Below are 72,089 nucleotides of genomic sequence, written 5' to 3'. Positions count from 1 at the left end.
TCTGCTTACTTCCACTCACATTCCACTGAGGTGTTTCTGCCTGGGAAAACATGGGGTCAGCTACTGAATCTCTATGTTAAAGTAGAATCAACTCAAGAATGATTTTCAACTATCCTGATGCAGTGACCCATTCCATACTGTTCTTCGTGTTGTGGTGAACCCTAATCATAAAATTATTTATGTTTCTATTCTATTACTGCAGTTTTGCTACTGTTATGAATCATAATGTAAATATTTGTGTTTCCATTGGTTTTAGGTGACCCAGTTGAAAGGGTCAATGGACCCCTGAAGAGGTTAGGACCCACTTGAGAATTGCTGTTTAATAGCATGAATTAATGCTGTCTTCAATTCCTGGCTTGGTAAGAAATATGCCTTCATTTCACTAGAGATTCACTGATGTTGAAAACCTACTGGTAAAAATCACATTCATGCGATTTTCAGTCTTCAGAGAAAATTAAGTAGAAATTTGTGGCTGTGTTACTTCCTCAGCTGAGACAAAACGAACTCCATAAAAGCCACTATCACTGACCTTAATATAAAACAGGACACGCTGGGTGACTATGGAATCAGGAGAGGGTTTTTCACGCCATTAGTTTTTCTTCTTTCTAGCCTCCTCAGAAAATGTGCCCTGCATAGCTGGAAGCTTCATCCATGTAAAGATACAAAATTCCAGCTTCTTGCAGCCTGCTCCTTCACGGTCATTTTGGCAGACTGGTAAAGAAAACAAGAGGTTAAAGCTACAGGTCCAGCTACAGGTACATGTCTGGGGAGCTTGAAAAACCAGTGACCAGTTAAATAGGAAATGTGCCTTTAAAGAGTTTTGTTAATCAAGTTAGATCCTGGGGAACTGATTGGGCAGATTCTGAATTCTCGACTGTAGTATAATTGCTCAGAGAAATACTTCCCCATCAGAATGACTTCAATTTTTACCCTGGACACTGAGGCTGAAGTATAAAATTGAGAAATGGAGAATCTAAACATCTGCCTCAAAACTGAGGAGCGGGCATGAGTAAGACAGGTGATAAGAACAACCTAACCAAGTGCTGGAGATCCTTCCGTGAAACCATTGCATTATTTACTGAACCTGGTCTTTACTCATTGAGGTACAGTAACATGAGAAGATTTTAACACAATGTTGGGGAGCTATAAAAATCGTGAAAAGCATTTTTCTCATGTTTATAATTTATGAATTCTTTAAAAAAATGTTGTTGTATCTGTAAAATGTGGTGGAGAGAACCCAGGAAATAAAACAGCAGAATGCTTATTTTGAGGACAAGAAAAAAGCCCCTTCACAACTACTTCATACTCAACACTTGCTGAACATCTGGCCTATGAAGTATACAGGGCAGGTCCATATGTGTAGATTCAGACAAGCTGTTGGGAACACTGTGAAGGAAAGAACCAAATACCATCATTATGCTAAATTTATAGTGACCAATAGCAGTCCAGAAAGTTTAATTAACATTACCTGTAGCTATCTATGAACGTTTATTTATTTGGTTGTTTATGTAGTCATACAATACATCCCAACTGCAATTTCCTTTCCTTCACTCCTCCCAGTCTCCCACCATCCCCCTTCTTCCCCAAATCTACTCCTCTTCATTTTCCCTTTAGAATAGTGCGGGCTGTCCAGGGATATCAACTGAACATGGCATAACAAGTTATAATAAGACTAAGCACAGACCCTCGTATCTATGCTGGATTATATAACCCCATAGTTGGAAAGGCGTTCCAAGAGCAGGCAAAAGCATTAGAAATAATCCCTTCCCACTCCCATTGTTAAGAGTCCCATAAGAACACCAAGCTCCAAAACTATGATATACATGCAGAGGATCAAATGCAGACTTATATAGGCTCTGTAAATTGCTACTTTGGTCTCTTTGTGCCCTGATGAGGAGCCCTGCTTAGCTGATTCTATGGGCTGTGTTCCTGAGATCTTCAAATCCTCTAGCTCCTATAATCCCCACCACCCTGTCTCTTCTGCTGGTTTCCCTGAGCCCTGTCTAATGTTCCGCTGTGGGTCTCTTCATCTGTTTCTGTCAGTTCCTAGATGAAGCCTCTTTGATAACGATTACACTAGGCTCCTGTCTATGAGTATAGCAGAACGTCATTTGATAACGATTACACTAGGCTCCTGTCTATGAGTATAGCAGAACGTCATTTGATAACGATTACACTAGGCTCCTGTCTATGAGTATAGCAGAACGTCATTTGATAACGATTACACTAGGCTCCTGTCTATGAGTATAGCAGAACATCATTTGTCATCATTTCACAGACTCCCCCTGCCCAGCTATGTTTGGTTTCATCCTAGATCTCTGTGCCATCCAGCCTCTGGTTCTTGACCATTCAGGCAGTAGTAGGACCCCTCTCACGGCATGGTCCTCAAGTTAGACCAGTCATTGGATGGCCACTCCCTCAATTCTGTGCCACCATTATCTCAGCACATCGTGCAGGTGGGAAAAAATTGTAGGTTCAAGATTTTGTGACTGGGTTGGTGTCCCAGTCCCACCATTGGAAGCCCTGCATGGCCACTGAAGATGGCTGGTTCAGACTCTGTATCCTCATTATGAGGAGTCCTTGTTAGGGAATATCTAATACTCATCACCAAACAATTAGGTAACTTCACACTCATTTGTTCACATCATTGACACTGGTGTAGAGATATTCATAAAAGATTAATTTGAAAAAAGAAAGCATTCTATAATAACCAAATACAATGCATTGAGATACTATACTGGCTGTGATAATATGAATGGCTCCTCTAAAGGTCAATTGTTTTCTTATAAAGTTGGCAGCAAGAATATTAGCTTACTAATCTTAATGTAAAATGGGCTTTCCCTATTTCTGCCTATGAATCATCACATCTTAAACAAATTGACAAAAGGGTATTATATAAATGAGTTGACTTTTTCTGGTGCTGGAGTTCAAGCTTAGGTGCTAGGCATACTTCATAACTGTGCCATAGCCCCATTCCAACTTGATTATTTTATTTACTTGTATATTTAATTTTGAGATGAAGTCTCTTTACACAGCTCTGGCTTTCCTGGAACTACCTGTCTCAGCCTACTGAGTGGGGAATCTTGTGCCATCACATCCAGCTCAGACCAACTTATGAGTACTTTTGATTAACATAGGACAAGAGGAGCAGCATTGATAATTCAAGGTGGTTTTTTTTTTCTTTGCTAATTTGATAATTTGTTAAGGAAGGCAAAAGTTACTATGTCTACCAATTGTATTTCATCAACTTTTATTCGAAAGAGAAAACAAAAGTCACCTGTTCCTTAGTCTTACTTCTGCAGTAAAACTGACTGTGTGCCTGCAAAAGCAATGGCTTTGAAGCATGATATTTTATCCTTTAAATCAGCGTAGGCAAAAAAATGGATTTCGTTGCTGTGTTTTATGGTTTAGGAGTTTAACTGAACTAAGTAGTCTAAGATTATAGGAAAATTATTGCCGTATCGGGCTGTTGACAATGTTTGCTTCTGCCTTCAATAATGCTGTTTTTCATTTTATACATGACAGCATTTCCTATTACTAAGATTTATCACTAAATTCTTTTGTAGCACTGCAAAGACTGGAACAATCAATACTCTACTTCTGTTCATTAAGTAGAATTCATTTTATCATGTTTTATTATTATTACTATTTTATTTATTAATTTATTTTGGAAAGAAGGTTCCATCGCATAGCAGAGACTGGTTTATGATTTACTACATTGTCCATGCTGAGCTCAAATTTTTAATCTTACTGTCTTGTTTGGCCAACAGCTAAGAGTGTACGAGTGCAACACCACACAGCACTAATCTTTTGATTTGTTTCTGTGTATGTGTCTGTGTTTCTGTGTGTTTACTCCTAACTGTGAGATGAAAAACCACCATTTTTATTAATTTCAAAAATATAAATTAAGGGTAAAATTTTATGGGATCTTAAAAAATATTTTTTCAGCTAATATTATTTGCCTAAAGGAGAGGAAGATCCCACTTCTGCTTTCCATTTGAAGTCCTGACTAACTTCCAGTATGATTTTCTGAATGCGGTGAATTGAGTGGTCTGGACAATTCAGTGGCGGCTTATTGCTAATACTCCATAAATATATTGTTTCTTTGCAAGGTCCACGTGTCTACGGCTCATAATGTCATCAATTCCAATTCATAATTTGATACCTGTTAATTTGATGGCTGTTTCAGAATGTGGAATGACAATTTCATCTCTCTATGTTGACAAAGTTAATGTGATTACTTTACATACATGGATTAGGTTATATTAATGCACCAGGAAGAATTTATTCATAGGTTATCAGTCTTTATATCAAGTCTTTTGTCTGGTTCCAAACTCTAAGTACATCACTGAATTATATTGTTTCACTTATTTGTAAGGAAGAAACCCATGCTCAAATCATTCTTTTTCCAGTGCTTATTTGCACGATTTTTACTAAGTTTAGCTCTCTGGCTCAGGGCAATCTTTCTAGAACTTCATGATAGATGTAGTGTACTGCTCATCGGGTTCTTACTTCCTCTCTCCACCATCTCTCTCAGGTGAGTTCTGCGAGCTAATGTGTTGAGAATTTCTTAACTAAAAATGCATTTTCAGAGGCCCCAGCTAGGTGACTAGCCGTGGCTACTTGGTGGGCAAACAAGTATCAAAATGTGCAGGTTACATGTGGTTTAGAAGGGGAAACAGTACACATAATGATTATTCCAGGGAAATTATTTGTGTGCAGAAAAAGATAATTTTATAATGAAAATAAAATGATAGACTTTCTCTTTTTACCAGTTCTCAGGGTCTCTACTAGCACTGCAACAGAATATTATCTGTATCTTCCCTTCCACTATGGCCATTCCTCCTGCGGATCCCACAGAGCATCCCCACCTGGCCTTCCCTCCCTGCCTTGCCATTTCATTCCAGTCCCCAAATGGTGCAAACACCCTCTGCTCAACCACAGGCCATGCCTGCCAAAAAACTAGGTAGACTGCCCAAAGACCTTCTACATGCTCCCTGTTCTCCCAGACCCAATCCTCAGGTCTTCTCTGGTGCTATAACAGACGACCATCATCCCTGATATCAAGCTGTACTTCAGAGCTATAGAACTAAAAACTTCATGGTACTTTGAATTGAATGCCCAGACATAAATTCATACCTATGGATTCCTAAATTTTTATTTTTACAAAAGCCAGAATTACACACTGGAAAAAGAAAGCATCTTCAACAAATAGTGCGAGTCTAACTTGATATTGGTATGTGGAAGATTGCAAATAGATTTATTCATATTTATCACCCTGAACAAAACTCAAGTCAAGTAGAGCAAAGACCTCAGCATAAAGCCAGAGACACTGAACTTGATAGATGATAATGTGCAGAAAATGTTGAATGCATTGGCATAGCAGGTGACCTTCTAATAGAACACCAATAGCACAGGCACTACAACAACTGAAAATAAGAATATCATGAGATTGAAAAATGTTTGTAAGGAAAAGGATATCATCAATAGGTCAAAGAGGCAACCTACAGAATAGGAAAGCATTCTTACCAACTTCACATATGATAAAGGTCTAATATCCAATATATATAAAAACTCAAGAAAACAAACAGACAAACAAGCAAGCAACAACAAACAAACAAAACCCAAACCCAAAGAAACAAAAACCAAAAATAAACAAAACAAAACAGAAACAAGTAATCCAATTAAAAATGGGTTTCAAATCTAGACAGAGAATTCTTAGTAGAGGAATTTCAAATTATGAGAAACACCTGAAGAAATATTCAACATCCTTAGCCATCAGAAAAATGCAAATCAAATCTACTTTGAGATTCCATATTACACCTGTCAGTACAGGTTAAGTACAATAAAACAAATGACAGGTCATACTGGTAAGAATGTGGAGGAAGGGGACACTTTTCCATTGCTGGTGGCAGTAAAAATTTGTACAGTCACTATAGAAATCAGTTTGGTGTTTTATCTGAAAATTGGGAATCAATCCCTCTACTAATGATTTTTATCAGGTGCCATTGTTAAAATAACAAGAAAATTAAAGAATATTCATTTTTCTTCATTTGCTTTTTTGGTCATGAAATATAAATTGTCCTGTGCTCTTTTGCTTGTAAGTGAATCTGAGATACAAGTCTCCTGACTTCAGACTTGACAATGTTTATTTCAACTATTTTTCTAAAGTCCCTATATTGAATAATGTTCCTCTCTTCCTCTATAATGCATAGAAAAAAGGGCAGCAAACAGCTGAAGATATCAAGAGCATTGCACGCTTTAAAAAGGTTGGAAATAAAACATTTCAAACAGATGTCAATGCTGTTTGATTCAATGATAAAGATGACTTACTACAGCTGTCCTGATGGCACATGCCTTTAATCCCAACATTCAGGAGGCACAGACATGAGTTCAAGCCTAGTTTATAGACAGAGCTAGTTTCAGCCAAGACTATGTGAAAAAAACCCTGTTTTGAAAAACGCAAACAAAAAACAAAAACAAACAAACAAATAAACAAAAAGCCATATCCAGGTAAACTCTGCAGAAGTAGGGGTGGGGTGGGAGTTGCAGATGCCGGAGGCATCAAAGACACCACAAATACCATCCACAGAATCAACTAAGCATAGCTCATAGGGGCTCACAGAGACTGAAGCAACAATAAGGGAGCCTGTATGGGTCTGACCTAGGTCCTCTGCTTACATGCTATGACTGCATAGTTGGTGTTTGTTTGGGATTCCAAACAGTGGGGGAGATCTCTGATTTTTGCCTGCTTTTGGGACCCTTTTCCTCCTGTTGAGTTGCCTAGTTCAGCTCTGGTTTTATTGCACCTTGTTATGCTATGTTTAGTTGATTCACCTGAGAGACTTGCTCTTTTCAGAAGGGAAGTGGAGGAGAAGTGGATCTGGGGAAGAGAGAGGAGGTTCTGGGGAGGGGCTGGGAGGAGAGGAAGGAGGGAAAATTTTGGTCAGGATGTGATGTATAAGAGAAGAATAAAAAGGAAAAAAAGATGCCTTAGTATGATTGAGAAGGAGAGAAGCTCAAAGCTTGTGTGTGGATAGAACAGTTTTTGCCTAGAGCTCTCAGTAGGAGATTGCTTGTTTGACTTTTAAGCAGGTAGTTTTCCAGTGATGGCATGTCTGTTGGGGGTTGTAAGTGCCACATTTTGTGATGTTACTGCTATTGCTTTTCCTCCCATTTGAGCCATGTCAGTCATTTTTGTCGATGGTGTAATCATTCCATTTGATATGGTTGTTCTGCTGCTACTCACAGTTTGTTCTCTATTTTGCTTGCTACACGTTTAAGAAACTGATCCATTCAAAATCAAAAGCATAGCTCTTGTAGAATGTTTTCCATAGAGAACAGTTTGTAAGGCAAATATTTAGTAAGAATTTTCAGTGAAAATTCCCATGTGGACTAAGTTCAGGTGTTGTGAATCCTGGCTATTTGATGAGAATAGCAGAGACACAGACCTGGTCCAAATCTCTTACATGATCTCCTGCCAAAATCCAGACATTTGTTCCAGGATCTTGTAGATATTCATAGCCCTTATATAAAATACATAGTATTTACCTATCATCTATGTTCATCTTCCCATTTATTTAAATTTATCTATATTAATTATATAACTATAATTATATCTATATTAATTATATATATACGAGGCTGCTCGTTCATTTCCTGGCTGCCCAGAACCGAAATAATCACACAGAAACTATATTAATTGCATTACTGCTTGGCCTATTAGCTCAGGGTTCTTATCGGCTAGCTCTTACATCTTCAGTTAACCCATTTTTATTAATCTGTGTATCATCACGTGGTTGTGGCCTACTGGGAAGGTTCTGTCTGGCGTCTGACGTCTGTCTCCTGTGGTGGCTATATGGCTTCTTCCGGGCTCTGCCTACTCTCTCTACATCTCTGTTCAGATTTTCTGCTTGGCTTTACTCTGTTAAACCATTGGCCAAAAGCAACTTCTTTATTAACCAATGGCAATAAAACATATTTTATTTTATCCAGTATCAGTGGTACAAAAGAATGAATAAAAAAGATAGGACCAAACTTGCAACTGATGATCAGGCAAAGGTTTTTTCTTTTTAAAACTAATTTATATTGTAAGTAGGTTTTTTTTTTTTTTAAACAATCTTATTTTACATACCAATCCCAGTTCCCTCTCTCTCCTGTCCTCCTGCTCCCCCCATGGAGGCCTGAAAATGTGAGCCTATTTCCACGTTGATCAAAGGTCAGAGAGTTGGAACTTTCCTCAAGTTCCTTCAAAGTTATTGTGCTGTGCTTCTACATCAAACAAAGGTCCCACCTAGGTGTTGAGCAGAGAGTACTTCTCTCTCAAGGTTATTGTCTACAGGTGTGGCTAATAGCCAGACTTTGTACCACAGGAATAGAAATGTAGATTGTTCCTGCCTCAAACAAGAGTCCAAAGATCCGACTAAGTTCCAGTTCCCTTAAGGAGATAAATTTGAATTCCACCCAGCGAGTGTTTGCCTACAGAATGTTTGGTTTAGGGTGAGGGTGATTTGGTTTGTTCTACAACAGAATGTTTAACTATGAATGTAGCTGTGGCTTTCAATTGCTATGTTCATTTCCTTGTATCATGGTAATGCAGTCTTTTGTCTTACTCCTACCTTTTGTTGTCAGGGTATTTTAAGCAGTTGGAAATTAAATGCGAGCAAATTTTCAGTACTCACTGGAACTCCCTCCTGATACTATCCTATGTTTCTTTATTTAATTACCTTCATTCACACCTTCATATTCTTTACTATATTTCTAAATCCACAAGCCTCTACCATGGTGAGTGGTGTTTTTGTCGAGGCTAGTCCCTGACAATCCCTTCCCATCTTCTCCCCATCCCATCTCTATCCACTTTTCAAAGAGGATAGCAATGGCTCCATGGGGAGTCAACAAGTCTGCCACATCACTTGAGGCAGGACCAAGGGCCCCTTTGCTGTATTTAGGCTGAGCAAGGCATCCCTCCATAGGGAATGGGCTCCAAAGAACCAATTCATGTACTAGGGATAAATATTGGTTCCACTGCTAGTGGCCCCATGAACTGCCCATGCCACACAACTGTCACCCCCATTCAGAGGGCCTAGTTTGGTCTTATGCTGGTTCCCCAGCTTTCAGTCTGGGCCAGTGAGTTCCCACTAGCTGGAGTAAGCTGTTTCTATGAGTTTGCCCATCATGGTCTTTGACCCTTTGCTTATAATATTGCTCCTCCCTCTCTACATAAACAGTTTTATTAGTTTCAACTAATGATGGCAAACGTAGTACTAACATAGGCTTAAATGTATTATTTTTTGAATTTTGTTAACTTAGAGAATGTAGGCAGAATATATGAATATATCTGTGCATTTATAGCTATTATAAATTAAAATGATATAAGTATTTGGAGTGTGACTTACAAACAATAACTTTACAATATTCTTTGCTATAATTCTAAATAAACAGTTATTCCTTCAGATTTTTTTTATTGATTTTAGCTGAACTCTTATATATGTAGCTAAACTGTCTATAAAAGATAAAGGAATAATGAAGTCTAAAAAGAAATATTTGCTGATATTTTTAATTACATACATAGGGTGAAAATGAAACAATTTGACTTATGTTGCTTCTTGACTGTTCTTCAATGTAGGCAACTTTTTCCTGAGTCATATAATTGCTTTAGAAAGTTGGTAGATAGAGTATGTCCTCTACTTTTTTTGTGCTCTTAGTAACAAATAGCTTCTTACATTTAGACTATATTTCAATAAAATATTTAGATTTCAATAGAATTCATGAAATACAAGTCAATAAAAATTTAGATTCTATTTCAGAAAGTTAAAGAGTAGTCTTGGAGCAGTCTTTGGTTTATAATTCAAGAAGTTTGCCTTATCATCCAGCCTGTTGCAGTCACTAAGAACATTATAAAAGTGAGGAAATAGAACTGTTAGGAAAACTTCCTCAAATATTTCAGATTTTTCTTTCCTGGATTTTAAAAGGCTATTTTTGTGTGTCTTTAAATAAAATCTTATAAATGGAGTCCTACCCAATCCCACAGCCATTCAGTCCCAAAGAAACACACAGAGGGTTATAACAATTTTTAAACTGTTTGGCCTATTAGCTCAGGTTTATTATTAACTAGCTCTTCCAACTTAAATTAATCCTTAATTCTTGCCTATGATTAACCAGGTTACTTGGTACCTTTTATCAGTGTGGTATTTTCATCTTTCTTCCTCTATATCTGATTGGTGACCGACTCTGCCTTTCCTCTTCCCAGAATTTTCTTAGTCTGGTTGACCCGCCTATACTTCCTGCCTGACCACTACCAGTGTTTTATTAAACCAATACATTAACAAACCTTTTACAGTATACAAGAGAATTTCCCACAGCAAAATCCTATGTTCACTTACTTTCATTCAAGATTATATTTTATTTCATGTCCTAAATATTTTTATTTTTATACAACAGTTCTTGTGTTCCAATTTTAAAAATTAAGACACATAAATACTCATAGTCTTTAGAGAATATTAGCAGCTCTGATAAAAGTGAAGTAGAGCCCTATGCATGGGTGAATGCTAGATTAAGCTGTTTCTTAGATGCTACTAGGCTTTTTATGGTACAAAGTTGTAAACAGAAGTAATGTACGAAGAATGGATGAGAAGGTAGGATGAGAGAGGAGGAGTGAGACTGTCTATACTGAGTTTCATTTTATGTAAAGGAATAGCTTATTGAAGAAAATTACATATTGTAATATGTAGAGGCACAGTCTCCAAACTCTTAGCCACCTCTTAAATGGAATCATTCCACAAACTAGATCATGCCTTTGCCTCCTGTGTTTAACTGATATTCTATTCATCCAGCAATGAAGCACTCTACATCTAAGAATCTGTTCTCTGCTACTGCTTTGCTCTATTTTAGCCTCTCTCCCCCTCGATATTTCCTTATCTCCCTACGCTACTCTCTCTGTCTCTCTGATTCCATGTTTCAGAAGCATAGTGTGCTTATTTAAGTTGTTTATATTAAAGGGCACAAATGAACGCTTGTTAGTAGATTGAATGATAGTACATAATAGTAGAGGGGGCATCAAAGGCTGTGCAGATATGTAGGATCTGTAAAAAAGACTAGGCTTATCCACAACTTGACCAAACTCCTTTCTAAAATTAGACTTTGGACAAAGAATGTCAGCATGGGACAACACTCTGTTAAATAGCATCTCCATCTGTAGGGAGGACAAAGAGAAGTCATTGCTTTTTTAATATATATGAAACAATCCTAGAGGTAGTAAGTATTTTGGTAATAGTCACAGAATACATGGAGGATAAAGATTCAAATTAAAAACCCTGATATTAATGCACACACCTATGAACACCTGATATTTGACAAAGAAGCTAAAATTATACAATGGAAAAAAGAAAGCTTCTTCAACAAATGGTCCTGTCATAACTGGATATTGACATGTAGAAGAATTCAAGGAGATCCATATCTATCCCCATGTACAAAACTCAAGTCCAAATGGATCAAAGACCTAAAAATAAACACAGCTACACTGAACTTCACTAAGGAGAAAGTGGGAAGTACCTGTCAATGCATGGTCACAGAAGACCACTTCTTAAATATAACACCAGTAGCACAGACACTGAAAGCAACAGATGATAAATGGGACCTCCTAAAACTGAGAGGTTTCTATAAGGCGAAGGATACAGTCAATAAGACAAAAATGACATCCTACAAAATGGGAAAATGTCTTCACTAACACTGCAATGAACAGAGGCTAATCTCCAAAATACATAAAGAACTCAAGAAACTTAAGAACAAAATACTAAATAAACCAATCAAAAATGGGGTACAGATATAAATAGAGAATTCTTAACAGGAGAAACTCAAAAGGGCAAAAGACATTTAAGGAATTAGTCAACATTTTTAGTCATCAGGGAAATGCAAATTAAAATGACTCTGAGATACCATCTTATACCTTTCATAATGACTAAGATCAAAACCACCAATAACAGCGTATGCTGGAGAGGATGTGGAGTAAAGTACCACCTTACTGGTGGTAGTGCAATCTTGTACAGACACTTTGGAAATCAGTATGGTAATTTCTCATAAAACTGGGAATCAATCCTTCTCAAAACTCAGCAATACCATTCTTGGGCATATACCCATAAGATGCACACTCATATGACAAGAAATTTGCTCAACTGTGTTAATAGCCACATTATTTGTAATAGCCAGAACCTGGAAACAACCTTGGTACTCCTCAACTGAAGAATGGATAAAGAAAATGTGGTACAATTACACAGGGAGTACTACTCAGCTATAAAAAAACAAGGACACCTTGAAGTTTGTGTGTGAATGGATAAACTAGAAAAAGTCAATCTGAGTGAGGTAACCCAGGCCCAGAATGACAAACGTGGTATGTGCTCACTCATAAGTGGATATTAGATGTAAAGCAAAAGATAACCAGCCTGTAGTCCATGGCCCCAGAGGAGCTAGGTAACAAGGAGAATCCTAAGAGAGGCTGGGAAGCAGAATTAGACAAGACCTCCTGAGAAAATTGAGAGTGTGTGGGAGGGAGGGAGAGGGGCAAAAGAATGAGAGGGAAGAGGGGAACATGAGGGAAGGGGTTGGTTGAGATGAGGGAAGGTCAGAGAGGAAGAGCAAGGAAAGCTTACCTTGACTGAGAGAGCCCGTTATTGGGCTAGCGAGAAACCTGGCACTGGGGAAATTCTCAGGAATTCACAAGAATGACCTCAGCTAAAACACTAAGCAGTAATTGAGAGGGTGCTTGAACTGGCCTTCCCTTGTAATCAGATTGATGAAAACCTCGTGTCATCATTAAACCTTCCATCAGCAATTGATGGGAACAGATGCAGAGATCCACAGCTAAGAAGTGGGTGGAGCTTTCAGAGACCAGTCCAAGAGAAGAGCAGTAATGTAAGCAAAGGGGTCACGACCACAATGGGGATACCCATGGAAACAGCTAACCTGAGGTAGTGAGAGCTCACTGACTCTGGACTGATACTGGGGAAACTTGCATAGGACTAAACTAGGCTCACTGAGTGTGGGTGAAAGTTGTATGGCCTGGGCACTCTGTGGGGCCCAAGGATAAGGATTTATCCCTAGTGTTGGAACTGGCATTTTGGATCCCATTATTTTGGAGGGATACCTTGCTCAGCCTAGATATAGGGCGGAAGGCCTCAGTCCAGCCTCAAAGCCATGTGTCAGACTTTGTTGACTCTCCTTGGGAAGCCTTACCCTCTTTGAGAAGTGGATGGAGGGCTGGGGTGAGGGGAGACTGAGAGGAGGAGAGGGAGTGAGAACTGGGATAGGTATATAAAATGAGGAAAGATTGTTTAAAAATAAATTTAATAAAAATACTTCATATGTTTTCATTCAGATATTAAAAGCTAAATTTTATTCTATCACTTCTCCTTCCCTGTTATCCCTCCAACCCTTTATTCTCTCTAATGAATGGCCTCTTTTTATTGTTGCTATATGTATATATGAACAAATAAATACATATAACTAACAGTTTCTTTTTAATGGGGCTTGGATATTTTAAATTAGCCAAAGATTTCTTCTGAAATATGAAAGTATTTTATTGAAATATTTAAACCATTGTTTTTCATATATACAGAGGAATTTGTTGATCACACATAGATCCTATTTACTCAAGTTATATAACAGAGGAACAAGTAAGTTTTAGCTGCATAGATCAAATAGTTAAGTAAATAAAAATCATTAAACTTGTTGTGATTTGTTAGCCCTTAAATGTGGGACTCTGAACTAAAGTTAAATAAAATGACAAAATTGAATGTTTTTGAAAAATTCAATTATTTTCCTTTATGGCCTTTGCCAGTGATATTTCTAGCTTTAGTGCTACTTTTGCTGACAATTAGCACATTTAAATGAGTACATCAGCAAAATTTTAAGTAGCAATAATGCGTGGATGACTAGAGCCCTTTGGAATGGCTGGAGTTAGAGATATTGAATTCAAGAATGTCAAGGTTCTTAGATAATATTCATTATACTGCTACCAATGTAAAAAGCATCCTGTTCGTATGATATAGGAAAATACAAGTAAACTCTTTTTCCTATTAGTTAATCAAAATGTGAAAATAGGATGTGGGATGCCCTTCTATATATGTTTTGCTTTTATTGGTTAATGAATAAAGTTGCTTTGGTCTATGGCATGACAGAATACCACCATATTGGAAGGGATATATAGAGAGAGTAGGTAGAGTCATGGAGACACCATGTAGTTGCCAAAGGAGAAGGATACCCAAAACCTTTACCAGTAAGTCACTACGGTGTAAAGCAATACACAGATTAATAGAAATGAGCTAATTTAAGATGTAAGAGCTAACTAGAAACTCACCTAAATTATTGACCAAACAGCATTATAATTAATAAAGTTTTTGTGTGATTATTCAGGTACAGGCAGTTGGGAAATGAACAAGCCATCTCTGTTTACAGAAATAAATAGGGCTCTTTTGTTATAACTACTGAGCAACCATTTTTGACCAAATAAAATTTTTTTAATCATAAATCACTTGTAAATATGTTTTATTTTGAGCAGATTCAGTCATAACTGATTCTCAGGAATTACACCAGAATAGAATAAAGAAAATATTTTTATATGCACACAAACTAGATGTATCTTGATTCATTTTCATGTGTTTCTGTGTCATTGACCCCTTTTTATGAACAAATGTTTAAACTAGAATTACAACTATTTGTATACCTTATAGCTTATTTCAGTACTAAATAAACATTCATACTTCTCAGTCTTTTAAGCACATTTCAACATGTACATGTAATTATGACATTTTACTTTTGTTAACATAAATATGGTTTTAAAAAATCTACCTTTAAAATCTCCTGAACTCATAGACCTGAAGCACTGACAGAGTTCTGTGAGCCTTGCTCGGAGTCCGGCACCCAAATACAAGTATCTCAAGTCAGGGCTAGAATCATTTCTCTGAGCATCAAATGCCAGTGTTTCATAAATAAAGCAAGCCTGCGAGAGTGGATGCAGCACTGGGCACTAAGGAAAACCTCAAAAGTGAGGGCTTCCTTAATCTAACGTTCCCTGCCCCTGATGGGCACCTGTGTCCTTGCTGCATTTTATTTCCTATTTCCCAGTGGGGAGCCTTCATCACTGAGACTCATTTCCGCAGCTGTTTCATAAAATGCGTTACTGAATTGCATGTTTGCTTCTTCCTGGGAATTTTATTGCAGACAATCTCTGGTTTCAATTAGATGTTGTTTCCACTCTTATTTATAATTTTCCTTTCAAAGGAAGGAATTGTAATTATTGTGTCTATGTGAGAGGACTTCTTCCTCAACCGCAACATTTAGATGGTGAAAAATTGATGTTTCCCGAGAAAGAAATGTTTCTTGTGTTATACTTTACTCATTCTTATAGGAGGAAAATATAATTAAACCGATATTGCTATCTTCAAAATAATGTAGCGTATAATTTTCTGTTCCCCTTTCATCTCACAGGAGACCAGGACACACTGAGTAACATAGATTTAAATTTCATATACATAGAATGAAAAGGTATTCCTAAACAAGAACATTGGTTAGGACCTAAGTTAGAGAAAATAGATCTTAGCATCCTCCCTGTACTTGGCTGCTAAGGTTTTTGGAGGGTGTATTAGTTAATTACATGAGAGGAAGCAACTTAGGGAGGAATGCAATCATTTTACTGCACAGTGTTTGGGTGGTAAGGCCTCACTCAGACTTTGCTGCAGCGGTTCATAGCTGATCTCTGGAGAGCGGTAGAGAGCAATCAGAAACTGGATAGAAAGAATTGGACTGTAAACTCAAGGTGAACACCCACCAGCAACTGACTTCCTTCATCCGGGCTCCAGCTTCCCTGCTGAGGAGTAATTGTTCAAATACAGGAGTCTGCTGGGAACGTTTTACATACAAATCATGGGCATAGGTTTCAAGTTACTGACATTTTTGTGTGTACTCAATCCAATTGAAATGCTTTTGCTAAATTGTCAGGGAAATAAGGCAAATCAATAAGCATAAGTATCTGAATATTAAAACAAAACATTTTAAATATAACTATCTCTAGAGATTTTTTTATTCTTGTGATTTTTTTAAGATATAATATTACTAACACCATTTGTGATTAGAAAGGACTCGATACATAAGATTGTACTTAAGTTTCACCAGTTAGACTTTGTGGTGCATTCTCATATATTTTGATTTATTCTATACAACATCTTCCATGTTTTTTAGAGCAACTTTTTTCTTTACTGTTTTTATTCTCTCGCTTGATTTACTTTTCCTCACTGAGTTGTCCTTGAAAGCACAGTTTTATATCATTTGCTATATCTTTGCCAAAAAATTTTTCTACCTGCCTTTTCAAACTTTAATACCTGCCATTCAGTTCCATTGTTCAAATTTTCAGTATAGCACATTGAGTAGCAAAAGGCAGATATGTCTCTTATCAATATATGCAACATGAGGACATGCCAAGGAAATCCAAATGCTGGGCTAATGTGGAGATGTCATGGAACTGAGACATGAAAGCTAAATCTAATAATTTTTGTTAACATGTAAAACCCCAGCCAGATTATTCCATGCTGAGAAGCATTACTGAGAATCTTCTAACTCAATTGCATGATCTTCCATGGAATATCATTCATCTAGACCAGTGTGGTTCTCAATCTTCCTAATGGTGAGACCTTTTAATATAGTTCCTAATGTTGTAGTGACACCCAACCATGAAATTATTTTTATCGCTACTTCATAACTGTAAATTTGCTACTGCTATAAATCATAATGTAAATATTTTTAGAGATAAAGGTTTGCCAAAGGAGCTGCCACCCACAGGTTGAGAACTGCTGGTCTACTCATTGTTATTGTTAATTACTGCTATGACTGCCTTCGAAAAATCCAGTCTCTATTATGAAAGCAAAAGGGGTGTATGTAAACTCTTGCTGCCCCAGCTGAAAATTAAATCACCCAAGTTGTCTTCAAGTTAAGTAGGATCAAGTGTTCATATGATATATGAGATGTAATGAAATTTCGTTGGGCAAATTTTGGAAGAGCTACTTAAAAAGATGTTTAAGTTGCATTGTCCCTATTTTATGAAATCGGAAAATAAGGGCACTGACTGAATAAGAATGGCTAGCTAATACCACGAATGGGGAACTGTTAAAATTAATGTAACAAAGCAAAAAAAAAAGTTGTGTTTCTAGTCATTAGGGGAATTACTAAATCAGGACAAGACTGATCTTGTAACAGAAGAAATAAGTCAAGCGCTTTATTGGGAAGTTATTGCTTACGTTTAGTTTCTGTGACTTATAGTTAACCTTAAAAGATGCCATTTTTTTGCAGCAGAAAAAATGGGACTTTAATGTTATATTTCTTTAAGATGTGCTGCAAAGATGGTTCTTGAACTTTTGGGTTGTTTTTCTGCATTTATGTTGGGATATGGGTCAATACAGCGGGAAATCTGTATGCTACCTAGTGTTGAGAGACGTTCTTTAGTTTTTATAAACAGAAGGCTAAAGTCAGCTTTTTTTCTTTATTTCTCAGGCTATTCTCCTACTCCTTACCCAACTGTGTTCTTTTTCTCTCTTCCTTGCCTGTCTCCAGAAGCATTAAAGTAATCCTTGATGCTTCTTGGTTCTTTCAGGACACCCTTCCATCAATTAGCATATGTTATCCACGTAACCTTCCTAGTATCTGGAATTACTCCCCACGCTCCACACTGTTTTTATATGACTCTATCTCCAGCCTTTGCATACCCCGCAGCAGCACTGGTTCTAACAAGGTACTGTGATCTGTCTCAATTCTGTGTGTTCAGCACTCTTCTTTCTTTTCCAGAAATAGCACATACAAAGTAGAAACAACAACTTACTGTTTCGCATTCAGTTTTCACCAGGCTTAGCAGGTGTGACACTGTTTTCCCATGAGCCATGTGGTCTAGAGTAGCCTCCATGTCCCTCGATATAGATGCTGAAACATGAGACTCAACTCTGACCACCCTGTCATCCTCTACCACGTCAGAACGGGAGCAGCTCACTGAAACTAGTTCTCCTGTTTTTAATTTATTTTTTTTTTTAAATTTCATTTTACATTCCAACCACAGTTCTCCCTCCTGCCACCCCACTCCCCAAGCCCACACCCCATCCACTCCTCCCAATAGGTAAGGCCTCTCATGGGGGAGTCAACAAAGTCTGATGCATTAAGTTGGGGCAGGTTCAAGCCCCTCCCTCCTACATTAAGGCTGAGCATGGCATCCCACCATAGGGAACAGGCTCTAGTAAACTAGCTCATACACCTGGGATAGATCCTGGTCCTACTGCCAGGTGCTTCACAGATAGTCCAAGCTTCACCACTGTCTTCCACATATGGAGGGCCTAAAAACTAGTTCTTAAAACAAGCATGGCCTTGTGTCTTCTTGCTCTCTTTTCCTCTGCTTTAGTTTAACTCCCTTTCGTCTAGCTCATTGTGTTTTTCTAAGACAAAAACCACAATCTGCTACAATCCTAAAGCCACTTTTAAAATTTGATTGTAATATTTGGAATTTTAAAAAAACTCAATGTATGGGGTTGGAGAGATGACTCAGTGATTAAGAGTACTTGCTGTTCTTGTAGATAACTCAGGGTTCAGTACTCACATTGAAGCTCATGCTTTTCCAGGTCCTCCAACTCCAGTTCCTGGGGGTCTGACGCCCTCTTCTGACCTCCCCTAGAACCAGGCATGCATATAATGCATATATATCCTTGGAAACAATAAAATAAAATAATATCTCCTAAAAATTTCAATGTGGAATTTCTGTTCTTCCTTTTATCCTAGAAATCTTTCAGTTTCTGTTATTGTATTGACCTTTACAAATTTCACATTTGATTTTTATTACTTTCTATTCTGCGTGTTTTTTCTTTTGTTTTGTTTTTAAGCTTATTTAGAAGATGCAGCTGCAGCCATTATTTTTGGAGTATAATGTTTAGTCAATTTAATTTTTTTAGATTAATGAACTGATGATCCTTACCTCCCTCTTTTCTTTCCTTCCTTTTTCTTTTTCCTATCTTTATTCCTTTTCTTCTCTATTCCTTTGACCTTTTTATCTTTTAAATAATCACAGCATCCAGTTTACAGTTTTTCCTCAGTGCTTGCTATAAAACAGAGGCTTTCTAATTCATGTTCACTTTTAATTTCATTATGTAGAGTTAGAGATTTTAAAAATATTAATCTTTTTTCTAGAGTTTATATAGCAGAAATGTAAACTTCTAAATATTGACATTGTAATAATATTTTTATAACAATATTGGTTCTTGCACAAAAATAGAACTTATAAAAAAGCTACTCTTTTAATTCTTTTCTCTGAGGTTTTTTTCTAGTCTAATAAACTTTAAAGTTTTTTCTCTCTTTTTTTTTTTTAGATCCAGGAAACATTACATTTTTATACAGTAAAGTAATAAATTCAGGTTTATTTTGTAACTTGCTCTTTCTCCATTCTGATATTTTACATTTTTAAGGAAACACACACGTGTAATTGATGGAGGAGTGTCTATGTGTTACTTTCATTACTAATAAAGAAAACTGCCTTGGCCCTTTAAGAGAACAGAAAATTAGGTAGGTGGAGTAGACAGAACAGAATTGTGGGAACAAGGAAGTAGAGTTGGGGAGACGCTTCAGGCAGTCTCCATAGGGAGTCTCCATGCTGCTCCTCTCCGAGATGGACGCAGGTTAAGATCTCTCCTGGTAAGGCACCCCTCGTGGTGCTATATAAATTACTAAATATGGGTTAAAGCAAGATATGAGTATTAGCCAATAAGAGGCTGAAACTATGGGCCAGGCAGTGTTTTAAAAGAATACAGTTTCCGTGTAATTATTTCGGGTGTAAAGCTAGCCGGCGGCCGGGTGGCGGGACACAGCCCCGCCGCTTCACACTACAGATTGGCGCTCCAACGTGGTGACTAAATCCACTTAAAAACCTTGCCCGCTTGGGATCGGAAAGAAAGTTCTCTGAGACCATGCCAATGGCTCACTGCTCCCTTCCTGCACCTGGGCAGATGGCGGAATCAGGCTTAGGCGAGCGGGACAGCATTTGCGGATTCCTGCCGCCATAGAGAGAGAGGTGTTTTCAGACTGCTCTGCGCGTCAGATTCGGCTGTGACTTGGATTAAGAGAGTTTCTGTGCTGCACGCTCAGTACCAAAATTAAACTGCTGAGTGCGGCTCCAATGTCGACTGCTGTGTGCCTGGAACTGTGTGCGGCTCAGGGGCACCAAATGACTGAGACAAGAGCGGATCTGGCTCTGCTCCGCCATGCTGAACTGTGCTGACCTCAGGCAGGAACTATCGGAATTACCATAATAACAGCACAGTTAAGGTTTAGACTTGGCTGTAAACAGGCAGTACCATATTACCCCTGGCGCAACTTAAGATTTTAAAAAGTGGTTAACCTTTTAAGAATGCTCCTGGATAGTAAAAAATTACAGATTCACAATAGAAAAGATTCAGACATAGAAGGCCTTTAAATGGCTCACGTAGGCTTAAAAGAGAGAAAAAGAAAATATAGAGAATAAAGTTAATGCCTTAAAAAAAAAAGGTTAAAGTCTTTAAAGAGACAGAGTACAGATAGTTATAGATTAAAAGAAGTAAAGTGATAGAGTAAAAATAAGCCACGTAAAAATGGAAAATTCACAGAGAGTCTGGATTATGTATTTTGTTGTGTTTTCTTTGATTCTTTTGACTGTAAAGGAGCTAAATACAGAGAGACATTTCATTATATGGGCTGCCAGGCTAGACCAGAATGGACATCTTAACGGTATGACTTCAGGATTTGGATCTAAGAACATGATGCTTTGGAAAAGAGTTTCTTCTTTTGTTTTCACAGAGGACGAGACTCTGTGGATTGCTTCTATCCCAATATGGTATGATAGACCACGCCCTCCTGAAAGGTTGCTGTGAACATCTTCAAAAAATTACTTCACTCAACTGCCAACTGAGAGGAACCTAGCACACAGGTTACACCATGAAAGACCTAAATAACAGCGCCCCCATTCAGCAGGAAGCAGTTTGGAGAGAAAAACTGCGCCCATTTTCCCAAATATTGTTTATAAATGTTCTTTTACATTTAAAGGGGGAGATGATATAGATATGAATTTGCATTGGTATAGATTTTAAGGTCAGTTTTGTTATATGTATATGTATTTCTGATCTTGATTAAGCTATTGTGATTGTAGTTCATTTTAAAAATTGTAATGTATAATTAGGAAATATAGGTTGTTAATGGATAATCATTGATAATAGTTAAGCTTATAGTCATGTTATTAGATTTTCTAGATATGTAGAGACATATTTCAGTTAGATAGACATTCTTCATATCTTTCAAAGACTGCAGAATATGGCATTTAATGTTTTAATAACTTAGGGTTTTTCATGACAATGAGACACGTCTGCTCCTGGCAGCACCAATCTACTTCAAGAGGAAGATGGGCATCGAAGAGGCTACTTATGGAGTTTGTTAGCCATTTGGGCAAGAAACTGCTCTTGGCTGGACTGTTCCATAAACTGGACACAAGGAACCCACAGAAAGAGGACTGCTGAACTTGCCTAAAGGTGAGATGGTCTTTCGGGGTTCCTGATTCATGAAAGAGTCTGCGAGACGTTCTGCAGGACACAGCAGAAAGTGACTGAACTGTCTTTGGAATTTCCTGCTTCATGAAAAAGTCTGCTGGACACTATGGGCCTGAAGGCTGAAGATGGATGCCCCAACGGTACAGAGGAACTTTGGGTGACTGTCCAGGCAGCGAGTTGTCTCTGTCATTTCTAGAGTTTTATAAGTTACTTATTTCTTGTTTACTTAGGTAGCATTATATCTTTCTGGAGTCTTTGATGGAGTTGAAGAATAAATAGATAGTTATAGCTTTCCTTAGTTATAATAAAAGATAAAATAGATTTAAATATTGTAACTGTAATTCTTGCTTGATAACTGTTTTGTTATATGTAATTTTACTATGTTAAAGCCTTTCTTTTCTGTTTAAACAGAAAAAGGGGAAATGATGGAGGAGTGTCTATGTGTTACTTTCATTACTAATAAAGAAAACTGCCTTGGCCCTTTAAGAGAACAGAAAATTAGGTAGGTGGAGTAGACAGAACAGAATTGTGGGAACAAGGAAGTAGAGTTGGGGAGACGCTTCAGGCAGTCTCCATAGGGAGTCTCCATGCTGCTCCTCTCCGAGATGGACGCAGGTTAAGATCTCTCCTGGTAAGGCACCCCTCGTGGTGCTATATAAATTACTAAATATGGGTTAAAGCAAGATATGAGTATTAGCCAATAAGAGGCTGAAACTATGGGCCAGGCAGTGTTTTAAAAGAATACAGTTTCCGTGTAATTATTTCGGGTGTAAAGCTAGCCGGCGGCCGGGTGGCGGGACACAGCCCCGCCGCTTCACATTACATGTAATTAACATTTGCATTTTTTAGACATGAGTGCTGAACCCGGATTCTCTCCAAAATCAGCAAGTGCTAGTAACCACTGAGCCCTGTACACTGAATTTTTTTTATAAAAACATCCCAAATATTACAATCAAATTCACTTGGCTTAATATCTCCCTTCTTGCTTGACTAACTCTAGATCATTTTTATATCCTAATCTTAAAATCAATTAGCTAGTAACTCAACTACATTAGAAAAATTGCTCTCTAGCTCATTGCATATGTCCCAAAGCCCTGTATTAATACAATGATACGCCATGATATGTTCACAGTGCCAGAGGTAAGGATGAAGAATGTCTTGGGCCCATAATCCTATGTATTTAAAATATTAAAGGACTGCTTTTGGAGGAAGAAACTAAAATTACTAATAAATGAGAATAAACAGAAGTAGGTACATGACCACAATCTTGTAACAGTGTAATGACATGAAATTCAAAGCATGATAGGAGGAGAGGAGCATTTGCGGGCCAGAAGTCACCAAGAACAAAGGAAAACCATTTACTGTGCACAAATGTCCAGCAGTCTGAGAGATCATCATGGAAGAGTGTTGCCAAGGAGATAGGACTATCAGGGAATCCCTGGCTTTGGTTAAAACAAGGTGATTTAGATAATGTTTGCTGTGGCAGCTGAGAATAGAGACAATTTGCGGATAGCTTAAACTTCAGAGTCCCCGGAATAAGTATCTAGTTCTTTTGTGCAAATGTGTCTCTAAATTTGACAAAAGATCAATGCAGGTTCAGAGTCCAGAGGCTGAGAAATGACAAGGTACTGCTAAGTTTGTCATTGTGACTAATGTGACCAAGACTAAAATCTTAGTACTAATTGGAGCATATGCTTGAGTCAGTTTGAAAGGGAAAGAGGAGATTAAGACCCTGCCAACGAACATGCAAATGAGCTGAGAATCCATGCTCCATGCCAACAACAGCAAAGAAGGGTCTCCTTGATAGGCTTTAACTAATTTTCTGTCTTCTGCTGCAAGAGACTGCCATATTGCCTTTGCATAGGACTGATCTAGCTGAAGGCAGGGACCACTGCTCTCATTGTTGGAGGCTTGGCTTAGAACCACAGGTCCCTGTAAATGACAACACCTGGTGCAATCCACTGCAGTTCTTTACACGTTGAAATTCCAGGTGACCCTCTTGGCTCTTCCAGTGGCATTCTTCAGGCTCAGATTTCATCTCTCACTCATCCCTGTTCTCTCCCTGGAAAATTTCCTATTGTTTACTTGAGAACACGCTACAAGAGATGGACACATAGATCAATTGGAAGAGTATATTGTTTTGAATGGATGCAATCCTGGTTTCAAACTCCAGGATCACATGAAAGCAGCATGATATTGTACACCTGTAATCACAGTCCTTGGGAGGTGGAGGCATAAAGATTAAAAGCTCAGTGTTAACCTTTGCTGCATAGTCTGTTCATAGTCAGCCTGGGCTCATTGAGTCCCTGTCTCAAAAATGAACAAACACATGAGCAAAACAACAAGCAAACACAACTGTGTATACATTTACTTCATTTCACTTCTTAACCAATCTCTTACAGTGAGAAGATTTCTCACTGTAGTTTCTCTTTGCCTCTTCCATTTTAATTATCAAGAACCTATTTTGCTTCTCAGTCAGCCCCAGCTGTATGGCGCTGGGCTCTGATTCTTCTGCATGGACGGGCTCTGTGGGAGCCTTCTCAGCTTGGTCGATCACCTTCCTGGACCTGGGGGGAGTTGGGAGGACCTTGGACTTAGCATAGAGTGGGGAACCCTGATGGCTCCTTGGCCTTGAGAGGGAGGGAGGGGAGGTATGGGTGGAGAGAAGGGGAGGGAAGGGGGAGAAGGAGGGGAGGGAAGGGGGAGAAGGAGGGGAGGGAAGGGGGAGGAGGAGCAGAGGGAGGGGGGAGGAGGAGGGAAGGAGATGGAAATTTTTAAATATAAAAAAAAGTAAACCATGGGGGGGAAAAAAGAACCTATTTTGGAGGGTTGTGAAATTTGCCTTAATATTATCTTTTTTTGTGCTACTAAAGCGAGATCCTTTCTACCTTCTTTGTGGATGCCTCTTATTGAGGAGGAAAACACTTTCTTCATGTAATGGATAAAAAGGAACATGAAATATCATCATGCCAAGATAATGTCTTGGTAATATCTTTGAGCACAGAATAAGGAATATCTGAAAATCAACTACATGAAGATGACAAATTTCATTATGTAAAAAGTAAATTTTTCTGAACTGCAGAATATATAAAAATTAGAATAAAATAAAATAAAATTAAAAGAATTAAACATAGTCTATGTTATTTGTAAAAGGGACTAATATTTGTAGAGATGTTTTTATACATCAGTTAGATAAACAGCAAACCACTTTAAAGAAAATAAGAGAGAAAATGGAAAAAAACCAGCAAGTTAAGAGAACAAGGAAGAATCAGAGTGTGTATTTTATAAGTAGACCTAAGGACATGTTAGTCTCACTAAATTGTGCAACTATAATTAGTGTAAGTTAGCATAGCCATGAAATAATGTTGTTATTTCTTCAGAGTGCCAAAGGCATCAGGGGGAGCAAATAAATTAAATAAAAAGGAACATTGTAGAGGACTAGGGAGGTAGTCTTTATGTATTATTGGTAAATGTATTTTATTTATACTATTTATTTTTGGTGAAATATATTTGGCCTCACAAAAAGGGAAGAAAATTTAAATATAATATTTTACTAACATCCATTCTGTAGTTATTTTTAGTTTTGCATTTGTATACATTTGGTATGGTTTTTTTGCAGCATAGTCTGTTTGTACCCACAGTGTTAAAGAGGGTCTAAAATCCTACTGCTGGACACCGTGCATTGTGGGAAATCTCTATGGCCCCATGCCAACTAAAATAACAAGCTGGAAACACAAAATATGGAAGAAATGTGTTAACCTGCAGCCAAAAGAGTAGTGTGTGTGTGTGTGTGTGTGTGTGTGTGTGTGTGTGTGTGTGTTTGCACGTCAGCAGGTGTGTGTACATACGGGCAGGTGATGAGAGTAGGTGAAAATGCAAAGAAGGATCCTTAAGATAGATGGACAGCTATGCCTTCAGCTCCACAGGATCACGTTCTGGGATAGATTTTTCACATTGTAGTCTTTCTGATTGATTGATTTTTCTTAATCACCTTTTGATGATCCCCACACTGAAAAGTTGGTAGAAAAATAAACCAGAGAAGTATAAGCTTAATATCTATTACATGAAACCTCTTTTTAATGATTGTCCTATAATTATTAAATTGAAAAAAGTAAACTATCATGTGATATATGAGTGGTTATTTTGAAGAGTGTTTGTTTCTCCTGGCTGGAACCAAGGAAGCCTCATTGCTGCTTCCTGAAGAATTCGCTGGATATTTACAAAGCAGAGGATAAGGATGTTGGAGAACACCTTGACAGAAGTACAAATGGATTTTCCTGTTTCCAAGGTCAGCTGTATGATGCTTTCCCAAAGGTATTTCTCAGTGATGTCCATTATGGAGGAGAAACTGAGACACTCTAGGAACTCTCCCTCCCTTGGTTCTCACTTAAGTTACTGCTTACTGTCTCAATATTTTTCAGCATTTCTGAATCTTGATGTTTTATCAGGACACTCTGATGGAATTCATATTTTAATTAGGAAGAGGGAGTACTTGTAGTAAGAGGAGCCAGCCTGCTTTTCGTCCTGCCCACCCGGCTAGCTTAATGCCCGAAATAATCACACAGAAATTGTATTAATTAAATCACTGCCTGGCCCATTATCTCTAGCCTCTTATTGGCTAACTCTCACATATTAGTTTAACTCATCTCCAATAATGTGTATCGCCACTTGACTGTAGCTTACAGGCATGAGTCTAACCAGCATCTGTCTTGGGTAGGAAAACCACGGCGTCTTGACTCTGTCCTTCTTCCTCCCAGCGTTCTGTTCAGTCTACTCCACCTATCTAAATTCTGCCCTATCAAAAGGCCAAGGCAGTTTCTTTATTCAACCAGTGAAAGCAATACAAATACAAAAGGACCTCCTACACCAAGTACAAACCAGTAAAGGAAAAAGAATTGAATACAAAGTGGTCAACCCTTAAATCTTATACACACAAGCAGCAAAAAGGATTCCGTAGGTCGTATTTATATATGTAGGTATTATATATATTTAGCAATAATAATAATAAAGCAGCCATAAATGTAAAAGGGAGTGGGTAGATGAGAGGGGTTGGAGCTAAAGAGCATGGAAGGTTTTGGAGGGAGGAAAGGATAAGTGACATAATTAGGTTTTAATAAAAATATTAAAATAAGAAGAGATGAAAAAAATCTACAATATCAATTTAAATAGGTGACTTCTTTTAAGAAGTAAAAATGGTTGAATTGGCAGACTTTTCCTGAGAAGGGTTGACTCTGGGGTTTGGGGTGGGCTGTGGGGACTCATAGGCTACACTCCATGAACAGATGCTACTGTTAACTGTGACAAAGATTCTAAGCACAGAGCAAACAGTTTTACTTCCTTTAAAGGATCTTTTCTCTATCCAGACATTTCTACAAAGGGCTGGGGAGGTTGATATGCATTTACTGCTGCTATTATCACAGAGAATTTAATGACGTAAGGGATTGAAAACTTTATTCAAAGGCCATGTCTATACAAAGTTAACCCAGGTGGTAGATTAAATCAAGCTGGAGAAAGCTGTACTTTAATGAAGGACAGGTGTCAAGAGATCATCTGTTCTCTCATTCATTCCTCTAACTCATTATTGTTTAAGAGCAGTGATATTATACCCATCTTGGTAATACTAGATTTTAATATTATAAGTGCTGTAATTTAAAAATAGGCTGCAAAGAAAAATAACACCAAACAATAAAACTCACATAGGAGGTTTATTGGAAGAGGAGAGAGAAGAGGTAAAGAAGAGGACATGGGCGCCAGAGACTGGTTCTTGAGGCTGTTGGGGAGAGAGAGAGAGAGAGAGAGAGAGAGAGAGAGAGAGAGAGAGAGAGAGAGAGAGAGAGAGAGAGAGAGAGGAAGAAGAGAAGAAGTAGGAGGAGAAGGAGGAGAAGGAGAAGGAGAAGGAGGAGGAGAAGGAGAAGAAGAGTGTGTGTGTGTGGGGGGGGAAGTTGGATATGGGTGATCTTGCATATGTTTGGGTTTTATATAGCCCCTGGACTGGCCTCGAGTTCACTCTTGAGCATCCTGTCTCCAATTCCAAAGTGCTGAGATTACAAATCATTGACTCCATATAGAGCCAGTGTTTGCTGAGATTGAGTGATGTTGAGAAATTATATCACTTCCCCACATGTTTTCTCCTTTCTAACTCTCCCACATATATTCCTCAATACATAAATGCAAGCTGTTTAGTCTGTTTAATGTTACTTGTTTATTTTTCAGGGTGAATCATTTGATGTTAGACAACCAGTTGGTGAGCTTTTCCCAGGGAAGACTAAATTTTCTGTTATCAGCAATCCTTACAGTTGCCTCTAGTTTTTTCTCTAGTTTTTAAATAAGGTGATCTCTTTTCTCTTCTTTCTTTTCCTTTTCTTTTCTTTCATTCTTTTCCCTTCCTTCCTTCCTTCCTTCCTTCCTTCCTTCCTTCCTTCCTTCCTTCCTTCCTTCCTTCCTTCCTTTCTTCGTTCCTTCTATTCCTTTTCTTCCTTCTTTCTTTCATACTTTTTCTTAGGTGGCATCCTTTCAAATTTCCTACGCTTAACTTGAATTCCCAAAGAACTCAGGTTTGTTGCTAATTCTTTGTGATCGATACTTCTACCTCACTGCTGAGATTATAAGCATGAGCCACCACACCTGATTCTCCAAACTTTATTTTCAATTTTTTTTTATCTTTTTATGTTTTCTTCAGTGCTTGAGATTAAATTCATGAACCTACACATGCTGGGCAAAACTCTACCAGTTAGTCGCAGCATTTATAGATTTGGAACTGTGTTTTTCTAATTAATTTGACTGTAAATGTATACTTATCAATCATTAAAAGGAAGATAGTAAGCATTTGTAATGACTCTATTTTTCATGTTTTACATGTCAATGCTCATTTCATTCTTACAAGATGTCCAAGATAAGATCCACAGGACCAAAATACTAGTGCTTCTTGTGGGACTCTTAGAAATTTGTGGAACTTAAAGATGGGAGGCCAACGGAAGAATGCTTAAACATCTCTAAAGCCAAGGCTACTTCAGAGGGAGTGGATAAAACTTGCTTCATCCCCAGGAGTTTCAGTCTAGCTAGAGTGAGGCAAAAGATAAAAGAATATTACAAACACCCACCAAAAATTTTAAGGGCAAGTCCTGAGCAGGATATTCTTGAATAGGATTGTGGGAGATAGGTTCTTTTTGCTTTTACTTTCTGGGTATTAGATTAATTGATTTTATGTGTCAAATATTCTCCCACTGATATTTGGGCTTGACTTATTCTGGATATCCACAGTAGTTATAGTGTTTGGTGAATTTATGAGCATATAAATTTATACTCTTTGCCTAAGAATTTAAAATAATGATTTAAATATTACCATTAAAAGACATTCATAAAATTACAAAACTACTGTCTAAAATAACATTTGTAAAGTATTGTTCTATTAAAAATTTGTAAGTGTTTTTATTTTATCCCATTTATTATTAATGTAAGTTGAGCAATTTTTATAGTGTTTCCCTTTCTAAACTATATATGATGAAGAAAGACATGGCATGTGTTGCAGAAACTCATCTGGGTATAAGAAACAGATCTTTGGATCTGGGAATACGTGTGTGCTTTGAAACATAGAGGATTTTCGGACTTCTGGTAATATCTTTATTCTAATGCCATGGAAATTTTTATATTAATATACATTTGGGAGGCAAGGAAGGATAACCTTTCAATTTTTTGAAGGAAGTATTTCATAGACTGGTCAATGTTTAATTTTAATTCATACTAAGCAAGTAAAAAAAAGTCCTAATTAAAACCAATGCATTGTTTAAATAGTGTTGTTCATGGAAATGCATACATTTCTGGCTCAGTTAGGGTTGATGTTGCAGTGACGAAACATCAGAACCAAAAACAAGCAGGGGAGGAAGGGGTCTATTTGGCTTAGGTTTAAACATCACAGTCCATCACTGAACGAAGTCTGAGCAAGAACCCAAACAGGACAGGAACCTGGAGATAAGACTCATACCCAGGCCTGAAGGGGTACTGCTCACTCACTGGCTTGCTTATCCTGTATGTTTATGGCACCCAAGATCGCCAACCCAGGAGTGGACCTACCCACATTGGACTAGGACCTTCCACATCAATAGCTAATTAAAGAGACAGCTTACAGCCAGATCTTTTGGAAGCATTTTTTCTCAACTGAGGTTCCAGGCTTTTAGACAACTCAGGCCTCTAACAAGATGCAGTAAAACTAGGCAGAGCAATATCTACCCAGGAAGTGTAGTGTGCTTTTTAACGTAAGTACGTCTCAAACATGCAGATTCCTGTCCATCTCATACTGAAGACACTTCTGACCGTTCCATTAGTTACTCTGTTGATTTTAGCGTTGTGTCTGTAGCTGCTTTACTAAATGACCATTATCTCAATAAAACAGTTTTTTTTTCTAATTTCATTAATTCTCATTGAAACGGATGGAAACCAAAGTCTCTCTCTTTTCTATCTTTTGTAAATTAAAGTACACTTAGCTTTGAATTAGGCGAGGAAGGTTTCACATAAGTAAGCAGACTGACTCAATCTGTCTCTGACTAGAAGAAGTGATACACATAGAACATAAAGCAACCTTTATACCATTATTTCTTATCCCTGTATTTTAAATAGGCATATCTTTAAAATATTCTTTCAAAACAGCATCATTCAAGAGATTTCCCTTGTGAGTAACAAGAACAAGCTTGGGTTGAAATTCTAGAAGTGAATAAAGGTCAGGGAACAGCCAAATTAAGAAGCAATCAGTTTGTGCCCGGCACCATGGAGGCCAAGTGAGTCATAGGCCCTAGGGGAAAGTGTGCTGCTATTATTTTAAATGGACAGAGTGTTAAATCAGTTCCTAATGAAGTGCCATCATCCCCACTGATTAGTGCATCTCTCATACCGCATCAGAGAAGCTTCTCTTTTGCAGTAGATGACAGCTGACACAGAGATGAACAACAGAGATGCCGAGAATTGCTCAACCCTCCTTTCAAGGCTCAGGTATCATCGCGGTAGAGGGATCAGAAAAGCTATCAGTTAGGAGCTGTGGTTGCCTACAGCCAATCCCCAGTTTCTAGATGTGCATGGCAGTTACAGATACTTTGCCTATGATTGCGTGAAGTCCTGTGCAAGATGAAGCCAGGCAGAATCCCATGATGGAGCGAGGAGGAGGTAGAAAGTTCACCCACCAGCTGAGAAGCATTTTGCAGCTGATAGCAACTGGGAGAAAAAGAAGCAGTTTTCTTCAGGGATGTGACCACTGAGAGATTACCCATGCTCCTGGAGCTGGCCATATACTCATGAACATACAGGCAGCACTAGGTGATTAAAGGGTTTAGTTAAATAAAATAGAGAGACCACAAGGAAATATTGGTGGTGTCCATAAGAGAGAAATTACAGGGAGAATAATGGGTGAACCTCATAAAACACATTATAAAAATGTTTGAAATTCTGTCTATAAAAATACAGCTAAAAAAGTAAATGACCCCTAGCCAAAGAAAAAAAAGTAAATTATCGACATTACTATGTTCTTACAATTCCAAAAACGTTTAAGATTTCCAAAATATTTTGTCACTCCTTTTAAGTTAGTATCTAACTTAATTAATATGGGAATATAATTTGAATATTGTGAATTTTTCTTCTCTAGGTAACAAAGTATCTTTAGAACATTTAACTTGCATTTAAATAAGAGGAATAGGCCTTCTGAATTTGCTTATTTCTTTCAAACATATATGTTAAAAAGCAGACTCTTCAATTTATGTGACTAGTAAGCCATTTAATTAAAAAACCCACCTATCTACTTGAAAAACTTATAAAGTCTTTTGTTATGAAAATGTCTCTATGATTAATATGAAGAACTGGGACATAAAATTCTTTTAAGGAAACAATATTGCTGAAATTATAAAGGAAAGTTGAATCTCTAAAAGAGCAATTCTAGTAGTCCTTCAAACTCAAAGCTATAATCTAAATACAAAACTTAATAATAAAATCATGCATGATCCTATTATAGGAAAGAATTCAAGGAGTAGTGCAAATGCCAGAAAGGTATTAAGAAGATCAATTTTTTAAAACAATCGACTAGCTGTACTTGGACCAAAGAGTCTGAGCTTTAGCCACATCACTTTAGTTACAAATGAATCACTGAGAAAGTCCAATCAATAATATTGTTAGCACAGAATCCCCATGTGTTGACCTCAACGAGTGGTTGGATAAATGCACAAGGTGACACAGGCTAAACTTTCTCACCAGACCTTGTATTTGCTTCAGTTTTAGCTACTAGCAGGTCTTCAGATTTAAAACAAGCAAACAACTCCCTCAACCCCCAAAATAAACCTCAAAATAGAAAGAAAAAGAACCGTCCCCTGGAAAATTCATCTCAGTCAAATGCTGTGATTATTTTGTGTCTTGTACCGAGGTACTTAGGCAGCCTCTATTTGACAGCTCTTGGTCCTAAAAAAAAAAACTTCACCTAAGGATGACAAAGGAGTGAGGGGAAAAAGTTCATAGGATTAATAGAGCCGGCATTTTACCCAACTGTGCAGAAGCAATAGCAAAATATTAGTTAGCAATCAACCAACTTGGAGGAAGAAAATGCTTGAAGTTTATTCATTTAATATTGATTAGACACTACAAAGGGTACTGAGCCTTTCTCATTACAATCACTTCAAGTATGGGCTGCCCCGATTGCTTAGCTCGCGAAGGCATTTGCCTTGCAAAATTGAGCTTGATCCCCAGCACCCAAATAAAAATGGGAGGAGAGAACGGACAGCAACGCTGTAAGTTGAAATGGCACATACCTCACACAATAATAACAAAAATAATATAACAACAACATTCAAAAGGAACTCAGAATTTGGAAATGTTATTTTAAAAACAATTGCTTAAATAAATTCTAGACAAATTAAAATTGGCATACATCACATTGTTTATGACTATAGGGTTTTAAAGTAGGTTACATTTCACAATAAAACCATGGTAATGCACATGGCATCTCTAAGTGCTAATCAGAAGACTGTTACATTTTAAAAGAAGTAACTGTGGGCTCTGCACGAGCTCAATGAGAAAGCTTTCATGCAATAATTTTCTTTACACTGTTTGCTGAGTGTAGTAAAACTGCTAAATGAAACCTGGCTGCTTCAGTTCTTTCAAATGACAGCGTAATTTACACGTCCAGGTTTCATGGTTTATATTTTTCCTATAATTTTTGTTTCTTGTCCATCATATAGTCAGATATATATTTTATCCTACATACTACCATTCTCTAATATAAATTTTCATTGCAAATGAAATATATTTAATATAATATATATATTTATATACATATAAATATATATTTAAATACGTTTCTCAAGAAGAGTTTCTCTGTATATTTCTGGCTATCCTGGAACTCATTCTGGCTTCAGCCTGGATCAGTCTGGCCTCAAACTCAGAGATACACCTGCCTGTTGGGATTTCAGGCACCTACCAGCACTGCCTGGCTGCAAATGAAATATCTAAATAGTAAGCACAACTGTCTATACAAGTGGCATATTTTATGTTTAAATGATATTTATCTGCCAATTAAAGATCTGAGGAATTATTATTATTTAACTATATAAAATAATAAAACTTATTATTTACTATGGACAATTTTTAATAAAGTATATTATTCAAACTTTCACTGCTGTGCCAAAATTACTGATATAAAGTTCTATTGTTTTGAGTGTGGAACAAGGCAGAAATGGCAGGGTGACTTGAGTATGTGGAAGAAACTGCTCAACTATAGGTAGACAAGGAAAAAAGAAAGGTAAAGAAGACAGGTGAGAGCTTAGACAGGCACACTACCCTTATACCTGCAGTGACCTACCTTTTCCAAACAAGTACCTTATTCTGCATCTCTACATAGTCATATTGAGCTGCTTATCTTTTGAAACAATTGATGGGCCAAATCATGAATTAGATTGGCTCTCATAACCTAATTGTTATGAGAAACATTTTCACAAAACACACAAAGGTGTGATATCCAAGGTATCTATTAATCTTATCGAATATACAAGACATACTTACCTTTGAAAGTTTACCACTTATCAATTTTATCTCCAAACACATCTCTATAAATTACACTTGTTTTCTAAGTAAGAAAATAACAAGGCCATAATTTCAGCCCATCCAGTTTAACTATCCTGAGTAAAATCCAAGGTAGATGAATTATTTGCCTAAGTATCAACACATTTATGAAGATCAAAAATGGAAGTACAAAGTTTACTCTCAGGCAGAGCCACTGAAACTCTTAATTCAGAGTCCCTAGTGAGTGCTGGGAAGAAGTCAGGATACAATGGGACAACATAAGCATTACTAATACAAAAGAAGAACGGTGACACAGAAAGAATATATGGGACAATATGAAGCCCGGCAGGACGAATTCTAAGTCCCATGTCACCATTTTTGGCATCGCCAACCTCCTGAGATCTCTGTATTTTTTGTTTCACTGCCCCTGTTATCAGGCACCTCAGAGAGGGAACACAAGGCCTTCGCTTCTGCCAGGCTTTGCATTTCTTTCAAATCCTCCACGTCATTTCAACATTTCCATTCTGTCTTGCGAAGAAACCAGCTTCTCATTGACCAAGACCAAGGACTGCTAGTCTGTAGAACTATGAAAGAGTCCTCTTAGATCATAGTTTCACTGGTCTCTGAGTTCATCAATGACTAAAATTAGAGAAATGCACTACAAAGTTGTTCTGTGGAGAATGATAGAAGAACATATCCAACATGGAGTTCTTGAGTTCACATGCATATGTATAAGCATATGAATTGGCATGGCACACGTATATAATACACACACACACACACACACACACACACACACACACACAAGATGACTTGACTTTATTAGCCCAAACTTTATGTGGGCTTTTCCTACCAAGCATAATACTTGTCAAATATTCCAAGAATTTTATTTTTTTGATAATTATCATCATAAATATAACTAAAAGTCACCAGGAATATCCATGCTCCAACCTAAAGACTGACTTCCTGAAATTTAATGGATCGGATTAATTAGCCCACATTTTTAAATCTTATCTCTCACAAAAGTCTCAGGACATAGTCAAAATGAAATGAAATTCTGTCAGAATTTAATACAGACATCTTTTAGTTCAATTCTTAATTAAGTCCTTATTATTGCCTTAAACCTCTTTAGTATATATATATATATATATATATATATATATATATATTTCTATGAACATACTGGTCTTCTGAGTTCTCACAAGAATTTCTCTTTAAACTACACTTACAACACTATAGATTTCCTCAAGTCCACATCTCCAAGTAACTCAAAAATTTCCCAGAAATCAATTCTAAATGCTGTTGAACCATGTAATTAGGAATAGTTACAACAATAACCCACTTCTGGTACCAAATTTCTCTGATAGAATTTCTTTGCTAAGACCAAGTTCTTGAACAAAACAGCTAAAATAAGAAATACTTATTTTTGATTAGAGTTTTAGAGATTAAAGGTTATGGTCATCTGTCTCCATTTGGTCTGGAGAAATTTGAATGTCATGATGATAGATTTATGTATCATATGCTGCCTGCTTCATTGTAGCTGAGAAGGACAGATAGTAACAGTCTTGACCATAATTAATCTCTTCCAAAAATAATCTCAGTGATCTGCTTTCTCCTCACAGGTCCCTCTGTATGCTATGAATATGTTCTATTGATATTGGTTAATAAAGAAGCTTTTTGGCCTATAGCAGGGCCGAATGTAGCAAGACATAAAATCCAAGCAGAGATAGAGGAGGAAAGGAGGCAGGGTCAGGCATACACTATGCAGCTGTCTAAGAAACAAGAGGCAACAAATCACGAGCCTTATGGTAAAATATAACATAATAGAAATGGATTAATTTAATACATAAGAGTTATATAAAAAGCCTGAATTAATTAGCCAGTGTTATAATTAATAAAGTTTCTGTGAGGTTTTTAGAGTTCTGGTGTCTGGGAACAAAAGTGCAATCTCTGCTTATACCCCACCTTTAACATTTGCTCAGAACCTATTTGAGTTTTGAATCAATCAATAAATCAGCCATGGATAAGTTTGTGCATCTCACAATCTTTGAGAAATGCATTTCTACACATCTTCTGAATTATACTAACCTCTAACTCATCTCTGAACATAATCATATTGACAACTGAGGTTAAATATAAAAAACTAATGTGCAAAAGCCCTGAAAACATTTACATAAATTAAGACATTACGAAGCATACGTTCAAGTAAGACTGCAAAGTTTTGTGCTTATTTAGATACAGCAAATTCTAGATAAAAATGTTAGTTCTTTGTTTATCAACATTACTTTCTAAAAAGTTTTCTTGTTCTGGATCCTGGCTATATAAAATTTTTGAAAGATGGAATTGGTCATTATTATTAAGAAATCTAGAAGAAAAACAATAGGAAGAAGTGCAGGAGGATATGTAGTAAAGTGATACTGTCAGACACACCATTAAATATGATATAAAGATGGGTTGATAAGAAACAATGAAATCTTAACAGGAAGTGTCATCAAAGCAAGTAAATGGTTGAAGGATTAATGAGCAAATTACCTAGTCATAGGAAAGAATTCCCTAGGAACATGTAGGCAGAGGAAAGGGTCTTACTAAATCTATAAAATAAGAAAAACACAGGATCTGAAAGAAACTGATTAGTCTAACATTAGAAAATCAGTTGCTCTAAGTAGGAAGAGACAAGTTTTCTGTCCTTACCACAGTCATTTAATGTCTCAAGGGAAAGAACAGTTCATGGAAGTAGACAATGTTTTCTGGAACAATTTGTAGTTGTTGTCCTGCTAGCCACTAATGTGGGCTCTCTGTGTCTTTTTGTTTCTTGCTTCTAGTATTTCTGATGAATATCCAATGAAGCATTAAGGTTGATTTCTATGAAAGTCATAGAAATTTTATTGCGCTTAGTTCCTCAAAGTATGTTAGAAGAATAAGATAGTCTGATAAATTGTTCATTTTCTTTTTCTTGCCCTTTTGATGACTGACTTATTGTTCTATTTCTGCTTAGACTTTTCTATCCATGCCAGAATCACACGATTTACACAGCCTTCTGATCTCAGTGCTCTGATAGACTCAAAAAAGTTATAATTCAAGTGTCCCCAGTAACTATTTCCCATTCTTACTACTATAGCAACATTCTTTATGGTCTTCTTTGTTCTAAATGGAAGGAAAGGATGTGTGTGCATGTGTGTGTGTGTGCATGTGTGTGTGTGTGTGTGTGTGTGTGTGCGCGCACGCGCGTGTGCTTAAGAATAATTGTGAATAATTTTCCCCAAGCGTGAGTCCCCTGATAAATTATCCCACCCCAGGTGGTCAGCCATTTTCTCCCTCTCTTTTTTACATTGGAAATAGATTTTTTTCTTCAGTATATTCTGATTACAGTTTTTCCTTTCCCAACCCCTTCCAGATCCTTTCCACTTGTAACTTACACAAACCCACACACTTCTGTTTGATCTTTGATTAGAATCCTGAGACATCCAAAATAATGTTAATAATAAGTAATAATCATATAAAACTAAAACAATCGAATCATATCAGGACAAGACAAATGAGGAACAAGCACAAGAAGCTCATAGTGATGCAGAGACACCTGCATTTGCACACACAGAAATCATGTAAAGACATAAAATCGGAAACTAAAATACACGAACAAAAGATCTATAGCATATAATAAACAAAGAGACAAAAATACCCAGAGAAAATGTCATGACATTAAAACCCTCAAAAAATACAGTTGAATTCACTTTGTGTTGGCCATCTATTACCCGGCATGGGGCCTGTCCTTAGGAGTGGTTTGTATACCCAGTGAGATTGCTCTGGAGGAAACTAACTTTTTCATTTTAGAGCAACCAGAAATTGCGGATAGATTCTGGATTACTGATGTGGCTTGTGTCTATTTCCCCTCTCAGTGCTGGGTCTTGAATGGTTCAGACCTGTGCTTGCTGCCAGCGTCTCTAGGAGTTCGTCTAAGAGACGGTCCTGCTGTGTTCTGAAGGCCTTGTGTCCTTGGTGTCCTCCGTCCCTTCTGGCTCTTACAATATTTCTGACTCTGTGTCCTCAGAGGATGGATTTGATGGAGACATTGCATTTAGGACTGAGTGGTCCAAGGTCTCTCCCTCTGCACACTGTCCAGCTGGGTCTCATTGCTCCCATCTGTTTCAGGAGAAAGCTGCTCTGTGTATGCTTCTTGTATTTTGATAGAGATCTTTAGTTTAGGGAAATTTTCTTAAAAATATTTCAATGTCTTTGAGTTGGGTTTCTTCTCTTTACTATATTTCCATTATATATAGATTTAATTTTAGCAAACTGTCACAGATTTCCTAGCTGTTTTGAGGCTGATTTTTTTTTTTTTTTTGCCTTTTTGATTTTACATTTTCTTTGATTGAGTTATCTGCTTCTTCTATCTTGCTTTCAGTGCATGAGATTCTCTCTCCTATCTCTTGGATTATGTTGGTGAGGCTTGCTTCTGAGATTTCTGTTTGAGTTCCAAAATTTTAAATTTCAAATATCTGTTGGGTTTTTTTTTATTAGTAATTGTATTTCCACATTTGGGTCTTAAACTGTGTTCTTTATTTAATACCACTGTTTGTTTGTGTTTACAGAGATTTCATTAATGGATTTATTCACATCCTCTTTAACGTTTTTGAACATATTTCTAATAATTATTTTTTAAAGTTTTGCCTTATACTTTAAATATATTGTATTTTCTAGAGCCTAATGTAGTAGAATATGGGATTTAGTGGAGATAAATTGTCCTGAGTATTATTGATTATGTTTTTATACTGGCATTTAGGCAGTTGGATGTGGGATGTTTGTAATTCTAGTTATTGATTAGTATTGTGATAGATCAACTAAAAGGTGAGAAAAATAGTAAATAAGAAATCTATGTTCAACAACATGAAGTAGTAGGATTGCATTTAAGGTACATGATTAGGTTTTAGTATAAGAATAGATGGAATTTTCTCAGTGATACCTAGTACTTATATGACAGCATGGAACATAGAAAGGACTATGGAAGACTATGTCATAGTAGTACTACTAAGAGTTAAGAAATGTGTATAATACACACGTTTTACAAAGGTTTAGGAGAGACGATCACTATTGCTTAACAACTAAATAGGGATAATTTCCTGTGGGATTTTTTTCCCTACTGCTTACAGGGAAATTTTATGCCACTGAATCTTTTTTTGTTTTATCTGCTTTTCTTCTTTTTCAAATGCAAATGATGTTATTATTTTAATTAATATATTGAAACCAAAGACTAATCTCAACCTGTCAGTTCAGTCACAAACATATGTTCTTATGTTGTCAACGCAAGTATGTCCTGGCACTTACTTTTTCTAATTATAGATTCTTCTAGTCAGTTACTTTTTAAAAAATAAAAAATAAAAGGAACCAAACTGCTCAGATACTTTTCCTTTTATTTTATTTTTCTTGTTTCTGGAAGAGATCAAGCTTTGACACCATGATCTAACTTGGAAGCTTGTACTGGATCTTGACATATATTTGGAAAGCTCTTTCTCTACAAAACACAGCAACAAACTGAAGCTACATGTAGATAATTTAGTCTTATTCTATCAAAGAAAGAAAAGGCCAGATACTAAAATGATAAAATACAATTCCTCCCCCCACTAAATTTTCCTTTAAGAGAGTTTTCAGTATAGAACTAGGTTCAGTTATAAATGCAGTGTGGATGAATGGAGCCTTATAACCAAGCAGTCTCGCAGATATCATCAGATAGAAATTTTGTAAAAGAAAATACCAAGGGTAGGGGATGATATTTGCTCAATTGACAGAATAGTATTTGTTAAAAGCAGGCCACGGTGAGCATATATTACCTAACATACAATGGGAGATGAAGAGTTTGATCAGATATGTAAAGTGATCAAATGGCCGAGTTAAGACTTGACTAGACTGATCTAACAGGAGTTTTGCTAATACCAAAAGATATGGGGCTAAATACGACAGTATAAGGCTATTGGATTGAGAAAAACACTCATAAAAACTTGTTTATTTGGATGAGATCATCATGTCAATTCACAGTGGCTCATATGACTTATTGGAAAGACAGAATTCTCTAACCTTTTTTTTTTCATAAAATTTGTTCTGTCCTTAGGAATTTTATAGCATTTAAATTCAAGTCAATACTCGTTGTTCAGTGAGTTTAGTATCAATAGCCCTTAAAATTGATTCTGAGTATTTCTACAGATCATGAGTTAGAAAGAATGAATTACTGTTTCTTGTTTCTCGACATAAAAAAAAAAACAGATAGTATATCAGAAAAGTATCTCCACTTTTAGATTTTTATGTGGCCATATTTAATTTGTTCTCTTCCAAAGAATGGCATATTAATTGAGGGCCATCTTGGCAGTGCATGAGACGCTGACTGTTTAGAGCCATGCAATCTGTCATCAGCAACCTGCATCCAGCTCAGGATCCACGGCCCTCATGCTGAGCAGGGGTCATGGACTGACAAGTCAAGGAGCAATGAAGGGAGAAATGAGAGGCTGATTAATTAAGTTAGCTCAGGAAACATCACCTGAGTATTACCCCATAGCAGCTGCCCAGGGTTCTTGGATGATTCCCGAAGGATGATTACTCTCAGAAGGCAACAGCAAGCAGAGGGAACATTTTATTAGTTTATCTAAACTTTAATTACAGGTGTCCTCCCGTCTCTTCAGACCCTGCACTGTTTTTGCTTTGGTTTGAAGTCTGAGGGGTTTCTTCTTTTTCTACCTTACTCGGGTTCATTATCAGCTTTGGGGAGATGAATATTAGACAGAAACTTTTGGATTCATCTTAGACAATAAACATTGCATTATTTTAATCCTGACAGTCCAAGGTCTGAAACTCTTTATGGGAACAAAAGTTCTGAAAAGAATAATATCTTTCATAGAAGGTTCTGCAATGGTAAGGGACTGATTAGTATGTCAGCGATGTCAAAAGGCAGAAATGTCACAAATGTGTAACTAGATTATTTTGGGTCGTCTTCGGTCTTCTTACTAGGCATTATTGCCATACTCAGTTTCTGACCTAACATCTTTGAGAGCAATTTGAATATAGCCCTAGTTCTAACCTTCCAAATGTCTACAAATACAACCAGAAAGCACCTAAGGCCTATTGAAGAGGTTTTTTATTTATTTATTTATTTATTTATTTTTTGCTTAGATGTAATCTTCCTACTGAATGTTTCCATCTCTTTAATTTGAAGGTGCCATGATTTATGATTTTGTTTGTTCTGTCCTTGTATAAATTCATCAGACTGCTAGTACATTGTTACATGGAATTTGGAGTAGCCTAAATTCATGTTCCTGGGCCAAGGTCACTCATATATGCTGTGATATATAATAAACGATATCCTTTTGGTAAAAGCTATGATTTCTGTCTATACTTGTTACCAGTAGGAAAAAAAAGAAATCTAAAAGAATATTATTGAGAGAACCTGAATCAGATTAAAATAATAATATTAGTTTTATGAAATGTATATATGCAAAGAATAAAACAACACACTAGCATTAAAATAAGTTATTAAAGCAGGGTTAAGAAGACATAAATATATACAAAATTGACTTTTGCTTTCTTTGTATTTTGTTGTTTACCAAGGAAAGGTGAGAATTCAATTAATTAAAAACAAAATGGAAATTCACTATATGAAAGTTCAACATGGTTATTATAAAAAGCAAGAAAAGTCTAAAGCAATAAAAACATGTTTTACCTTTCTTTATGGGATTTTTGAATCTCACTCAGCTGTCAATCATTCTCATTATTTTGGGCACATTTTCAAACAACCTAAATTGTTCCCACAGTGGCAGCCAAACTCAATAAGCAGTAAACCATTGAAGACTGTATGATTTCACCAGAGACCTTAAGCAGCGGAGTGGCTTCCTGTTAAGGGAAAGGAGGTAAGAAATCTCAACAGGACTCTTCCACACAGAAGAAAAATATTCTCTGTAGTTTACCCATGACATACACCATCAAAACCTTTACAAATCCCAAATGACCAAAATTCGTAATGAAAGCATTCTTGATTTTAAAGGATAAGAATTACTTTAACATGCAAAAATTTGTTCATTGAATGTGTAATAGTTTATTCATCTATGTTTGAAAGACATGGTAATTCCCTGGACCAAGGGCAAATTGGCACAGACTTATTTCATATCATTTAAAATGTATGCACTGTATATTTTAACTTGGATTGTTTCCTAAGCTTCTTCTTTTGGACATGAAAAATTCAAGTATATACTTTTCCAATAATAATAGTTACATGAATACATTATAAAATTTAGAGTTTCAAAATGTTTAAAGTCAGGTATTCTTTTTGTATCTGTAATCATATACATTAACATTTTTCCTGTTTGTACCCTGAAACAAATTAAAGTAAGTTAAAGTGAATGTAAATTTTTAGAGCAGCTTTCACCCCTCTAGCTAGAGGCAGGGGAACCTGGGAGAATCTGTCAGATAAGGCCGACTCAAGTCACATGCAATAGCCAGCTCTATTCAGAGCCCCAGATGATTTTCACCAAGGGTTCAGAAAGGTCACCCGAGTAAAGTCCTCAGAAGTTCAGGTTGTTTACAATCACAAGGTCAAGCAGCACATAGCGAAATCATGTTTTCCCATGGAAATATATAAAGGATAGTTTAAACATTTAATTGGATAACAACAACAAGCAATAATGGGAAATCTGAAGTAAATTCACTTCTATTTGCTGCACTTGGAAGGATCATAAAAACACTTTCCAAGAACAGTTCTGTGAGACTGTTTTCTAGGAGTGTTCTTCTTTCACAAGCACTCCTAATTCTCACAGGGATCCATTCCTGGACCGTGTTGTGACTGTTGACCATTTCTAATAAAGTAAAATTGAAATATACACATATTTTGGAAAAAATATTAAGTCAATAAAATCTAGTCCAAATAGCCAAACTGTAGATTCTATTGCAAGCTCTTCACTTATGGTGGGAAAATAAAAATGAAATTCCCATTTAGTTTGTAGGTGACATGATTTAAAAACTAATGTACATGTATTCCATTTACAATCATCTTCTAATATTCTTCTTTTTATTTTTTTATTTTCCTTTTTTATTGAATTTTATTGAATTTGGGGGATTGTGTCTAGATTATCTAGCTCTTCCCATCTCTTCTTTATATTTTTCTCATAACCTTTTCAAGGTGATTATCTTTGTAGTTCTGTTTTATTAGTGTTGGTGAAGCGGTGCAATTTTGTGTCTGACACATATTTCAACAAATATCTCATGAAATATATCAAGATAGGTAAGTCCTACATAACAAGTCATGAAAACATAAAACTTTTAATCTGACAGCTACTAAAGAAATTAGTTTCACAACGAAGCCAAAACAGCAGAAGTGCTGCCACCCTAGCCACAGGTTGAAATACTGTTAAAGGCAAATACCAAATGTGGATTGTCTATTGTTTTCATTTAATTAATTTACTGTCCATATGAAGAAACAAAGTAATAATTGTACAATCTCACATATTTTAACAAATAAAGACAGTACTAGAAACGAACAGAGTAGTTAGTGCTTCCCATCTGTTTTCCTACCTCAAATATTCTATTCCATTTATAAACATTGTATTTATATAGTACTTGCATTTCAAACCCGAGTACAAGAAGGATGTAATTAAAACTGTTAAAATAAGTATACTATTTTTCTAATACATTAGGTGTGAGCCTTGTCAGTTTGGTTGCTCACCTTCCTGGACTTAGGGGGAGCTGGGAGGACCTTGGACTTAACATAGTGAAGGGAACCCTGATGGCTCTTTGGCCTGGAGAGGGAGGGAGTGGGGGTGTGGGTGGAAGGGAGGGAAGGGAAGGGAGAAGAGGAGGGAAGGAGATGGAAATTTTTAAAAATACTAAATAAAAAAAAGGAAAAAAAAAACCACAATGGCCCAAGTTTCCCAAAATGCTCGATTCCAATCTAATGACAATTTACTGTATGTTTTGTAGATACATAACAAGAGAAAGCCATACATAAAGACATATTTCAAGTAGAAATATCTGGAAGACAGATAGAAAACTAGGGAAATATATTCTCTAGGTTTCAGATGGTCTCTGATGATGGTTTCAGCACTCCGGGAGATGAAAAATCGTGGTGTGTTGCTTTCCTACAGCCAAAAAGTTTTCACATAAATGATGAGGATGCTCACTTAGAAAGCCTACAAATAAACTGAACCAAAAGGTGAATGTCCTCTACAACAACCAATTAAAACACTCAAGCGAGAAATCACATAAGATGCTTGAAGACGGAGAGAAATACTCCTACTCATGGACTGACAAGATGAATTTTGTGAAAACAATCATTTTACAAGGCACTATACGCAGATTCAATGCAATTTTGGTTCCGTTTGACTTAGAATTTGGCTTTCATCCTCTCACTATGGGTCTGTGTTGTTATTTGCCAGGAAGGCCATGTTTTGTGGACAAAAATGGTAACTGTCAATCTTTGATTTTAATTCTTTCAGTTACTTTTTCTATCTAATGGTGAGTTGAAATCAATTTCCTTTATGTTTATTATTGACAGAGTTTTGTTAATTTCTGTGGCCTTGGTGGTTATTGCTCTGGTTGGTGGTTAATTATTAGTCCCCATTATTATTTGCAGCTTTCTGGTTTTCTGTGTTGAACAAGACACATTGCCTTGTTCAGCACTTCTCTCACATTTATCATTTCCTATAGACTGGTGGAAGGGGAGTCTTTCTTCTTCTGTGTATAGTATTCTTTTAAATATTTATGCAGTAGTGGGATGCTTGTCACCAGTTGCCTTAGGTTGTGATTTGTTATGGTGGCTTTATTTATCTATCAATTTTAAAAGACAGCTTTGCTAGATATAGCAATCTTGGTTGACAGCTGCTTAGTTTCAGAACTTGAAATATGTCATCACATATTTTACAGGCTTTGGCATTGCTGAAGGGAGAGCGAAGTGATATTATTGTGATATGTTTGCTTTTGTATGGGAGTTATTTTTATATTACTACTTTAAATGTATTTTCTTTGCTTTATAATTTTTACATCTAGTTTATAATGTATCATGGAGAGAATTTTCTTTCATTATGTCCATTTGTTTTAAATTCATGTTCATTTGATGTTTTAAATGGCTTTTGGTTTTCAATATCAATCTCTTTCCCTAGATTTGATAAGTTTTCTGTTGTAATTTTATTAATGAAGTCTATATCATCAGAGTTTAGTCTCAGTTCTTTCTACTCTATGAACGCTTTCATTATTTTCTCTTTTTAAAAATATTTAAAAAATCATATTATATATATTCTGGTTATAATTCCCTCTCTTTACTTCTCCAAATTCCTCCTCACCTCCCTCCTTCCTATAAAGATTCTTCAGTTCTAGCCTCCTCACAGTACCCTGTGCATCCATAAATAAATATTCCATTTCCTTTTCGTAGGGAGACTTAGCCCTAACCTCTGAGGTTCTATGGACTGAGTTAGCCATTGTTTTAACATCTAAAGTTCATATATAAGTGAATATAATGTATTTGTCTTTCTGGGTCTGTTATACTTTCACATAGGATCATTTTGTGTGTGTGTGTGTGTGTGTGTGTGTGTGTGTGTGTGTGTGTGTGTGTAGTCCCATCCATTTACCTGTGAATTTTATGATTTCTTATTTTTTTGTGGTTGAGAAATGATCTATTGTGTAAATATACCACATTTTGGCTGTCCATCCATCTGTTGAAAATATCTAGATTTTCCAATTTCTGCATATTCTGAATATAGCAGAATTAACACAGTTGAACAAATATCTGTGTGGAAGGATGAAGAGTCCTTTGGGCATATGCTCGAGTGGAATCTTGCAGTAGATAATTCCTATCTTTCTGGGGAAACAGCACAGTGATTTACATAGTGACTGTATAAGTTTGCACTCCCAACAGAAATGCATGAGTTTCCTCCTTACTCCCCACCTTCATCAATGTATGTTGTCATTTGTGTATTTATTTTGGCCACTCTGATTAGTGTGATATGAAATATCAAAATAGTTGTGATTTTTATTTCCCTAGTAAATGAAGAAATAAAAGAAATAGCATTTCTTTCAAGGGGTTCTCAGACATTTGGGTTTCTTCTTTTGAGAATTCTCTATTTAGATTTGTATCACATCTTAAAATTGTTTTATTCTATTGTTATCTAGTTCTTGAGTTCTGTATAAAATTTGGATGAGTAGGGGGCAAGGAGAGGGATGAGAGCAGAGAAAAATATATAGCTCAACAATAACAATAAAAATATAGCAAAATAAAAAAATTAAAGAAAAACAAAAACATATTTGGATATTAGCCCTTTATTGGATGGGTGGTTGATAAAAATCATTCCCCATTTTGTAGCCTGTCACTTTCTCAGAAATTTGGTGGACTTTGCCTTGCAAGAAGTTTTTGGTTTCACAATGTCTCATTTATTAATTATTGACCTTTGTAGATTGATCTTGGTAAAATGGTCACCTGTTCTATAATAATCCTTCTGATCCATGAACCTGTGAAATCTTTACAGCTTCAGAAACCTTCCATTTATTTCCTCTATGTAGAAGTCTTAGACTTGCTTATTTAGTATTGTTCTTACCCCAAGTGTTTATTTTTGTAGCTATTGTTAATAGTATTGTTTCCTCAATTCCTTCTCAATCCATCTGCCCTTTGTATATTGGAGGCTACTATTTTTGGGGTTTTTTTTGTGAGTTAAATTTGAATCCTGTTACTTTGCTTAAACTCTTTATCAACTGTGGGAGTTCCCTGGTAGAATTTTTGGTCACTTATATATACTATCATATCATCTACAAATAAAGATAGTTTGACTTTATCTTTTCCAATTTCTATCCCCTTGATCTCCTTCATTTGTCTTATTGCCCTATCTAAGACGTCAAACATTATATTGAATAGTATGGAGAGAGCAGATTTTTCCCAGGTTTCAGTGGAATTAGAATTTCTTGCCATTTAAGTTGATGTTAGCTATTAGCTTGCTGTAAACTGACTTTATTATATTGAGTTATGTTCCTTATATCCCTATTCACTTTAGAACTTTTATCATGAAGGGCTGTTTGATTGTGTCAAAGTTTTTCTTTTCTGTATCTAATGAGATAGTCATGTTTTTTGTTTATGTATTTGTTTTTTTATCAGTTTGTTCATGTGGTAGATTGCATTTATCGATTTATGTATTTTGAACTATCCCTGTATCTCTGGAATGAAACCTACTTGATTATAGTGGAATATCTTTAGGATGTGATCTTCGTCAATTTTCAAGTATTTTATTGAGAATTTTTGCATATGGTTTAGATATCATGTTAAGTGCAGCCTCATAAAATATATCGAGAAACATTCCTTTTATATCTGTTGTGGTTAATTTGAGGAATATTGGTGCCAATTCTCTTTTGAAAATCTCATAGAATTCAACCCTAAATCCATTTGGCCATGTTTATTTTTGGCTGTGAGATTTTTAATTATGGTCTCTATTTTACTAGGAGTTATAGGTCTATTTTAATTGTTTATTTGATCTTGAATCTACTTTTTTAAGGGGTACGTATCAAAAAATATTTCCATTTCTTTTTAGATTTTCCAATTGTGTACAATAGGTTTTTAAAGCATGTTCTTGATTTTTCTACATTTCCTCCATGTCAGTTATGCCCCCATTTATCATATCTAATTTTGTTAAATTGGATCTTTCTTTCTGCCTTTTAGTTCAGTTGGATAACTGTTTTGTCAAGTGTGCTGATTTTTTTCAATGAACCATTTTTTGTTGTTTATTGATTTCTCTTTATTGTTTCAATTTTATTGTTTGTGGCTCCAAGATTGATTATTTTTGGCCATGCATTCCTTTTGAGGGAGATTTCTGCTTTTTTGTTTTAAAGCCTTCAGGGTTGCTGTTGTTACCATCATAAGAATTCTCCATTTTTTTTTAAGTTTGCTGTGAACTTGCCTCTTAAAACTGCATTCATCCTGTCTGATAAGCTTGGGTATGTTGAGTTTTTAATTTTAATTCAACCCTAGCAAGTCCTTAATCTCTTCCTTATCTCTTTTCTGACCTACTTTTTTATTCAGTGGTGAGTTCTTTTTCCATGAATTTGTAAACTTTCTGGTTTTTTTGTTGTTGTTGTAGAATCCAGTTTTCATTTGTGGTGGTTAGATAGGATGCAGAGTGTTGTTTCCATTTTCATTTATTTGTTGAATATTGCTTTGTGTCATAGTATGTGATCAATTTTGTTGAAAGTTTATGAAGTGCTGAGAAGAAGGTATATTCTTTTGTGTTTGGAAAAAAATGTTCTGTAAATATTTGTTAGGTTCATTTGGTTGATAATATCTGTTAGTTCCAGCATTTCTCTGCTTAGTGTTTGTCTGGACGACCTATCTATTGTGAAGAATGGAGTATTGAAGTCAGTCATTGCAGGTATGCGAGGGCCAATGAGCAGTTTAAGCTGTAGTAGCGTCTTTGTGAACTTGGGTGCCCTTGTGTTTGGTGCACAGGGCTTTGTGGATTTTTCCTTTGATGATTATGTAGTGTCATCCTGTTTTCTTCTGCAGTTTTGGTTTGAAGTCTCTTTTTTCAGATATTAAAATGGCTACACCAACTTAGGTTTATTTGCTTGGAATATCTTTGTTCTTCCTTTTACCCTGAGGTGATCTCTATTCTTGGTGTTGAGGTGTGCATCTTGGATGCAATAGAAGAATGGATACTGTTCTTATATTCATTTTGCTAATCTGGATCTTCTTATTGGGGGAATTGAGACCACTGTTGTTGAGAATTCTCAATGAGCAGTGTTTGTTGCTTTCTGTTATTATTGTATGCATGGTATGTATGCATGTGGGATATGCGTGTGTGTGTGCGCGTGTGTGCATGTGCATGTGCGTGTGAGTGTGTGTGTGTGTGTGTGTGTGTGTGTGTGTGTGCATGTGTGTATGAGTGTTTGTTTCCTCCTCTTTGGATTTTCTCATTTGGAAATATTTATTCCTTGTTTTATGTTTGGTGTGGTGAGCCTCTACAGGTTGAAGTTTTCCTTCCAGTGCCTTCTGTATAGCTTGACTTGTAAATAGTTACTGCTTAAATTGTGTTTCAATAGGGAATGCCTTGTTTTCTCCATTGATAGTGACTGAATGTCTTTCAGGGCCTAGTATTCTGGGTTGGCACCTGTGATATCTCAGAAATTATAGCACATCTTCCCAGGACCATCTGGACTTAGAATCTTTTGAGATGTCAGTCATTATTCTAATATGTCTGCCTTTGTATCTTGGTTTTTTACCTTTGTAGCTTAATATTATCTCTTTGTTTTGTACATTAGTGCTTGGTTATTATGGGTCATAGGGATTTCATTTTGAGCACAGTCTATTTGGTGTTTGCATGCTTCTTGTATTTTATAAGAACCTACCTTTTTAGGTTAAGAAAATTTTCATTTATGAGATTGTTGAAGATATTTTACATGTTTTGTGTGTTGGTTTCCTCTTCTTTCCCTAGTCATATTATGTTTAGGATTAGTCTTTTGATAGTGTAACAAATTTCAGAGATGTTTTGAGCACTAAGTTTCTTAGATTTAACATTTTCTTTGATCAAGGCACCGATTTCTTCTATTTTGTCTTTAATGCCTGAGAATGTTTTTTCTTCCATTTCGTTCATTGGCGACACTTGTTATGAAGGTCCCTGTTTTGATCTCTTAATGTATCATTTTCAGATTTCTCTCATCTTGGATTTTTTTTTTTTTTTTTTTTTTGGTTTTTCGAGACAGGGTTTCTCTGTAGCTTTTGGAGCCTGTCCTGGAACTAGCTCTTGTAGACCAGGCTGGTCTCGAACTCACAGAGATCTGCCTGCCTCTGCCTCCCGAGTGCTGGGATTAAAGGTGTGCGCCACCACCGCCCGGCTCTTGGATTTTTTTGAAACATTGTTTAAATTTCCACTTTCATGTCTTGAATTGTTTTATTCATTTCATTTTACTGCTAGTTTGTGTTTTCATTGATTTCTCTAAGGGACGTTTCCACATTAAGTTGTCTAACATATTTATAAAGGCTATTTTAAGGTCCCTGTCTTGTTTTTCAGCTGCGTTGCAGTTCTCAGGGTCTTCATTAATAGTGTTTGCTTCACCCCTGTGAAGACATATGGCCCTGGCTGTTATTGCCTATGTTTTATTTTGGTGCTTAGGCAGACTTCTAGGTTTGAGTCAACTGTAACTATGGGTGCTGATATCTTCTCTTATCTTTGCTGGTTGAATTTCATTCTTTATTTTCTTCGCCTCTTGGGTTCTTAGGAGTGTGTGTGTGGTGGCTGTTTATTGCCTGGTAGGGAATTATTTGTTGATCTTGCCAGATATGGCCTCTCAGAGTTCTTTTTGGAATGTGTTTCAAGGTTTAGGGGAATGGACACTTAGGAATGGGAAAGGGCTAGAAATAGGGTGCTGGGGGGCACTACAGAAGGGAGAAAAGCGGGGTGTTCCACCAGGATCTGCTTAGTCCCCTTGGAATGGGGACAGAGCATGAGGAGAGTCTATAACAGACACCCTGTTGCAGAGATGGGGATGAGTCTGCAGTACTGGAATTGGAGAAGAGGGAGACTGAAGATTTGAAGCGCTCCTGCCTGCTTGCCGGTCTACTTTTTTCTCTGGCAGCCTTGGCTGGCTGATTCCTAGGGAATGTCTTCTGAAGTTGGGGCATAGGACAGTGGGATGAGTTGGGAGGAAGATCGGAAAACTGTGAGACTTATTGTAGATGGGGGCAAAGAGAGAAGGAAGACTGTAGCAGGTGATTTGCTTCAGAGCTGGGGCCAATTAGGGGGGATTGCAATTAAGGAGAGGAGGGAGTGTTAAAGAATTGCATTGAGCATACCTGCTTTCCTGGTTTGTGGGTTTACAGGCAGTTCCTGTTGCATTTGGGGACTTGGATAAAGGGGTGAGCTCAAGGAAGGAGTTTGAAGGAGATCTGCATAAACCTATTGCTAGAGCTTGGCTGCAGAGAAAATGGGAGGCCACAGCAGTTCGGTTACAGAGCTGGCAATAAGACTGTACCCCATGGATTCTTAAATTCTATGTCTTAAACATATCTTGCAGTTCTTATCACATTTTTTTTCTTTTTATATGTCTGAATATATTGTCTCCACTTTGTCTTTCCTATCTGTTGATGATGTGTTTTCTACTGGGATTTCTATTTGATTAACTCTCATTTTCAACATTCGCTTCATTCTTTGCAGTCTCAAATTCCTTGCTGAATTCTGCCCTGCATATTTTTGGAATTTGCTTCTAAGCTGTTTAATATCCTTTGCCAACATTCTTGTTTATTTATTGAAAATACTTTCATACAATATATTCTGCTCACTGTCCCTCCTCCCCCATCTTCTTTTGTAAGTGCCAGCACTAACTAAACCAGAGTCTCCTCGTTATGGTTGATGGGAGTGTCATCTATCAGGCATGGGTAGGAGGGGTCACAGAAAGACTAAGGCTGGGACAAGTTATTGCAAGCAACCAGGCATTTTATACTCTTACCAGAAACAGAATTTAGTGGTAGATGTCAGGATACAATGGCGTTTGCAAGCTTTATAGGGTATACAAGACCAATGTCTAAGACTAGCTGTTCTGTGACGCTTCTAAATGCTTCTCTGACTTCTAGCAAACACAGTGTTGCAGTGATAGCCTGAATGCTTCACTGCCCCAGGGAAAGCCTTAGGTTTTCTCTTTTCCTCTCAAGGCTGCGTGGACCAGGCCATCTCCTTGATTCCCCACACTCATCCTAGCACCCGCTCTATCCATCCAGTCTGGGTCCTGATTTGATTTCCTTATTTGATCTTTTTACATTTGTCCAAAATATGGGCACCAGCAACTTACAATATTGAGACACTGAACTTTTGCTTCCAGACTTGAACTTTAGTTATTTTATTAATTTGGTTTCTTGTATTGAGTATTGTGAACATTCAGATAGCTCAGAAAAGCTTAGGAATTAACCTGTTTTTTCATCATTCTGTGGTTTTCATTATGTCTTATTTATCTGTTGGCACGTATGTGTTTTCAGTTTTTTCTTTTTTTGCTTACTTTTTTATTATTAAATTTTGAGTTTTCCTAGTCAGTTTTCTTTGTATTTTTTATGTTTCTGGGCACTGATTAGGATAGAAGTTAATTTCAGTAACAGATAGAATGATCTCACTACAGTAGGAATAAGGCTCACGGACAGTAGCTCAAGGGTACTGACTAGGAAAAATACATCTTATAGATTTTTACAGGTAAGGGCTCTAATTATGAGGTAACAAACATGAGAGGGAATGAGGATATGGAAAACAAAGAATGAAGTGGGAATGAGAGGCAGATCATAGGGATGAGAATACAGGGGAAGCAAGCATCATAGAACAAGTTCACAAAGAAGCACTGTCAAGTCATCTAAGATATGAAGCGAAATGATACAACCAGAAAAATATTGTTAAAATGTAATAAAATAAAATAAACAAAAAAGTGATAACATCAACTTGTATTTCTTTCTAGAAGAGATAAATGAGGTTTCTTCTATCTACTGGACTGCATTTGCAGCCTGCTTTGTAGGCTAGTTTCAGCAATGCAACCAAATCAGCTATCTTTTTCCTACCTGTTGATCACAGTTTCAACTTCTGTAGGAGTTTTCAGCTTTGATTCTGCCCTTTCCCCAAATGAGGAATTCCCCTCTGTATGCTGTGAATGCCATTAGTTAATAAAGAAGCTGCTTTGTGCCTATTGTAGCACAGAATAGGACAAGATGGGAATTCCAAGTAGATAGAGGAGGAGAGAGTGGGCGGAGTCAAGAGACATCATGTAGCCACTGCAGGAGACAGACACCGACAGAACCTTACTGATAGGCTACAGTAGATATACAGAAGTAGATATTAACACAGATTAATAGAGATGGGTTAATTTAAGATGTAAGAACTAGCTAGGAATATGCTGGAGTCATTGGTCAAGTAGTGTTTTAATTGATAACAGTTTCTGAGTGGTTATTTCGGGTCTGGGCAGCTGGAACTAACAAGCCGTCTCTACTAACAGCTCCCTGTGCCCCATCTCCCTGCACCCTGCCATGTTACCACTGGATGCAGCGGTCCTTAAGGTGTGCCAGGAATCACACTTCTGTACATGCCTCTGGCAGGAGTGCAGAAGACCACTTGTGCTCACGGTATCCTCTTCCTATCCTGATCCTGGGTGTTTTGAATTTTTTTTTTATTTTGTTTATGTACCAGAATAACTGGCTGAGAACCCTGGAGACCATAAGTAGCTTTTCTTATTCTTCATGTCTCATGAGATGATGACCTAGGTTGGGGTAGGGGTGGTGTCTTCTGAGACTAGCAACCCTGGACTGTTCTTAGTAAATTTCAGCATTAGATTTCCAAGTATTTCTGTTGCAGTCTCCGTAGCCCATGATGCTCCCACCACCCATTTTGCTGTTCTGTGACTGCCCCAGTACTGTCTCCACAGCTGCGTCTGTCATGCTATGTTTACAGTGCCCCTACACAGGAGAGGACAGTACACAGCTAGATAATCATGAGCAGCAGTATATGTTTGTGCACTAGTTCATGACCTTGTCTCTGCATAGGATTCTGTCATTTTTACCTTGGATTACTTTCTTTTAAATCTTAGTTATTTCCTTTGTAAGAATAGTATGTATTCTTATCCTGGCTCTTCTTCACTTGGTCACATAGAGGCAACTTCTCATCCTCCATCATGCCTGGAATTCCTTCATTATCATACACACACACACACACACACACACACACACACACCCCTCCAGTTACGTATTTGAAGATAAATGGAACAATTAATAAGTTTAATATTAGATATGTTGCCTCCAAATTATGTCAACTTCCTCTCTATAGTTAGGCTTTTGATACTGTTTAAAAGCAGCCAAAATTCAGTATCATTGTATATTTTAATTTTGAGAAAAATAGTTAAAGTTGTCTACCTTTGCTTCAGAGGGTTTACTAAACAAGATGAAATGTTGAGTGGTAGCCACAAAAAGCACAAAGTTTCCCTTTATTCAAAACTTATTAAAAATAATTGAAAATATTCTCATTATTTAGCTAGGAGAGAATAGGGAGCCAGTGACAGATATAATAAAGAAGGCTATACAATGACTGATTTTAATGGAAATCAATGGAGTCTAATTTATTTTGTATCATACCACGAAGATAGGAGGCACTCAGTGGCAGAAAGACAATGAATCAGAAGTAGATAGCAATATTTTTAGTCCATAGAGTCTAAGAGAGCCAAACTGTGACTGGAAAGAAAAGGGGATTAATACTCAAATCTTGTTAAATATTTAACACTAGACTCCTTGGAACACTGTTTAAAGCCTGTCTTTTTAGTTAATTGTTTGCTTATAATCAGATAGGAGCTATTACAATGGGTGTTTGCCTGGCATTTGAAAGGCCACTCTGTGTGGATAGTCTAAATGAAGACTTCTATATTCAAGGGAAATTATTCTAAATTAATTGAACAAAGAATTCAGAGGGTGTGCAGTTTGACAGTATTCTAGTGCACCTGCTTAGAAGGGTTTTTTTATTGTATAAAGGTGTCTGCTATTTGCTTACTTTGTGGTAAGTAATTCCATGAATCTATAATGCAACTGTCAGATTCCTTTTCTTTTCTTGTAGCATTATAATGCTAATAGAGCAGAGAAAACAGAATTAAAAACTCTTTTTGGGTGCTTAGCATCACTGCATTTGACATCTATATTCTCTGATAAATATAGCAGCGGATTTCCTGAGGAAATGCTTTCAGATCTTAGCTTCTGGGCTTAATGCTAAGCTGCCTTTACACACAAGTGTGATATGGAAGTTAGATGTTTTGTACTATAGAAGGCACTTTTATTTCACTTGAATGGATAGGAGATGACTGTTAATAAATAATAAAATTAACATTGAAAAATTGATAAGCATTTTTTGGTAATTATTTTCTTGATTTCTTTCATCTCAGAGTCTTCAATTAAAATATTGTCCTTTAAGTACTTTAAGTAATACTGTATTATGACAATATTTATATTAAATTGATTATGCTATTTGCTCATTAAACTATTTTAAATCTTTGATCTACCAAAAGAATTCTCAAGTTTTTTTGAAAATATGTATCTGTGAGTGTTGTTTTGACTTTTCATCATTTTATGACAACATTACTGACAGTGAGCAGAAGTTTGATTTTTAGAAATATAAATCTGTTCACATTTAGGCAATAAAAATGATTCTTACTCAGTACAGAATAAATGTTAAACAAATAAACAAAAACACAAAGCAACAAAGAATAAATTTTATTATAGCTACTATTTAATCATATGACCCAAAAGATACCTTTAGACTGAGGTTTAGCGGCAACTAGCATACACTATTTGAGCAAATTATAGATCATCTAATCAAATATTATTTTCTCTATTTTTCTTTTTTCATTGCAAGTTATCTAAAAATAATTTGTAATGTTTCCAATATATAAGAATCATATTGGCACAAAGAGGCAGTCAAGTCATTAATACATTCTATAAAATTCCAGATAAAGTAAAAAGCTATAATATTTGCTGTTTAATTTTTATTATTTAAGATTTTCATTTCTGAATGAGACATATTTTGATCATATGCATTCTCAGCTCTGTCCTCCATCTTCTCTCATATACCCTGATCCTCTCTCTCTCTCTCAACTTCATTACATCTTTTAAAAATCATCATTGCTGCTCATTAATGTCATTATGATGCAATTTGTATTGCCATTTGTTGATTATGTTTAGTGATGGGTCTCGTTACATCATTTTCATATATACATATACTATGCTGCTACCATGACTATCCCTCTCTCCTGTTGCTCTCCCACTTCTAGCGATCTTCTTCTGATCCCAATCCATTCTCCCTTTTACTTTCAAATCTTTATAACGTAAGATCTTTAACTTTAATTTTTTGTGTTGTTCAAGTCTTGTTGAGTCAGCTAAATTCTTGAGGTCTCATGGGTGTGGCTTCATTGTCATTTCTAGGAGATGGCAGCTAATGACTGCTGAGAGAGGGAGAGGCCTCTCTGAGTGATCAGCATTTTGAGTGATTTATCATCCAATAAAATGTGATGAGCCCTAGGCTCACATACAGAAAAACAACACTAGTGGACTCAGCAGTTTGTATGTTTATGTGTAGCTGTGTGTGTAACAATATATGTAACAATAATATAAAAGAGAGGCCATCAGTTTGAGTGGAGTGAGGTGGAAGGGTAATAAAAGGGGTTGTAGAAAGAGAACATGGAAGGAGTTGGGGTGAAGGGAACAACATAATCATATTTTAATCAAAAATAAAGAACATGGGTTTGTATATTAATTGAAGTTCTAAAGAATGTTTGCAAGGTAATGGATTACTTATTAGCATAAGATCCATGCCAGGAGAGCTTTCTTAAGAAGATTATATCTTTCCCTTCTGTCCTGACAATTAAGGACCTTAGGAACTTGGGGGAAGGATGGGCCTTGAGAGATCATCTCATCTAGTTCTCACTGGTTCATTATAGATTCAGAGGAAGGTAAAACTTCAAGGGCTCTACTCTACTCCATCCGTGACAAGATACTGACAGGCCGGGTCTTGCACAGATCTTGTGAAGATGATCATAGCTACCATGGGAATAAAAGTACAAACACTGAGATCATGTTCTGAAGATGGCATTTCTTCCTCCTCTCTCCACTCCTTCCCCTTATAATCTTTTCACCCTTCTTTTACATTGTTCTCTGGGCCTTGGACAGGGTGATATGAAAATATAGTGCCGCCATATAAGCCATTGAAACCGTGAGAACAGTAACTTAAATATCATGAAAAATAAGCAGCATAAAAAAAAAACCCATTGATATACCATGTGTGGAGAGAGAGAGAGAGAGAGAGAGAGAGAGAGAGAGAGAGAGAGAGAGAGAGAGAGAGAGAGAGAGAGAGAGAGAGAGAGAGAGAGAGAGAGAGAGAGAGAGTCATCAAAATAACTACCAGGTAGAATTCAAGGAAATAACACTAATCTATCCTGGTAAATTGGGCAGTCAAGTCAAGCAAGATTCTGGGCACCAGCCAGGACATCAGCAAAAAGATTGGCAGTACACAGAGTAATTAAATTAGTTAATTTACGATATAAGAGCTAGCTGGGAATATGCTTGATCCATTGGCCAGTTATAATTTTTTTTTTTAAAAAAAAGTATTTTCCCTGTTATCTTAATCAGAGTGACAGGATCTCCTTCCTAATCATCAACAATACACTGGCATATTTTTTTTTTTTTCCTGATCATCATGGAACATCTTTTTTCAAGAATCTTTGTCTTGAGTTTACAGATTTCTGCAAGAAACCCTAAAGTAAATAAATGTTTGCCTGTTCTCTTTCTGATCTTGTCATCTAGGCCTAGAAAAGAAAGACAGGAAGAAAGACACACACACAGATAGGCAGGCAGACAGACACAGAGATAGAAGGATTCACACATAGACAAAGAGACACAGAGAGAATGCAGAGAGATCAGTTCCCAGAGTGATGCATATATACATATTGCAATTTAGAATAAATTTAAATATTTTAATTTTACTAATTTCTTACTAATGTCAGGATTCAGCAGATACAAAAGAAAGCTCTTTGGATTTGTCAAAATTTATGTCCATTTGTATAGTAGTAGGGACATAAATATCTGAGCCTGATAAAAAAAAGAGAGCTAAGTGAAACTGGTTCTAATTGTGTGAGTTTAGAATTGCACAAGGACTTTAATATGAGTGGCCATCCCCCATATCTTACATATCTTGCATGTTTATTTTTATCAACATTTGTTGACAGATAAAAGTAGAGTGGTCATTCTAACAAAGTCTGTATTATTGTCATTTTCCAAGTGATAACCCTAGAGTTTCTTAGGAAACATCATCCCTGTTCAAGTTGTGGATGCTCAAATGAACTGTTAGCTGAATTCTTGTTTTGTTGCTTTCTTAGACCAGTCACATTGGTAGAAAAGACGCTGAAGACCACTGGTTTATTAACAATAGTGATTACTCCAGAAATATTTGCAGATAGCAAGGCCAAGGTCAGCAAGACCCCAGATTTAGCAGATGAGGAAGGCTTTCCTTCTCATACATGATTTTACATGTTTTAGAAACTCTCCTAAGTGGGCAAACCTGCCCTTCGAAGCTTCACCTTCATAGTCTATTTTTACAGGTCTACCTCCTTAAAGTATAACATTTAGCACTGAAATTTTAGCATGCAAAATTTGAAAATAGTGTATGTAGGAATTTAATTTAAGGATTTTATTCACAAATCCATGTCTTTCTCCTACAAAAATAGATTTAATCCTCTCAGTAGCTCCCAAGCCTTGGCTTCTTCAAGAATCAATTTTAAAATCCAAAGTATTCTTAGTCTTGCTTGTTTGTCTGTTTGATTTCAAGATATAATTTAATTACAACATTTTTCCCCTCTCTTGAGTCTAAAATATGTACTTCATATGTTTGACTCCATAGGTCTTAAAGAAGAATTTTGCTAAGCCCCCACAACCTCAGAATGATGCTGCCTACAGAGCTAGGATTAAGCACAGCCATCTAATCCCAAGTAAAATGCCATACTGATTCTCCATGTCGACCTGGAGAATGTGGCCAGTTATAATTAGGGAATCTTAAAAAGATGTTATATTTGTGATTATGGTGAGAGTCAGTTGTAGGTGGACTTTTCTTTCCTGTCTACCAGTTCACAAATAACCATGTTGGTCACTTAAATTGGTTTAACAAAAAGCAGACTGGAAGGTAGACAGATAGGAAGTATAGGTGGGACCAATCTTTACCGGGTACAAAAGGATTATTCCACAGTTGGCAGTACAATGATTTGAGAAAAATGAAGAGGAAAATTTCCCCATGAGAATATGTTTGGTGAGCAGTAATACATACCAACAAGTGGCTGCTCTAAGGGTAATATTGTGTAGAGAACTGAATAATATATATGCATGCACACACATAAACATACTGTATAGCAATACTGTTGGTTTGAGAATTATATGGTATATATATCTACACACAAACACTCATCATGTCTAACTATTAGACAGCAACAGCAACTCTATAGTAAAATATGCAAGTAATATACTCCCAAATTTATAATACAAGAAGTAAGTCTGGTAATTTTAGTTCCAAACTAAGAATTAAAACTATTGTGAATTCAGTAAGTGGGAAGCTTCAGCACCAGAAGAATCTATTCCTTTTATTAGTCATGCTTTTTCATTCATTTGACCACAAACTTCATAATCTCTCACTTTCTTCCTGAACTAAAACACGGTTAGAAGATAGTATTCAATCACAAGACATCAAGAGAAATCTACACTTTTATAGTCTGATGATCTCCTCTGATTAATTAAAAAAGAAGTGATTTTAATTACTTAAATTCAGTTATTCTTGGAAAGTAAAATATGGACTCGTATACCTTAATCAGTGTAGATTTTGAAAATTTCTAGTACTCAAGAGTCATTTTCTAAGCTCTAGCATGTTTTCTTCATGTTCTCTGTCTAATCTTACTGGTCCTCCTTCAGTGATAAAGGTGACTGGTCCTTGGTGTGCCCTCATAGTCTTTATTCTAACTCTACACAAATCAACACACAGTCAAAACCCATATTCCCCGGTAAAATGATCTTTGTTCTTTGAGTTAGACTGTCTCTCCTGTCCAGGCTACACTCAAGATCTCAATGTCTAGGGATGCACAGTATTCCTTTCCAAAGTCTTACTGTATTGCGCATGCTAATATGATGATTATAGTTTTCCCATACTAGTTATATATATTTAGGTAAGTTGGATGCTACGGAATCTCTAGGTGTTCTGTAAGACCCCATTTCCGCTTAGTATTTTATACTCATGAGGGCCGGGCAGAAGAGTAATCGATTATTCTTAGTTCATTATCTCCTTGCAGATCACACATCATATCACCATAACATGAATTCCCTGCATTTTATAAGGACATTTAGGAATTCAACCAAATATAGCAGCTAGCACACTGTAGACTTACAGATTGCTGAAAGACTCCCAGCATCCTGCCCTAGGGCTTTTGTGTATGAAATCCTAAATTACTTCTGTGCCTGTGGATCACTATATCCTATTTCAAGTTCATTTTGACATTTCAGACATTTTCTTAGTTCTTGCTGACATTTCAAAAACAATTGGCCATTGATTTTCTTCATTAGTTATGTGCCCCAAGTCCAAGTGACACCCAGTGTTTGATCCTGGTCACACTCAACATTAAAACAAATAGTTGACAAGCTTCAAGGGCAGGTCTAGACCCACAGACACTCTTTCCTTCACTGCCATAATGATGAAAACATCCATCCAGCAAGAGGACATGCTTCTAGTACCATGACACCTACTGAGAATGCAGTTTGAAGCTGTCATCATGGCGAATGGTAGCCATGTTTGCTGGTGACTGGGGACTGTTCACTAATGATAACTTAACAGAGGGTAATGTCAGGTCTTCATGGGGTGTAATGAGTATCTATTATGTGCTGCTTGGAACTAAAGTCACTTGTTATTTTCATTGATGTGTAGATCATCTCTAGAAGAGAAATCAAAGCAACAAAATAGCAGCTTGTATACAACAGAGCTACAGACTCGGTGTGATGAACCTACTATTAAGAGAGTGGTATAATCATTGCTATGAAGAACGCTTGGGGAAAAATATTACGGTGAGTCATTGGTAGAGTTCAGGAATTTTCCAAATTTAAGCGCAATTTATAATTAAAGCATAATGCAGCACACCACGGCCCCGGTCTGCGCTCTATGTGCTAGACCCCAGTTCACCAGCTTTGGGAAAGGGGCTGGAGGTTGAGAATACACACACAGAGACAGACCCACATGCAGACCTTCAATCACTGGTACCAAAAGCCCCTCTTTATTAACACCATGTAGGCTTAAATACACTGCAGTCAATAGCTAACAGGTGAAAATCCCATCCTCTGATCCTCTAAACTAGGCACAGCTTCTAGTAACTTCAATTAGAAGGTTCTAGGAGGGAAGAGGAGCTGAAGGCCAGGACTCATTAGTCACAACAGCATAATATTTCAATAAGTCTTTATAAGGTATCCTTGTTTCTTGTGACACTGGGAGTTGAGACAGTGGCCTTGCTCATGCAAGGTTACCACTTTACAGCTAAACAATGTCTCTACCCATCTACATCTGTTTAAATTTTTTTTTTTTTTACTTTTGAAGCAGCATATTTAAGGGGCCCAGATGATTTTGAACTCACTCCGAAGTCAGGGTAAAAGGACCGAACTTTTTTTTTCCTCATTTTTTTTTATTAAAGATTTCCATCTCCTCCCCTCCTCCTTCCCCTTCCCTCCCCTCCCTTCCACCCATACCACCCCCACTCCCTCCCTCTCCAGACCAAAGAGCCATCAGGGTTCCCTTCACTATGTTAAGTCCAAGGTCCTCCCAACTCCCCCTAAGTCCAGGAAGGTGAGCAACCAAACTGACAAGACTCACAGTGAGCCCGTCCATGCTGTAGAGTTCAAGCCCATTGCCGTTGTCCTTGGTTTCTCAGTCCTCCTCCACCATCAGCCACATTCAGAGAGTCCGGTTTGGTCGCCTGTTCCATCAGTCCCATTCCAACTGGACTTGGTGGTCTCCCATTAGTTCTGTCCCACCGTCTCAATGGGTGAACACATCCCTCACGGTCCTGACTTCCTTGCTCATGATCTCCCTCCTTTTGCTCCTCATCAGGACCTTGGGAGCTCAGTCTGGAGCTCCAATGTAGGGCTCTGTCATTTTCTCCATCCAACGCCAGGGTAGATATGGGAACAAGGAATTATATATCTTAATTAAGGGAGCCATTCTAGGGTTGGCAGAGACTTGACTCTAGAGGGGTTCCCAGGTGTCCAGGAAGATGCCCCCAGCTAGTTCCTTGGGCATCTGAGGAGGGAGCCAGAAATGTTCAGATCCTATTGCCATACTCATGAGTATCTTGCATATCACCATAGAACCTTCACCAGGACTGAACTTCTCTACCCCCTGTCTCACCTTGTGGAGGACCTAAAACTAGAAGTTTACTACAAAGCTCAAGGTCTGCCATGGGATTTCTACACTAAACATAACATTAAGGAAAACAAGAGTGATCAGAAAGATTAAATAAGATAAATATTTCCTCTAAGATTTATCCTTATAGTGTTTATGAAATATTTCAAACTGGTCTACTTTATCATTGAGGCATAAGTTCTCATGAAATAATGGCATTTCCTACTGCCCAACAGGTTCAGCTTAAGGTGAGTTATCTATATTAGTCAACTCTATTTTTATGCCTTAGAAGATGCAGAAGAATGGGAACGTGGAGAAATAGATTTTAAAATTACCCATTAGAGGTTTCAGGCAAAGTGCAAGGAGAAACTCAGTGGTTAAGATATGTTACATACCATGTGAACAGGGAGGACCAGTCACATGCACAGACCACACACCGTCCCTTTTCACACAGTGCTTATGAGGACTCATTGTTCTTAAATTCAGTCAGTCACAAAATAAAAAATAGTGTTCATCTCATAGATTTGTCAAGATTCCATAGGATATTATACAAGCAATCACTAGAAGACATTTCAAACTAATAACAGCCAATATATTCATAGACATTGTGGTTGTTTGCATATGTTAGTCATTTTTTTATTTTTTTCAGTGCTAGGGAGCAAAGGTGGGGTATTTCATACTTGCCAAGTGTCATGCCACTAAGACTGGCTCTAGGTTTTGTGTTTTTTTAAGTGAGTGTTACCAAGTAGACCAGGAAGGCTTAAAACTCATAATCCTGTTGTCTGTGGATGTAAGTGCCAGCATTAAAGGCAAGATGCAACTCAACTCTATATTTGTAACTTTAAGTATTTTCGTTGAACTTCTATTATTTTCAAGTGTCTGAGTGTTTCTTATTATTTGTGTTTCTTTAAAATTTTGACCAAACAAAAATGTCAACAAAACATAAGAGTCATGCATACATACATGATATATATATATATACACACACACACACATATATATATATATCTGTAGATTATAGTATAAACATATGAATATAGACACTTGGTGGAATTATTCACAAACTATTCTAAGGTGGTCGCCTTTTATTGTTATTATTTTTAATATTGTTTTGAGGCAATATTTTACTTTGTAATTCATGCTATTCAGGAGTTCAAAGTAAACCTCACGCTTGAACCTCCTGAATGCTGGGATTACAGGTGTGAACAACAATGCTCAATTTGGAAAGGTACTTTATGTAGCTGGCTGAAAGTCTGATATGTTTTATATATTGTATTTTTTTGTTTTATTCTCTGAGAGTTTTCAGTAAGCATATTAAGAACTTTTTAACTTTTTAATATGACAAGGCCAAAGATCTACTGTAGGTCTTAGAATGGATGTGATTTAGTTCTGTTAATATAATCAATAAATATCTCCAATTTGGCATAATTCAGAAAGGATGTTGTAATTAAATGTCAGAGGATGGATGCAATCTTCTCTTTCACAGCATTTGTAGGTATCATTGGTAAAAGCATGCTGCATTTTATTTGACAAGCTAACACCTTGACACACTAAGACAGCACCGCTATGGAATACAGAAACCATATGCTTCAGTTTTATACAACTGAATTTATGAGCAATTGAAACCAACAGGGATGACTTGAGCGACATTTTAAAATTGTTTCTTTCCTCTGAGTGGTTTTCATTTAATCAAAGTAATACTCTGGGTTCTGTCTTAGGCCTCGAAGTCTTTTGAGGGAGCAAGGATAACAAGACATGTGTCTTTTTATACTATTTTCATTCGTTAATGTCGTAGGGTTGTCTTCACAGTGACCACATGAGTTTATTCAAAGAAATTAAGTGCAACCAGAGAGAAAACAATTCGGCCAAAATGGATAGGTTGGTGTTATGAATAAAATAAATTAAATATTACCCAAGAGGTTTTTGGCAAAATAGACACCATTTTTGTCAAACTTTGTTAAGGTAGCTATTTGGAGGGATTGTCTGTAGAGAGTATGTTCACGGTTAAGGCCAGTTATGAAGTAGGTGGCCTGTGGGATCACAACATGGTTGACTTTTAGCTCTCTTCCCAGGCTTTTTTTCAGACACTCACCAATGGGATGATCTTTCCTTTGCTCTTGTAGAGTGCACTAATTTAGTCTGTGCTGATTTATGCATGTAAATGCCAATCTATTTTTTTCCTTGGAGCTTAGCTTCCAAACAAACTGCAGAATGGAGAGATGCCTGCAATCCCTGCAACTGTGAGCACCCCTTTCTGAGTCTCCAGCCATCCTTCCTGCATCCTCTGTGTGGTTACAGTGTTAAAGGACAGGAGAACTCAGTGTTTCCACTCTTTGATTTCAGTTCCAGAAGACTCAGAGAACAATCCTAGAATTTGTTGCACTGACAAAGATATGAGATAGGAATCAAAGCTTATTTTTTTTTTAAATTTAAAGTCTCAAGCTTTTCTTATAAAATCTGCATTTAATTTTATTAATCCTCTTTTAATGGACTTGTTTGTTCTTTTTTCTTTCTGTGGCCTTTGTTTATTAGAGGGGAGGATCTTTCGATAGTTTTCTTATTCTTCTCATTATTAAATTACTCTTCTTTTGCTTTTGGGAAAACAAAAGGAAGATATTTTATTATATAACCTATAAAAAGTGAAGTGCTGTTAATTTTAGTAAAACTACATTGACAATTATGATAAAAATATAATAATAAATGCTTTGAAATACATTTGAACAATATCATCAAATTAATATGCTTTCACTTTTTATATAAAATGCTACCTTTATGTTGTAAAATTGAGTGGATTTTGATCCCTATCAGTATACTAAGTTATACGATAATCTGTGCACACCTGTGAAGTAATAACATCACATTCTTTCAAGGAATGTTTTTAACTTATAAAAAAAAATGAAAGGGAAAAAGACATACTACACATCCACACATTTTTTTTTCTCATTTGGGGGAGCAAAATTAAGTAAGCCAGTGTTTCTTAGGATAAAAATTCAATATCTGGTAATTTACCTCGAGACTAAGATACATTATGATGCCATTTCTCTCGGTCTGCATATTTAAGTGTTCAAGAATTTTAGAGATAGTGAAACTGACTTTATGTTATCATTTTGTAGTATAATGGATTAGGGGTTTCACTGTTTGTTTCATGGGAAATATGTACATAACACATTTTTACCTCTTCTTTTTATCTCACCAGGTCCACTTTGAGCCTTTGAAGTGATGGGCACAGGAGTAGCATCTTTTGTGTTTAGTTCCTCTGCTTTGAAACACTGCTAGTCATTTTGAGCTGATGGTCCGTGCTCACTCTCTACTATATTGGTGATGGTGAATAGTGTATAAACATTTATATTGTCACTTAGTTTCCACTTCTCTCTCAGGTTTCAGAATTTTAAATGTGTTCTCATGCTTGACTTTTGCCTTAGAATTCAGCATCTCAAAGTTGATTATTACTATTTGATAATTAATGTTTTTAAAATGACTAATTCTGTTTAAGGCAGAATTAGAATCTGTTCTGGCCTATCAAGGAACCTCCTTGAACACAACACATTGTACCATGCTTGATTCTTAATAAAGTGTCTCCATGAAATTCGTAAAGGAAATAGTAGGCTGGGTATTAGAGCTTTGCACAAGAGAACACACAAGGACTTTCTAATAAGAAAAAATACTGATGACATTAACTATTGACTGTGGAAAGCACACTAGGGTTTCATGAAAATCAATTGGTAGCTGCAGGACAGAAGATAACTGATACCTTGTATTTATAATCGGGGGTGGGGGAGAAGAGGTGACAACATCCAGGGAACTTGGGGAGAATTTGGAAATCTTCCCTGTGGTTTATTGTCTGTTTGAATCTATGTGCAACAGGGGAGAAAGGTACTTTCAGTTATACTGCAGAGTATAGAAATAAGAGTTGACTGGGAGGCTATTTTTTTCTTTGTTCAGGTTTTAATGTTTCCTTTGAGGTGTTACTGAAACCGAATTGGTTGATAGCTTAGATCTATTTGATTGAAATATAATTGAATTAGACTTACTTTTGCTGCTGGCTGGATTACAGAAAGCCTAGATGTATCTTATTTCTTACCTGTTTTAAAGTGTCTCTTCTGACTTAAAGTTTGAATTTCCACCTGTCTAGAATTTACTAAATATTGATGTACTTTTCAATATTTAATATTTAATGGTTAATATTTTCACTTACTGTGTTAAAATATACATGACATAATTATTAATATTTACCATTTTAAGCATGCAATTTAATGGTTTGAATGCCATAATGTAACAATATCTAGCCATCCACTTGTATTTCCACATTCCAAACAAAATTATGAACTAAATAATAATTTCTTTCCTTTTGCCCCCTTTCCTTAGTTTTGTAACATTTATCATAATTTATGATTGGCTGATTAAAGTACTAAAAATATACTAATTGACAAAAATGTATTTTTCTAAAATGGCACTACATTTTAACCCTTAGAAACTTAATATTATCTGTACCATTTTGCTTTAATGTGCACAAGAACATATTAATGTAGCTCCAGGAAAGCGGTTATAGAGGAGGGTTAAGATACTTTTAGCAGTGGATTTAATTCTAGGATTTATAATTATATTACAAAGATTATGTTGATATCTATATATTTTTATATTTATAGATCTACAAATAAAAAATTTTGATATATGTTTAAAATAAACTATGTATTTTTCCTAGGTGTATTAACTTTTGATCTAGGAGCAACAATTCAACAGGAAAAAGGTGTTGAGAAACTCTCTTTAGAATCGAAAGGATTGTAACCAGTTCTAGAAAAATAAGATTGCTTAGTGCCAGAATGAATGCTTCATGGAAATTCATCTATAAAAGTGTAATTCTTCAGTGATATGACTTCTGACTTTGTCAGACAGTGAATAAATATGGTATACAAAGAGGATAACTTTGGTGGTTTATAGCTCAAGCATCAAACATAGCCAGCAAGATTGTAAAGCTTGTGCTTTGTCCTAAGAAAATAAAAACATCTTTGACATTGCTTGTCTTTGATAATCTTAACTACATTTATAATTTACCTTTAAGACACATTCATGTAAGCTTAAAGTATTTTAGCTACAGATAGAATTATTTTTTCTGAGTTGGCTTTGAAAAGAAATTTAATCTGAAAAAAACTTACAAAAATATTTCATAAAGATAATATGAAAATATATATATCTTTTTACTTAGTATGTTGGTAATATATGACTGACCTCCACCATTCTACTATCTTTTGTCCCTGAATATTTTAAAATTATTATTACAGATTGACATTCTATAGTATATAGTCTAATTTCAGAATAGATGTAGATAGTTTTATTCTCTGGGTTCTCATTTTCATGTCACATGGTCTCTCAATTTCCTCTGTCAAGGAACAGACCTTTGTTTATTTATTATTTATTCATTCCTTTCATCAGTAGATCCACAAATAAAATTCTGTAGAACCTGGACAAGGAGTGAAAAACAGGATGTCACAGTACAAAGAAAGATAATAGAGACTTGATAAAACCGGTAGTAAACATTTGGCAGCATATAGAACACCACAGTAAACATGTGATGGACTGAAGAGGCTGCCAGATAACTTCTTTGTAGCAGGAACATAAAGCTAATTTTTCAGTGTCTAAAAGAGGGCCTTCCACGTGTAAATTATAAACAGGAATCCCAGGCACCATAATGAGCAGGTGCACAGGCTTGAGGAAGTGCTCAGGAGGTAACTGTGTAAGAGAGCAAAGACTTCATGAGGGAAGTCTTTGCACCAAAGCTTCAGAGGTATGAATGACGAAAAATGTCACCAGTTATTGGCATTGAAAACTCTTCTTTACTGGTCACAGCTTGCTTATCTGGTTGAATCTCTGCTGTGTTCTACTAGTTTCCTTCTTAGGTTTTCTCTGAACAAACTTGTGCCATTTCCATATCTGTTACTTGGTTGTAGAATTCCAACCACTGAGATGTAGTTGACATTTATTTTAAATATTCAACGGTACTCCAAAGTTCATGTCTTCAGGAAAACACAAATAATTATTATTTTATCATGTGATACCATGAAAATATCTCCTAAAGCATATAGCATTTTACTTTATTTGTAAGATAATAATATGGCAATGTTTTTCACTCTTATGTTGGATATAGTGTGAGTGTGTGTTGAAGGAAGGCCATTTGTTAATTCCCAGCTGCTCAGCCCCAAAATAATCACATGGAAACAATATTATTTAAATCACTGTTTGGCCCATTGGCTCTAGCTTCTTATTTGCTAACTGTTATATCTTAATTTAACCCATCTCCATTAATCTGTCCATCACCACGAGGTCGTGGCCTACCAGCAAAGTTTCAGCACATCTGTCTCCAGCTGCAGTCCCATGGATTCTCCTGACTCCCAGCACTCAGTTTAGTTTTGCCCACCTACTTCTATTCCCTGCACAGGCCCAACACAGTTTCTTTATTAACCAATGGTATTCACAGTATACAGAAGGGAATCCCACATTGTTGTGTGTGTGTGTGTGTGTGTGTGTGTGTGTGTGTGTTGAAAATGGTCTCCTTAACCCAGTCTGCCCTTGAACTTCTTGATTATTTTGTATATACCTTCCTCAAACTTAGATTGCAGGTATGCACCACCACTGCAGGATAACAGTGGGGGATTTTTGTTTTTGTTTTTTTGACTTAACAGTGTTTTTAAGAATTACTTTCTCCTTGCTCATGTTCTCCCTCCTTCTCCTACTCAATTGGACCTTAGGAGCTCAGTCCAGTGCTCCAATGTGGGTCTCTGTCTCTATCTCCATCCAACATCAGATGAAGGTTCTATGGTGATATGCAAGATAATCATCAGTGTGGCTACAGTAAAGGGCCAGTTCAGGACCCCTCTCCTCAGCTGCTCAAGGAGCAAGCTGGGGAAATATTCTTGGACACCTGGACCATGAGGGGTACGTCCATTCACCAAGACAATGGGACTGATCTACTGGGAGCTCACCAAGGCCAACTGGACTGGGACTGATGGAGCATGTGATCAAACCAGACTCTCTGAACGTTGCTGACAAGCAGGGCTGACTGAGAAGCCAAGGACAATGGCACTGGGTTTTGATTCTACTGCATGGACTGGCTTTGTGGGAACCTAGTCTGTTTGGATCCTCACTTTCCTAGACCAGGATGGATGAGGGAGGAACTTGGACTTCCCATGGGGCAGGGAACCCTGACTGCTCCTTGGACTGGAGAGGGCAGGGTAGGGGGGATTGTGGGAGGGGAAGAGAAATGGGAGGAGGGGAGGAGGTGAAAATTTGGAAAATTATATAATTTAATAAAAAAATAAAAAAGGAAAAAGAAAAAAAAAACCAAAATCCAAAAAAGAATTACCTTCTCCCTAATAAAAGTGAAATGTGTGCTGTTGATAAAGTTCTTATACAATTATAGCACAAAGAAAAATAGATAGAAGGAAAGAAATTATTACATTTTTTAACCACCCACCCATTATCACTGTCAGTAATTTGTGTATATATGTATATGTAATCATTTCTCTATGATTATATTTCTTAATCAATCTACTTATGCTTATTAATGTATCAATACATAAATATAGGTTTCTGTTTTACCTTAAAATATGCCAAATTATCTCTGTGTGGCATAATCTATCTTAATTTTCATGGTAGAATTAAACATTTAGTTATTTTATGATCATGAACTACTAGAAAACGTTTAAACTATTATTTGATTCTGAACTAGCCTTTTCAGTAGAAAATTTCAGAAATAAGCTGGCCAATAAAATGTCATTCAAAAGTTTAAGAATTTTGGTGTATCTGAATTGGTTTTTCTAAATTAAACAGCCATTTCCTAATCTTTTAGAGTTATCTAGTATGTATAATTGGTAATTTCATGTCCTTTACAATTTGCTAGCAAGTGAAAAAGCCTCTCAGCTTAAATCCTTCCTTTAATTAGCCAGAGTGGCCTTTCCAACAGAGATCTTGATATTTTCATGCAAATGGATGGAACTAGAAAATACCATTCTGAGTGAGGTAACCCAGACCCAGAAAGATCAACATGGTTTGTACTCATTCATAAGTGGATACCATGAGCAAAGGAAAATGACCCTACAGTCCATGACCCTAGAGAAGTTAAGTAGCAAGGTGAGTCCTAAGGAAAACACACACAGATCCACCTGGAAAGGAGAAATAGACAAGATCGCCGGATAAAACTGAGAATATTCTAAGCCTTAACTTTAATGTTCTGAAAACCAACTGATCTTAGAGCACATGTGGGCTTCATCTCATTCTGATACCTTCATGCTTAATTCAGCAGGAAGAGAAACATGATACCACAGATGGGCTTGTGGTCGATAGATTTATAGGGAATGTCCATGTCTTGTTTTCAAGTTGGGCAACATTATCTTAATAAGAAGTTAAATAAATCATCCCACTTACAAGTAATGTGAAATTGTGTCTTAAGTCCTGAGAATGAAATTGCTCTGCTGAAATGACTCACTACTGACAACATGTCTGGAGATAAAATTTCATCTTATGGTCCCCAGTAAATACTACCCTTACCATGGTTGTTTATTATCCAAATTTATATAAAATTGAGGTGAACGAAAACAATCTCACTTGTCCCATTTAGCACTGACCTATAACTGTTATCCATATCTTTCTAAGGTTTCATCCTGAAGTTTAAAGAGTGTCATGCCCATTCAGTCATATAAATGTCCTTAAATGGTACTTGAGTAAGAACAAATAGTAACATTAGAGTCATATTGCAAAATCTATTTATCAGTGTTCATTTAATAGAAAATATTACATTGCCAATGCTGGTTTCTGTTTTCAGAATTCATATAAATAAATAGTATCAGCAGAATCAAACCAGAAATTAATTATTAAGAAAAAGAAATGCTTTGATTTCTTCTCCCTGCTGAGAAAAACATTTAAATTCATAATGATGCCACTTCTGCTCCAGGGGCCAGACAAATATAAAATAATATATTAAAGCAATCATAGTGATATCCTCATTTGCAAGCCATTCAGAATGTCTAAGAGATTACCTGCTGCCTCTCTGTCGCTCTATTTCTTTTTTTAACCATAAGACCATTTATTAGAACCAAAAAGAGGTTCACCAAAGGAAATATTGCATTTTTCCCTCCCACATTTCACTTTTATCCTTTAGAATTAGAACTGACAATTGCAGGAAGAAGGAATAAATTTAACTTGAAATGTTGTCTGTGTCCTGACATTATATATTTCAAGTGAACTACTAAAAGTTATGGCTCTAAAAACCTGTAAATATTACTTGAATGTCAAGATATAAAGCCATGATAAAACTAATTATTATAGGGTTTTGAAATTTTTAATTCTATCCTATAGCAGTCTAAATGTGGAACATTAAATAAAAATTCAGCATTGGATCCAATGTGTGTTTGGTGTACATTGTGTTGGATGTGGACTGGTTCTTTGCCAAATACTTGGACATTTCTGTACGTTTACAGGACTTATCGCTGTGCTGAGAACAAATATCCCCATTATTTCTCTCATTCCTAACCTTCCAAATGTGTCTCAACATCCTGTCTTTCCTGGATAGCTTAAGCATAGTCATTGTCAAAACACTAATGTTGTTCCCAAGTTAAGACATCTGTCATTCAATGTCTTACATCCATGGTGAATATTATTTAAGTAAATATTTGACAATGAATTTGAAAGAGTGGTAAATGTTTCACAAAGTATCTACTATATATTATAAATATTATATCACAAAATTATCTTATATTAAAATGCATCAAGAGAACATTTTCAGGAGACCGAAAGATTCCAAAAATTTTAAATGATTTTTGGTTTGGTTCCCAGTGCAAAAAACATAATTTCCTTTTATAAAAACAGCTTCTTATGACTTCCAAATTTCTGTTAGAAATGTCAGTAATATTTATGTCATTCTTATTTATAACCATGAAATTGCACTTTAATTATTTCTTCCACATTCTCATCAATCCCATCACAAGATCATGTCTAACTTTAGGACTGTTTTGTCATGAACCCGTTTATCCATTCCCATTGAAAGAACACAAACCACATCTGCCCTTTTCATTTGGGCAATGTGCAATTTATACCAGGTGCCTGGTACTTTTCCCCGAACAAGGTTTGATCATAACGCTCCCTTCCCCAAACCAACAGTCTATTTTGCTTTCAAATTGATATGCAAAATTGTCTTACTGACAATTAAGAAAATCATGAAATTCTAAGCTATTAATAATTTAACCATGACTTTACATTTTGCCAACATATTGTATTTTCATTTTTTTTCTTTGTAACCCCACTGTCTTCTCAGGCATCTATAATTCAAATGCATTAGTTAAAGCAGAGCATCTCCATTTACATCTATAGATTCTTATTGCCCCCCCCCCTGAAAAAAATAAAGCTTTAATTCCGTGTTTTTCCATGGCATCTGTAAACAGTGACCCTCCTTTTGTTTAGTTCACTCTCAGAGGATTTTGAAAACACATAGTTGATACATACCCAACTTTTTGTGTATCTTCTTGATACTAGGTATTATAAAATGAACTCTACACAATGACAGGCAGCATGTTTT

This window comes from Arvicola amphibius, chromosome 11 (genome assembly GCF_903992535.2).
Source record: "Arvicola amphibius chromosome 11, mArvAmp1.2, whole genome shotgun sequence".
In the NCBI taxonomy this organism is placed as follows: Eukaryota; Metazoa; Chordata; class Mammalia; order Rodentia; family Cricetidae; genus Arvicola; species Arvicola amphibius.
This window is presented reverse-complemented; position numbering follows the sequence as displayed.